The sequence below is a fragment of the Zootermopsis nevadensis genome, unplaced genomic scaffold (genome assembly GCF_977971745.1).
Source record: "Zootermopsis nevadensis isolate Lab colony 2312 unplaced genomic scaffold, Znev_1.0 Znev_ptg000016l, whole genome shotgun sequence".
NCBI classification, from domain to species: Eukaryota; Metazoa; Arthropoda; class Insecta; order Blattodea; family Termopsidae; genus Zootermopsis; species Zootermopsis nevadensis.
The window spans coordinates 10,002,501-10,060,812 of NW_028259148.1; the positions used below are offsets into that span (position 1 = coordinate 10,002,501).

Sequence of the window (58,312 nt, forward strand, 5' to 3'; positions counted from 1 at the left end):
CCCCTCGTCTTGTTTGTACTGCAGCCTCTGTATCCGGTTTAATTGTCCTCTCTTCTCGTTTTCCTCACGCGAAGTATTTTTTCACGCAACACATGTACATCCTATATTGACTTACGAGCGTTTAATTATAACGGCTGTAGTCTATTATTGTGTATCTTCTCTCACCTGCTCATATTGCACGTCACACACTACACAAAGCAAACAGGTGCCTGAAAACGAGTGTCATACAGGGTATTCATAAAATAATGTCGATATTTCAAATTTAAATATCTGCGCTACTATATGTGAACGAACAAAACGAATTGTGAATTACAAGTAACAGAATACACTATTTTTATTTCGGGCTCATTATTTTGATCAGCATAATCTGCAGTTTGACATACATGTAGAACGTAATTCAGTGTTCCCATGTGTTCTTATGTATTCTGGGTAGCCGTAGCTTCAATACCATTCCTTTTGTACTGCTATAGGAAGCCAACTTTGAGGTGCACATATTATCCGTTTCAAAACTCCAAATTTCTATCCCCTCCCCCACAAAATACAAGTGTAATGAGACAGTGTGAACACAAGGACCGGCCTTAGGAAATATCGTGTCTGAGTAAACAAAATTAAGTCCCCTTCCCCGACCAACTTTTGCAGCATTAGCAATTTGTATGTTAAATGTCCATTCGTCGAAACCAACGCACAGTAATAAAAGTAACGATAAACATGTTTAGTTTTTTACGTCGCCTTGTGAAAATTTACTGGGTTTTGCATGTTCGTTCCTACGCTGTGGCTCTTATGCGGCGATAGAACGGATGATTATCAGTGATAGTGGGGAAATTAGAAATTTGGCAATTATGATAACGAACCGCACTGCAGTTTTCGTAGAAAGACTGAGAAGATCACAAAATAGTCAAAGCATCAGGTATCCTTCGAAATGCGAAGCTGTTACAGATTGGAATCGCTAACCTCAATCCGAAATTGCAAGAGATGTTTGAATAACGTAACTAACGTTATCAAAAATAATTATATTTTAATCAAAAAATCTCTCGGCCAGTTCGGGGAATAAACCATCAGATCGAACGATGTAACCCCGTTAACATAGGCTCCGGGTAGCGCTGCCACAACCCATATTTACCCTTATGGAGGGGGAAACTGATGAAAGAAACGCTTACATTCGGTAACTGGACGTCTCTGGAGGTGAAGTAAAGCTAGGAGGGTCGCAAATCGTTTGAAGCGCCTGCCTTCTCAGAAACATTAACGGTAACTTTTTTAAAAAATCAACATCCCACACCTCTACTGTGGGTGCAGCGTGGCTCGCTCCTCACGATGTTACCCAATATCTAAACGATCCAGTTAGGCTCCCTTAACATTAACATCATTACACACTGACTGGTCGGGAACCAGATTTAAGTTGCACAATCAATAAGTCGCTCCCATGGCTTCTTCCAGGTGGTTTCTCTTCGGTCATCACAGTCACAGCTGCCTCTGGTGCGATCCTGTGATGCGTCGCTCCTGAGTTACAGCGTACGTCCCGTCCATCGTACAGGAATCTCTCTGAACCCTTGCAATCCTCAACTTAAAATCCTGTAACCCTCCAATGAATAACTTTTATTCTTCCCCAATTATCCAGTTACTAAGTCTATATATTGTCAATTCCTGCTGACACTTCTTGATTTCGTAGCCAGATGGTTTCGACTCAATAACATAAAGCGTTACATCAAAGCTTTCATGATGTCATTACTAAAGCTCTTGTGCTACATATTGCATTCTTGTGGCTGCTTGCAGAAGTCATTAAGCACAATCTTCAGCTTTGAAAATAAGAACAGGAAGTTCTTCCAAAACGATGGTTATCTACGTAAGAATCCCCACAGCTCCACATCCCAGACGAACATCGTCATCTTCACCGCTGAGAGATCCTAAGTTTTCCACCTGACTTCAATTCAGTTCAATTCTTGTAAAAACTTGTTCGCTGTACACCACACCTTAAATTTATGTTATTGCATGATCCATTGATTTATATTATTAAGACTATAGGCCTGCACTGTAAAATAAAATTTGTGTTCTCATTGACAATTGTTTGCTTCGAATGTGTACTAATATTGTAACAGAAATGAGTAGTTGGCATTCAGGTTATTGAAACTAGATTTATTCCGTTCAATAAAAGTGTTTCACAGTTCATTAATACATTATTTGGACCATCATAAGTTACAGTTTGAATGTCTTTGCTTGTTGTATTCTCAGATTAGGTGTATGGCCGCAATGGCCGCAAAATCATCTTTACATAATTTCCTCGTTAATTCTTTGCAAAGCAGATGAATGCTACCTTTCACCCACTTTATCTGTATGGGCTTTCAATTTCTTCCTATATGTAATAATCTCTACAACTATATATATATATTTTTAAATTTCAGTATCTTTCATTTTATGACCAACTACATATGTTCACGATGAGGAAGTCAGAACAGCATCTAGTAACCATGAAGGAAAAGCATAAAATATTTTCAGAACTTAGCATCAAATGACTGCTCTCAGCTTCATATTCTTGGTATATTTGCACACATGTAACGTGCTCCCTTCAACTGATTAGTTAATTAATAACAGTCATTTAAGCTGCTATAATTTCATAAATATGATAATGAACGACAAATTTAAGGGAATGTTTAAAAAAAGACACAGAAACCTTCCAAAGATAGATAATGAACTGGCCAGGCATGAACTGGATACTTCTGATAAAAGACATACTTTAAGTCAAATCTTCTCAGTCCTCTGAACTTGTTCTGAGTGTGGCGGCTCGTGTGTCTGAGCAGTGGTAGTGCTGAGCAAGGGGGAAAATTCAGAATAGTTTTTCAACACATAACAATATAAACATTAACAATAACCACGAAACAGACTGCGATACAGAAACCACCCTAACACACGTGGCTCCGGGCAAGCGTGTTTACTATAAGAAGGCTGTGGTGACTACAGCCCACATACGCGCTGTACCAGTGAACTGCCCCTCACTTCATCTCGCACCGAGCTGTCAACTAGCAAGCGGTTGTTATCCTGAATTAATGCAGTTGTAAATATTAGGGCAAACGATTCGTCATTATCTATTTCTTCTAATTCAACTTTGGGTGCATCGATTGTGACGTCTTCCTCTAAGGTGTTTATAGTGCTCGTCACACAAGTCCCATTAGCTTCCTCACTAAGCGACTCTGCTAAATACACTCCGGGTAATAATTCCCTTTTCGTTATAATTCCCTGTCCTTTTGATGAGGTTGGTAACTGTACAAGGTTCTCTGATCTAGATTTTATTGTTATTTGCTGAGGTCCAGTGATATTGCCTACCTCCTTGGGGTCGAATTTAATCACAACGTCTCCCATAATTATTTCTCTATCACAATAACTGATAGTGGCTCCCTTGTTTTCCCAAAAGTCACGTCCTAATATTCCATCATACGGGAATTGAATACCGCTTCCCATAACATGAAAAGTGTGCGTGGTTTCATGGGTTGTTGTGCCTAGCCTCAATACAGTGGTTCCTTCGGTTTTCATAATAGTATTTGAAATTCCTTTTACTTTTATTCCTTCCGCGGGTTTGTAGTCAAATCCGGGTTTCAGAGTCGAACTATTGACAATGGAAATTTCTGCGCCTGTATCAACTAAGAGCCTTAGTTGATTGCTTTTACTTGAGTCTGCCCTTAGTGTTACGGTGTCAAGATTTGATTTTATATGCCTCTTACATTCATTAATCCTGAACTGTGGACAACCCCTTACTTGTTTGGCCGGGCAGGTGTCGGGTTGCTCGACGCCTCCCTCCAATCGTTTCCCGCCCCGATCCAGCCCTTACTCTGGGTTCTACATACATTAGCAGTGTCCTTTACGACCACACTTTCTACATGTCCGACCTTGCGGAGTCTTTTGCGTTGTGCGATCCACTACCGCAAGTAAAACAACTTGAAACTGCCTTTACATCGGCATTGGGGAATCTATATGAGCTCATACATCTGTTGGCCGTGTGGCCCAACTTATTACATCTTAAGGGGGGCCCATTAGCTGCGGAGGTCGATCTTTCTTTCACGGAGAGGATAGCGCTCTCCTCTTCCAGTGAAATTTCTATAGCTTGCGAGAGAAGGATTGATTCTCCTCTGCTTCGAACTACGGTTTGAATCCGTTCGTTATGGAGTCCTTGTATGAAACAGGCCTTTCCTAGATGGTTTATTAAGCCTATGGCTCCCTGCATCTCTTCGAGTTTGCAAACCCTCCTGGCATCTTCCCTCAAGTCAGTTTGTAATTCATCTATCTTATTCCCCCACGAAGCAATACTCTCACCTTTGCTCTGTCTAGCATTAAACATTTTGCATGCATAATAATCTAACGTACGCCTCGTTGCGTAGTTTTCCTCTAGTATTGCCTTCACGAGATCCCAACTGATAGTCAGGTCCCTAACCATTAATTTGGATCGGGCGTCTCCTGTTATTTTAGCCTTCACAAACTTTAGGAGAATGTCATGTTTGCTAGGGTCCACTAGTTCGAATACTACGTCCACATTTTCCACAAATTCCCGTAACTTGCGTTTGTCACCGTCGAAAGGGTAAGTGACTAACTTCATAGCCTCCGCTATGCTACAATATCGTGTGCCTTCGTAGGGCACCGATTCAATGTCGCTACTATTGTCTGCCTCCATGATATTCAGCAGTTAATTCCTAAATTTCAGATGCACTTAGTTACTTGGTTTAGTAAAAATCAGAGCTTAACCCTCAACCTACAGTACTATCGTACGCGCTTTGGGCCAAACCTTCGTCTCAAGGGAAAACTTTTCTAATTATCCAATTGCAACACGGCTATAAATCAAGAATAATATTTAATCCTGATACATAGCATTAGGCATTCACACGATATTCCTAACAAGCTGACCTCGAAGGAAAGTAAGATTATGAGTGCAACTTACCCGAGGACTTCTTCTTCGGGGCTGCGGAAGACACAGGGGACGTCCCACGAAGTTCCTGCGAGAGATGGCGGTGCTGCAGACGGTCCCAGGGGTATGTTCCTTGGAGTCGATCTGCTGTCGGCTTCTTCTGAAGTTCTAGTCTCGATGACTGGGTGAGAATGTAATGATGTTGCCTCGTAGTCAAACTCCGGTCAGAGCTCGAGGATTCTTTCAAGAGTAACCAGTGATGGATGACACGGTAGGCAACGTGTAGACGAGAGTGCAGGGCCAACCTTCACACTTCCCGAATTGGACAGGCAGTCTCCTTGTAACCACCAGGATGCCTTATGATGATAGTCGTCGAGATGTAGAACTTTTGGAGATGATTTAATTTACTGGTCGTTGCTAACTTAGCTGTGTCACACCCCACACCTGACACCAGAATTATGACGGCGTGTTGTATCCCGAAGGATGGTGATGGGATACGGGAGCGTAGACTGAGCGGAAGCCTATTGATTGGGTGCGTTGGATACTTAAGAATTGAAATTCAAGCTCACTTGTAGCAACTCAGTAGATATAAAGTAAGAAAAGTAAAGTTTGTCCCACTATACGCCGTGTAGGCGTTTGGGGTGAGTGGAGGTATAGCTCCTCTCTTCCTTGACCTCGGCACTAGATGGGGGTGAGTGGTCAGCATCACGCCCCGGCCGGCTTTACCCCCGGGAAAGGATCCCGGTATCCATTGTAGAGGAGGCTGGGTGGGCCCCAGAGCCGGTCTGGACGCAGAGGCTAGAGGAAAAATCCTCTGCCCCCGTCGGGGATCGAACCCCGGCCGTCCAGCCCGTAGCTAGTCACTATACTCACTGAGCTATCCCGGCTCAATATATTGTTGTTTATTGAAACAAAGTTACACCAGTTTATAGCTCGGGTCAGTAAACTATTAGGCGTGATGCAGAGTAGAACGCAACGTTCGGTGGTGAATTCCGGTGTAGTCCGCGTGGTGCTTACAGACAGTGGTTTATAAAGGGAATTAAAAGTGTGTCCTGTGCCGGAGGGGCAAATACTCATCAACAGGTGCGGGGGTTTACCGTAGGGTGACACACTTACTTAGTATAATCGGATTTTTGTATAGCAATCTTCTTATCATTTTTATGGTTCATTATCTCCAGTCTGGCTTGTAGCATCTGTAGCTTACTGACCCTTACAATATGTTGACAATTACAGGTATCTATTAATAATAACTAGAAATAACAAACACTACATACAGTCATACCCAATTACATGTACGAAGGGTTGACATATGGCAAGAGGGTCCATATGCGACAACACGAACACTTTCAACGAGTATACTACACTCAAATGTTGGACTATATTGCGAAGGGGCAAGTGGAAGTCACTCCTCCCGCAGACGAGGCATTGGACATGTTCTACCTGCCGCACCAGGCCGCGCGGAAACACCAAATGGAGGATTGTTTCAACGCGTCCTCCCACGAAAGCAACGCACCGTCACTCAATGAATCGCTAGAAATGGGCCCAAATCTGCTTCCTGAGACACTTGCGGTACTACTGAGGTTCAGACTCTACCCAATAGCTATCTTGGGTGATATCAACCAGGCTTTCCTGCAGCTGGTATTAGACCGGAAAGATAGGAGCTTGACTAGATTGTTCTGGGACCACGTGATCCAAGACGATGAGGGAAGATACAGCACAACGAGCGACGTAATGACTTACCGCTTCACACCTCTTCCATTTGGTCTGACTTGTAGCCCATTTCTACTCTCGGCTACAATACGGGAACTTCCTGCCATGCACATGTCCCAGTTCCCCACTGCAGCAAGATAATTCGACATTCATGGACGACTTTGTAGCCGACGCAGAAGGTGACAACGGCGTAATTGCCATCTACTATGACCTCACCGCGCTGATGGAACAAATTCGACTGCCTACGGCAAAATGGGCCTCTAATTCTGATCCATTAAAAGAAATTTGGAATGACGAAGGCACAGAACACAAAACCAAACCGCAAGTACTGGGACACAGAAACCGTTCTTTTACTGTCATCAGGACATCACGGATAAACTGTCAGAAGAACCCGTGTGCAAACGGCAACTCCTTCAAGCTACTGCCAGATTTTACGACCCACTCGGCCTGCTGTCACCTAACTCCATCAGTGCCAAGGTACTGTTTCAAGACACTTGGTGTCGTGGATTAAAGCGGGATGAGCTGTTGCCACACGATCTTGGTGTACGCTGGCGCACATGGGTGTCGTCCTTGCCACACCTCTCAGAAATCCGTATACCCCGATGGATTGCAACATAAAAAAAAACTTCCAGATTCATGCGTACGATCTACGACAAACAACAACACCGTGATTCATTTAGGCTGCAGCAAGAACAGAGTTGCGCCAGTGAAAAGGGTAACTCTGCCCCGACTAGAGCTTCTAGCTGCACTACTGGGGGCACGGTTGCTCCACTACTTTTGCAAGGAGACAGGTTTTGACATCACGCATGCCACCTTATGGACAGATGCCACTGTTGCTTTGGGATGGATAAGAAGCGACTCAAATAGGTGGAAGACCTTTGTTTGCAATAGAGTCACCGAAATACAGACATACACGACACCCTCCCTGTGGAAATACTGCCCCGGAGAGGACAATCCTGCGGATCACCTATCGAGAGGAGTCCCAGCAGATCAGTTGAAGTCACTGGCTGTATGGTGGCATGGACCTTCTTGGCTCTCGCAGCATCCGTCCCAATGGCCCCTCCAAATAACAAATTTTGGCAAAGCCTAGCCATGCTCTTAGGGCGGTATCGCACTAGGATGCCATGGCAGCGTCACCAACAGCGATGCCATGGCGTCCAGCTGCCAGAAAAAGACGCCAGCCAAGCTGCCATCTTTCGACGCCAGTCGAGCGAACAGATGGATGTTGAAGAGGTAATAGCAGCGTAGGAAACAAAAGTTAAAAAAAGAAACAGAAAATGTGGGTGCATCCTTTCGTAGCCGACCGTCCTACAAGTGGAATGTTTTGCAAAATATACTCTGATTTAATAAAATATCCTGATAAGTTCTTTAGCTATCTGCGTTTATCCATAGGATCATTTGACGAATTATTAACTATATGTGAAAATGATTTTACAAAACAAGATACCATTCTGAGAAAGTCCATCAGTCCAGAAGAGTAGCTGCTGTTTGTATTGTCTTTTACTATATTCCTGTAATTTTTATAGATTTTCATTGCAGATGCTGTGTTTATGAAAGCTAGTAACTATAAAATAAAAAGCAGTATTTATTAAACAATAATTACTACAACTCTGTTCAACAAATCGACATTATGAGATCAAGAAATGAAGGGCTATTAGCAAGGAGAAATGTCCACTTTTATCACTTTTGAGGAAATGAGATTTACCTTTATCAAAACTATATACCTGCAATGAATTTCAATTCTGTAACAAAGAAATTAAGTAAAAAATTCTCCATACACATTATACATTATTGAATTTGAAATATTTAAGTTCTTGCAAATCACATGTAATATTACATGAACAATCTTTATTTAATAAGACATTATAAAAGCAGGTTTCTTCTTAATTCACATTATTTGTGATATATAGATATATACATTGCTAAACAAAACAAAAAATTAAAAATCAAGTTGCCATATTGGAAAGCGGCCCCACAAATAAAGCCATAGAAACACTTCTTACCTAATTCTTTCTTTTCTACTGTAAATAAATCCCCTCCTCCAAATATTTGCCCAAGTTCTTCCCAGTTTCTTTTTTTCAAGTCCCGGTTTGCGTATTCAATACAAGATGAATCCCATAATGATGGTCGGGACTGAATTTCAATTATCAATCTTTCCGTGTCGAAATTATCCATGTTTGGAAGAAACAGAAATACACACAAGCACATTCATGCACGGACGTCAATGGACTGGCCTGTTGAATTGTCCTTGGACGTGGCAGCGATGCCAGTAACATTTTCACTTGGCATCGTGGTTGGCAGCGATGCCGAGTTGGAAGCGCTGCCAGACGGATGCCAGGTGCGATATATGACTACTAAATTAATACATTTGAGTTTGGCCGAGATGCTGGCAGCTGCGCCATGGCCTCCCGTTGGCATCCTAGTGTGTTACCGCCCTTAACGTCGAAACTTCTCGATGTTTTCTAGAGTCTTCAAAATTCAGCTCCTACTGGAAACTGCTGCGCACTACAGCTTGGATCTTTCATTTCATACACAATATTCGAAGGAAAGAGTAATCTTCAGAGGAACTTACAGCGTCAGAGCTCATGGCTTCACGCACATACTGGATACAAATTGTTCAAAGGGAATGCTTTCCTGTAGAGCTGCAAGCTCTTCACAGGAACGTGCTACTTCCTCCGCAATCGAAAATATCACGTTTCAATCCATTTCCGGAGGATGGACTTATTCGCCTTGGCGGTCGTCTACAATTCGCAGAACTCACTAACGAACAGCAGCATCCAATACTCCTTGACGGATCTCATCCCTTTGTTCGTCTACTAATTCGCTACACGCACATTCAACTGCACCACTTATGAGTTCGTGTAGTTCTGCCAGAGATACGTTCAGAATTTTGCAGGCGATCAAGAAGATTTTGCATACGTGCCTTCCCTGTAAATTGGCACACAACCACTTTGCACAGGAAATAGTGGCTCCGCTGCCAGCGGAGCGGGTGAAACCACTCAGACCTTTCGAGGTCACCCCAAAGAAATGTTACATAGCACTATTCACATGCGACAGAAATCGGGCTTTGTACTTGGAAGTTTGCTGTGACATGACTACTGACAAGTTCCTCTTAGCATTTCAGATTTGTTGGGCGACGCGGCCTACCTCACACGATCTACACCAACGCCCAGCCAAACGAAAACTCGCAACATTATGGACAGTTCTCACAGCCACCACAACACATCAATACCTGTCTCAGCGTGGAATTATACTTGGAAATTCATTCCCCCAAGAGCAGCTGGGTTGGGAGGATGGTTGGTACCACCAAACTATGTCTACGGAAGGTATTAGGACGATTGCAAATCAGTGAAGAGGGACTGAACACCACCCTTAACTCCCGACCAATCTGACAAGAGGGAGAAAACTCAGACGCCTTGACACTGGCACATTTCCTCACTGGAGAGCGGTTTACTACAATACCTAGTGGGCCAGAACCACAGGCAAGGATGAACCTGGCCAAAGATTTCAGAATGCGTCAAAAGCTGGCAGATGACTTCTGGAGGCGGACGAAGGATTACCTTTTGCAGTTACGGAACTTTCACGAAGTCCGTCATCCACGGAGGAACACAGCCAAGCTGCGAGAAGGCGACAATGTTCTGCAGGAAGACCTCAGACCGAGACACTTATGGAAGAAGGCTCGCATAGAGTAGCTACGGCAGGGAAGGGACGGAATGATAAGAACAGCGATACTCCACACCTCCAATGGAGACACAATCACTTGTCTGATTCACCTGGTCATCCCCTTCGAGACTGACCAGGGCGGGGAGGATTAAACATTGTTTCTGTTTATATTAAATTGTATGAACATTTATTATCAGTTTAAACTTTATCATCTCGGTACTATTACCTTGTAAAATGTAATATCTTTGGTCGCTGATCACCCTCTTTGGAAGGGACGTGCCCTTCTCCTTTTGAACCAGTCTGAATAAAGGAGACGGAGTAGCAAGGTCACGTATCTTTTTACCTATACTCCAAAGTGCATAAATTCCTCAACCTGAACTATTACAGCCACTTCTCACTTCATGTAGTAGTAGGTAAATTCTTCATATTTCCTACATCTGTGATAAAACAAATTTATTCCCTTCAATGTACGACACATTTACTAGCTTAAAATAAAATGAAATCTAACTTGTTGTGGATCTCGTGTAAACGCTGTACCTGTGCCAAGGTCATGGGAGTTGGTTATATATTAATTAAGGCTGTTCACAGAAACAGATGCTTCATTATTGTTATACACCAGATTACAATACAGGTCACTCATTAACCCACTGATTGTGTCATGAAATAAAAATACACAATTTATGTATGAACTAGCTTTATTTTGTTAATAGAAACTACAAGTTCTAATGCTCAGGCTTATAAACTTCAATACTAAGCACAATTCACCAAAATATAACTGAACCAAATGTCAAAACAGGCAAAATTCAAAAACAGTATGCAACTCAACTGACGGACGGCCGGATACAGGACGCGGAACACCAGGACCGTGCTTTTCTACGAGGCCTTGTGCTAATGAAATTCTGAATTTCAGGGTCACTTTGTTATTTGGGAGAGAGCGGTATATGATCATCGCATTATGTATTGCAACATAGAGTAGTCTCTTGAACAATTTTATATACCACTTTGTTCCTCGTTTTCGTTCCAGCAAGTACGGTTGTAGCATTTGATCCTTTAGATCCACTCCCAGCATGTTTTTGTTATAATCACGAACAACCACAGGCTTTGTTTCTTCTCGCTTGGCTCTGTTTACGGTCACACACATATCATCTTTGTGGTATGTAGATATCATGGTGACTTGCTTGTCTTGCCAAGCGAGAACTGCCACATCTCCAGTGTTGACCAGTGCTCTCCTTTCGTCAATTTCTTACTCTTCACTGCAAAGTTTGGGAGGTCCTTGATATTCATTTTGCTCCCTGTTACCTGCAAAATGCATAAATTTGGTAATTAGCTCTAGTCTTTCCAGAGGTAAAGTCTAGAAAAAAACGGAGTTTACAGCAGCCGGTTCTTTGCATAGTAAGATCAAAGTGTAGGCTTTTGTACAATGTCCATCACCATAAATACAGCTAAAACCACGTACATTTCGTCCACTGAAACATCTTCCCAATTCCTAATCCTAGAGCGAAATGTGAAGGGTGGGCACTTTTCGACATTTCCTGCTGAGCATATCTGTTTGTTTCATCTACAATGAACTGTACAAGAGCTATATCAACAATGTTTTCAAATGAACTCACGACATCTAGTCCAGCAGTGTCGAACTGGAGACCATATACATTACAAAATTCTTCTCGTGAACCAGGAAATGAGTCTATATTTTGCCACACAAACTTACTGGACACCCCTCCCAATCCTTATTGTCTTTCGTCACTACCATTGTCACTCTCACTATCGACGTCAGTTCCAGGTGTCACAAACTGTGTATAATCAATGTCTAATACGAGGTGCGATCGGAAAGTTTCCAGACTGTGTCATAGCGGGCGAACCGGATGTAGTACGAGCTTCTGCCGCTAGGGGGTGCTGCCTACATTCATAGTGAATCAGTGTGCCAGCGGGCATCATCGAATTAGCATTTGTTTCTTAGTTACGGGCGTTTTGGTAGTGCATTACACCGACCCTCCTGCGATTTCAGAAAGGCGTGTGCATCAAATTTTGCCAAAGACTCGCCAAAACGGCTACGGAAACCTATGAAATGCTAAAGCAAGCATTTGGGGAGTCCGCAATGGGTCGTGCACAAACTTTTGTGTGGCATTCACGTTTTAAAAATGGCCGAACCTCTGTCGATGATGATGAGCGTTCTGGACGACCATCTTCGAGCACAACGCCCGAAAATTTTACGAAGATTCGGCAGGCCATTCACGAAGATCGACATCGTACCATCAACGACTTGTGCGACATTGTTGGGATAGGCTATGGGACCTGTCAGTTGATTCTAAAGGAAGAACTCCACATGCGACACATCATGACAACGCGCCAGCGCACATCGCCCTCAAAGTTCGGCAGTTTTTGGCCTCAAACACCATATGGCCGTCATCCCGCACCCTCCTTATTCGCCGTGTGACTTCTTCCTCTTCCGAAAGATGAAAATTCAGCTAAAGGGAAGGAGATTTGAGACGATAGAAGAGATTCAGGCAGAATCGCAGATGGTGCTTGACAGGCTGACAAAGAAAGACTTCCAGGGATGCTTCCAGGCTTGGCAGCGGCGCTGGGATCGTTGTGTTCACTCCCAGGGGAACTACTTCGAGGGTGATGGATGAATTTAATACCTGAGATAAGTGTACGGGTTTTTATAGGCGCAGTCTAGAAACTTTCCGATCGCACCTCGTACACTGTCAACGTCCGAACTACATTCACTTATAGTTTCATCTTCTAAAACTTCATTTAAAACTTGCATTTGTTGGACCTCTGTCACGACTTGTTGAAGGGCGAGCCATGATGACTATGAAGTCACGCATTTATATTTAGACTCCCAGGCACAGCTCAATGGAATGTAGCGCTGTTGCCAGATGGTCAGAGAGCTCATTCTTTTCACAACAGGCCAGTGCAAACCTCACGCAGGAGTTATTCATTCCATACTTATGGGCTGTAGTAATTAGGCTTACAGTCAGACGTATATGTACGTCGAACCGCAGATAGGGTCAGCGGTGACTCATCTATTCGTGACCAACTCCCCCAGTCTGGCTGTTCCTATTCTGTAGCAACACCTCAACCCGGAGAATCTACAATGACAAACAATTGCTTTAGTACACTGCAAATCACAAGGGTTTCATTGCAAGAACAAAACAAGATAAGACAGTCTTAAAGGCAAAATGTGAAGACTAATCAGTCCTGTGGAAGACACGAATAACCAAAATAAAAAGTAATGTTCCATAAACGATTCTGGCAAAATGGTACATCCAGTGCAACAAGATCTAAACACGCATAACAGAATACAAATGCATAGCTTTGTATACTATTAGGCAGATGTCAAACAGCGAATTTAATTTTTCATGCAAGATCCATCAATATATGAAAACCTTTTGGTTCTTATTCTTGGCACTAGAGAATGCAGTACCACACTATTGCATCTCACTCTTCTGCTGGTAAGGTTACACGGATGACAACATATCAAATTCCCACTAATATTAACTTCTGGTAACATTTCCATGCCATGTACCCATAATATATGTAGTGTCTTTCAGGACTGAAAATTTTATGTGAAGGAGGATTCCATACAAAACAATACAGTGGGCCCTACTCCCCAGTCTGTTACTCATGTTTCGCTGCAAATGGTAATGTTATTGTTGTCATGGATTTCTGTTCAGAAAGCAAAGGGGAAGAATATAAATTCCATTCTGCTATGGCAGAAGATCAAGTAAATTTTTGACAATCTCAAGATTAGTCTTAGTTGACAATTTTTTTACTTCAAAAATTGATTTACTGCCCAAGTTCATAATTTCCTTGGGATGAACTGTCATAACATACCAATATCTTGCTCCATAGCTGTCATTTCCTAATCTGTCGCACTTCTTTAGTACCAATTAACAATTGATACTGAGTAAGTATGAATATCAACACAAATTATAAACAATATGAACTACTGAGCACAATAATTCTGTCTTACCTTAAGATACAATACAATAACCAACAATCATTCAAAAAACAAAAGAAACCAAAGAGACTTGTTAATACGAAAGATGTAAACAAAGGAAAAATCACGTGGGTTAAGTGAAATACAAAACAGAATAAGAGCATAAAAATAATGGAAAATAGATTAAATTCAAAAACCAAACCAACAACAAATGATTCCTTTCCCAAAGATGTGATAAGCAAGACATAATTTTGATCACACCATCAACTAAGATATTTACATATACTTCCAAAACTAATCAGCTGTGAAGGCCTTTCTTTGCATTTACATTACATTTATCATGAAGCAAACTTTCACGCGTTGTGTTATGGTCATGTTCATGTGTTTTACAGCCATGTGACCATAATATACAGTGTGTTCACAAAGTTCCTTCAGGTTTTGAAAAATTGTGGCGCACAAATTGAGCTAGCTACATGCAGTTTGCAGCAGATTACAGTGAAACTCTGGAAGTTTTTTTATAACAGATGGCATAAGCGGCCATCTTTACATTTCTCAGTCGTTCGTGAAATGGCGACTGTACAGGAACACGCACATTATTTGAGACAAAATCAGTCACCCAGACTCAAATTACCGCACACAATTCAATAAGCAACCTCCCAGTGACAATGCTATAAGAGAATGGCAACGGCGCATCCTAGAAACTGGTAGCGTCCATGATTGCAAGAGAAGTGGCAGACCGGGTGTAAGCGATGAATGTGTGGAAAAAATCTGTGAATCGTTTGTAGGAAGCCCTACAAAATCCACACGTCGACCTTCGCGTGAATGTGTTACTCCCACATTCAACGGTACACAAAGTGCCACATCAGAGGTTGAGGTTATGTGCATACAAGGTTCAGTTAGCGCAACAGTTGAAACCTAGTGATGGCATAGCATGTCAACATTTCGCAGAAATGTTCAACCGCATTGACCTTGATGTTGACTTCTTGAAAAAAATCATGTTCACAGACGAGGCAACATTTCATGACTCGGGTAAAGTTCACAGGCATAATGTGTGCATATGGGGCACTGAAAACCCACATGTTGTAAGGGAGCACATACGCGAGTCGGAAAGTGAACGTGTGGTGTGGTGTGGTGTAATGCAAGACAGGTTACTGGCCCCTACTTTTTTCAAGAGCAGACGATCAACATGAACACCTACCTGGACATGCTGGAACTGTACACAATACCACAAATTAAGCACTTACAGCCACACGTCATTCTGCAAGATGGTGCTCCACCTCATTGGGGTCTGCAGGTACGCACGTACCTAGACAGGACATTTCTAGGAAGATCGATCGGCAGAGACGGTCTAATGCCTTAGCCTCCATGTTCACCAGACATAACACCACTGGATTTTTTCCTGTGGGGTCATGTCAAGAGCAATGTGTTCTGAACACCAGTTAACAGACTTGATGACCCGTATCAACTATGCGATATCGGCTATTCCACCAGACATGCTCCACAGAACATGGCAAGAGCTTGAATATTTTTTCAAAATCCCAGAGGGACTTGGTGGACACACTGTACTCAACTCTTTACTGACACTAGAGCCAGAATCTTCCAAGGATACAGGATTTAATTTTCAAACAGTCCTACAACTTGAAACACCTCAATAAGACAATCCCACAAATCTCTTTAACGCAGTCGGCAAATGCCAGATTCATACCAAGTCTAAATCTAGTTGTACCAAAGCCTGATTCTGAATCTCCCAAATGATCAAACACTCCTATCTGTTCACTCTGTTCTGTCTCTCTTAAAGCAGGTCCCTCTAACTGCACTGAAGGACCAGCCTAAAATGACACTTAGAGAGTTAATCTGCGTTATGATGCCATAGAATAAAAGCTCTACGGTGCCTTAGCACATTAGACAACTATTCAAATTTTCACAACTGTAAAAACCTCATATCTTACACCTATTTTGAACATTATGGTTAAACCATCACCTTACCATAATGGAGACCTGATTACTAATTCTTAGTTCAATACAGAATGAACAGCTGTTGTCACTACAAAGAATTTGGTTTTATTTGTGTGAATATGAATTGGAATGTTAATTTCTAAAGTTACATTTAATAACTCAAACATGGTGGTCAAAGTTGGTCATTCATGATGGACAGAGCATAATATTAAGACATTCAATACAGAACTTACTGGAAGCCGCTCTATTATGAAGAGCAACAAGGCATCAAGAAACCAAACAAAGTGGTTAGACAATGCCAAGAATTTCATAAATTAAGAATCAGAAGCATTAGAGAGCTAATCAGACTCATCTGTAATACAAGGAAGAAATACATATGCCTCCCACCCAAATCTGCAAATCCTAAATCAAATTTCCCTTCGCAATTCCATATACATCCCATCCTCACATCCTATTCCCAACTTGATGTTACCCCCTTAGTCTTCCAAAAAAGTAACAAATCAACAAAACTGTTAAACAAAATTACTGAGCAATATATGAACCTGTTTATGAAAAGTAGTAGGACATTTAACGAACCAGACAGCAGTTTCAATAAATTGGCATCATTTATACAAGTCAATACAAAAAGGAAAATGTTGCCCCAGGTCCTGAAATGTTGAGAACCCCTGCTCTAAATATCCCATTACAAGTAAAAACTGAGCCCAACTCATTCAGCAAGGTAATAGCACATTTCTTTTAGCGAGAGGCACAAAAACTGGAATAGAGTAACTCTGTGTTGTATGTTTCCTCCTTCTCCTCTAGTCCGGCAATGTAACAGGTATTGGAAATCAGTTCACAATCTACAGCAATGCCAAGGCTTAAAATATGAGACAAAGCAAGGAAATTCAGTAAGCAGTTATATATATCTTTAATTTTTGATTCATCAGTATAGCACATCAACTCTTTGAAGGTATTTTATCAACTTCATATTTTATCTTAATAAGTATTTAATTAATGAACTGGCATGGCTCTATCAAGTGACAGATTCAGACTGAATGGCTGGAATTAAATTCCTGGCGAAGACAAGGAATCTCTTCAGTACCACGTCAAGAAAGACCAACTCTGCGGCCCACTCCTCATACCCAATGAACAGTTGGGGATCCTATCCCCAGAATCAAAGCAGCTAAGTGTGAAGCAGATCATTGATCTACAGTTGTGACAAGTAAAATATAAATGCTGAATTATTGGTATTTTTTATTTTAAAAACAAGTCTTCTCCTTCATGTGAAAGATCCACGTGATCCACAAGCATATTCAGGGGTCCATAAGCATCATGCACATTTACGAAATTTGAAACTGTCTTGGTGGTGAAGATGTCAATGTCTGTCCTCTGGATTGCAACAATGTGTGGACTTAGCCATACGCTCCAATACAATTTCCCCAAGATCCATTTTAATATTATTCCATCTACATCTAGTTCTTCACACATAAAAGTGTCACAAAACAGGTAATTACTTACAAGCCATTGAATGTTATCTTAACTAACAAAGTTGTCACTGTGGCTAACACATCATGAAGGTGCTCAGAGAATGAGGAGCAAAGGCTCCATACATTTCTAGAACTTTGCATCAAAAGCGGAGATAAATGGCTAGCTTCACAAACTCGTTACTTTTATCTCTGGAGGAATAGCACCAGTATCCATTTCATAGGATGCTGTGTGTTAACATAGCTGGTCTCGATAATGTTACAAAGAGAAAAAGTGTTTTCTCTGAGAGAAAATTTAACCCTGGCTATTCAGCCCACAGCCAGTCACACTATCAAATGTATTTTTGAAACAAATTTTGAACTAAGGCCGATGACACTTCATTCTTGTCAATCTATGAGGATTCTAACTTGACATGCTTTCTTAAAAAGTCAAAAAACAAAATAATTCCAAATCAAATGAAGACTTCATGTTACTATCATTGGAAGGTAAACTAGGGTATTCTCAATCAAAATCAGGTTACAATAATGCCACCATTCTATTAAAAGAAACAAGAAACAAGGTCAATGATAATATTACAGTACTTAGAGATATAAAGGATGTGTACTGAGAAGGTCATTATACTCACATAATCCTGGAGGTCAACATCAAACTGTCTTAAACTGTTGATCCAACAGCAAATACCGATTCAGCTTCTGCTGAATTTCATGCACCGCCTGAGTCATCTTCTCTTGAATTCCTGTCCGAACTCGCTGCACCTGTCCCTCCTGTCCATTGCACACAATCAATACATAACATGCAGCAGTGCTCAAGCCCTTGTCTCAAGCATAATGGAACTTTGTGCAAAGATTTTTTGTTGTTGCAGTCATTTAATATTATGGACAAAATCATTCAGCGCACACGCTCTCTATCTCTCTCACACACACACCCTACTTCTGACATGTTCCATTTTGCATGATGATTATACTAAAATAATAATAAATTACTGCTAACATTTAATGTGAAAGCACATCTAGAATTTAGCATAACATCAAATAATATTAAGCTTCTCACATGCAATGCACATAAACAACTCAACAAAACTGGAATGATATCAATTTCAGAGTTGAGAAAAGGGTCTAGATATTACTTTGGACATGTCTTTGTGGCAAAGAGAAGGAATTCATTATCAAACTTAAATTCCAGAATGCAGACATTAATAATTCATTATGGCAGCATACAATTACTCCTTCTTTTAAGACAGTTACTTTGTTAACAGCCACACATATGTTTTCCTGAAACCTGGTCAGACAGATGGCATTTATAATTATATATATAATTGCAAGAGAAATCTAAAATTAAGAAAATCCTATCGATTACCATAACTTGATTTCTTCTGAGAATTAGGAAGAGGCCGCAATTACAAAGCTTTTATAGTCGAACATCTAAATAAATCTTGCAGAACACCTGCCGGCTACATGTTCTGCTTCTAGTTTTCAGGTGTGGAATGTGCAAGGTGACCAGTTTTTGTGTTAAAATTGGGCTCTCTCCCTCTCCCAAAGCAAAACCTCTCAGAAACTTAAATAATTCCTTCAACCCATTTATATAATAGTAAGATTTTATGAACAACTTTCCTGGTTCCAAAACAGGAGAATTTCTTGAACACATGAATAATGTTTCACTGCCACAAGAACATACACCCAAAACCAACACTGACAATCCTATACCAATAAAATATAATAATATATAACAGTAATCATGAACATGGAAACAATGTAATTAATTAAAATATATTGTAAAAACCAAAATATCAATACCATAATATACCTAGGAAACTTCTTTACCTTCATCTGCAATGATAATCATAATTTAATCACAATAGGTCAATCAATAAAGTGCAGAAAATTAATATGAACAGTGATGGTAAATTTGGCCAGTATCACATTACACTCTAATCATTGATTTAACAGGAACATGGAATTTTATGCATGTTAATACAAAGAACAGACAAAATATTTTGTTCAAATAACCACCAATGAAAAATCATGTTACCCAACAAAACCATTATAAGTCTTCATATACATTCTACATTTAATTCATGTGAGTAATAGTGTGGATGCTTCCTTGTATAATTATTTCTGCAGATAACCGTAAATTACCGTCATAATTATGTATTAGAAACAAGCATCTATGGAACGCTACACACAATACATAATTTTCCATAACAAACACAGCAAGTTTTACTAAAATAGGTTCTAAATGAATCCCTCCACGATATATATCAACAGCAGCAATTACATATTAGCAATATTCTAGAAGAATGCTTTACCATTCCGAATGCGTCCATCATTCACTACACATTCCGCAGAACAAAGGAAGATGCTACTGGTACATCCACACAGCTAGTTATTTCCGATATCCTGATTGGCCGTTAGACTTCTACTCTGGCGGGATAACATTTAAATATGAAAACCTGTTTTTACAAAAAAAGACTGAAGAATTTACCACACAAACGAATGGGTCGACGGGGGGGGGGGAAGTAGAAGAAATTATGTGTATGTTCTGAAAAGGATTTCACCAAAAATCAAGTTATCGTAATTCAAATAATATAAATACAAAAAAATAGTAATTGCTATAAAAATCTAATATCATATTAGCATCTGATCATAGCAATTTGTACTCTTCACCAGATATTATTAGGATAATCAAACCGAGGAGAACAATATGTATTGGGCATGTAGCAAGCATAGGATAATAAAAAATACTTAACAAAATTTTAGTTGGAAAGAGAAAATACCACTCGCAAGATATAGGATTAGATGAACGGATGATATTAAAATTAATTTTAAGACAAACAGTTGGTAATGTGCAGACTGGATTCATCTGATTGAGAAAAATAGCCTGTGAAAGGCTCTTATGAATGTTGTAATGAACCTTTGGGTTCAGTAAAATGCAGGTAATTTCTTATGTTGTTGAACAATTATTAGATTCTCAACATGGATTTTGATCCATAGAGTCACTTTAGCTAGTTAAAGACAACAAAAATAAAATCAGTGATTTATTTTTAACATTTCGTATTGCTTTGATTTCCCTGACAGAATATCAAGAATATTTCAGTCATTCACCTCCATCACTTAACATTCTAGGGGGGAGTGCTCCACAGATTTTATATCAATCATTAACAACAGAGAGCTAAGTAGGACTTGGGAGTTTCCTGGCGGTGAATACAAAGATGGCTGTCTTTTGGATTGTAGCTGCCTCCTTCATTAGGGCGATAAGTGTCCTGAAGATAAAGGCAGAAAGGACCTCTTAAACGTTGGTAAACTTCAAATCTAAAAGTTCTTGACGATGGTGATGAGTCATTTGAATAAAAATCTTCTTGGATATTATCCATCGTCTAGTCAATAAAATATAAAACGACAACACGGTGCTACAAAAGACAGCCATCAACAGAGAGCTATATTGCTGACTTCAAGACACCCCTCCCTGAATGTATCATGTGATGATACTATTTTGATTAATAGCTAGTCATCACCACATCTGCAATGGATGAGGTAGTTGTTCTTGCACTGTCGACACCCACCAAACCTGTAGTCCCTTCTACAACAAAATTGACGACTATCCCAACTGGAATGTAAAATAACATATTAGTTCACAGTAATAAATACAGGTTTCTTGAGATATGTATTTTGTACCAATAAAAACTGTCTTCCTGATATGATTTTATGTATGTCTGAAAGTCAATTAAATTTAATGTCTGCATTTCAAATGACGGAGGAAAACTTTTTCAGAAGTATTCTTAGTCGTCAATTACATAAATGCAGACCAATATCAAATCTTTGAAGCTCAATGCTAATTATGTGTTCCACCTACTTCGACAATCAATAACTCTTCATTTTGTATAGAATGGGTTTCGTATAATTCTAGCTGCATACAGTAATTATTTCCTTAATCAGCATTAACAAGTTGATCTTCATAATGGTGAAGAGTTGTGAATTCTTTGTGGTACAGATTGAATTCCTATAGGTTATTTAGTTGACTTTCATCCCAAAGGGTTAAGAAGTAAATTTGTATCCCTGTTCTTATCTTGAATTAAAGGATGCATTATTAGTATTAAATTGCTTGTGGGTAGCATACATGTTTATTTCAAATGCAATGTTTTCTATCAGGTTGTCCTCAAATAAAACAAGAAATACATAACAGGTTGCAACGTATCACCTTCTTTTACATCTTCAGTGATGTCCATCTGTATGCATTGTGTATTAATGCAAGCCTGGCTGGGTGAATTTTAATGAAATTTGGTATGGGAGTAATGCCACTTGAGGCTAACCCACAAATGTAATTTTTAATTTCCTTAACTGGTAATCCCAACATGATGGATGCGCAAATCCGTGATTAATCATAATCTGATCTTTAGTTTTCATAGTGTGAACCTACTGAAGGACCAAGTAAAGCCACATAACACTTGTCACAATGACTGATCTGTGGACTCAGATTCAAAATTATAAAAGGGACAGATTTTGTTATCCCTGTTCAGCTTCATGGATGCTTTCAAGGACATAATCACTAAGACCAAGGAGACTGGAATGCATATTAAGCTGGATATTAGAAAAAAAGGTTGTGAGTTTAGGTAATGAACTGAACTGGCTCTGTACTACTTCCAGTGGTAATCTTAGTGCTAGCAATCCTCAATGTTCTGCTTCCAGTACCACAGTTAGTGAGTGGCATCTTTTTCTGAAGCCCTGTCACACACAACTCTTGTAAAATGTTGTTTTGTCAGCAGGATAAACTAACATACTCCATCTGCTGTACACTGCGGTACTTATCCCCTGAAGCAATGAGGGGATAGGGTACAGCATGGTAATTATTCACCACCATGAGTATGTAGAAATTTAAATGTTAAATATAGTGTGATTTTCACCTCTTGTATTAAAGTACACAACAAAATTTGCAACATCTTTTGATAAGAAATGTAATTAAGCTTGCAGCAGTGAAATAAGTACATACCAGAGTTATCAATCATAGGCACATCTACAACTGAAATTTTAAAAAATACCCCTGTTAGCTGTTGTATGAGGAAAGAATTGCAGCATATTTTAAGGTATTTTCCCACCATTTGCTTGGAAAGGCCAAGGATAACAAAAAATGTCAGTCAGGATAGTAAGTCCCAATTTCAACACAGCAGTCTTCCTCCTCCCCCCATGCTCTTGCACTATTTTCTAGTTCTGATGTGTTATTGCAGGTGATGTGATGCAGCAGTTAGCACATATTCCCATAGCTTTGGCAATTAGGCTGAGTTTCGGGATAGGATGGGGAATTCTTTTGATGTTCATTCCCCATAAAGATGGTGTAATTCATTATAATCTTCATGTCATTCACAATAATAATTTATTTCCCTGTATTGATGTTTCACTGTTGTATATTAACCTTCTGTTAGGTTATGTTTCACTTGTCAATAGTCCTGATTTTTGTGGTGTCTGGCAACTTGAATGTTAAAGTGCTTAGAAAGATACTATCAGGCCAATTAGAATTTTGAGGTTATGATCACTTGAGTTAATTTTTCACAGCACAGAGATTATGAGTGCATCATTCTGTCTGTCAATACTGTTTTTGTTTACAGTTCTCAGAATAATTGAAAGTAAATACTTTTTTTGTGTCTGTTAATACACTCTATCGGGTTAGATATCAACAGTACTTTTCTTTACAGAAAGAAGATGCCAGCATACGGATGTGACGAAGGCTGGAGATAAGCAATACATACGTTTCTTAAGCTTTTTTTTTACCATAACTGAAGCTTTGAAACATCATAAAGTTTATCCGGTACTTGTTGGTTACCGGGACACAAAACGGGGGAGTCGAATATCTGGGGTTGGATTGGAACGGAAAACTGCACATGCGTATCAGTATATCCGTATACTCGGTTGTTGTTATCTGTTAGTTCGTTGAGTTATTTATTACTGTTTGGTACCATGTTAAAAATTTGGGATTTACAGTGAGGAAGATTCTGTCTCTTTTCTGCAAGATGAAGGAATACTACTATATAATAACTTTCAAGTATATGTCATTTATCCACACACATTAACCTAACATAACCTAACCTAATTTTAAAGCGATGTGTCCCGATAACCCACAAGTACCGTTTATCCTTATTTCAGCCAGTATTATTTCTTCTGTTTTATGTTAATTTCTGTGTTTTCTTTTAATGAAAAACTGCTTTACTTGCTTATTACTACTGTATGACTGATATAAGGGACCATTAAAATAATGTAACACCTTGTTAGAATAATTATCTTCCTATATCTGTTTTCCTTTCCAGTTTGGTGCAGTGGTTATCCTGTGTGGGAGGAAGCTGCTTTGAGTGTGCAGAATGGTGAGTTTTTATATGCAAACTTTTACAATAATATAATATCTTAGAAACTATTTCACCAAATTCATTGGGTTAAAAAATGCAATTGATCATAATGAAGTATATCAGTTATATATAACTCATATAAAAGGCCATTAAAATAAAAATTTACATACACAAATTCCTGTTAATTATTGATGAATTTGTGGATCATCAGTGTGGGTTCAGACGAAACATAACGATTGATCAGATCTTTTGCATTCGTCAGATACTAGAGAAAAAATGGGAGTTCAGTGGGACCGTACATCAATTATTTATAGATTTCAAAAACGCCTATGACTCTGTGAATAGAAAAGTGCTATATAATATTCGTATTGAATTTGGTGTACCAAAGAAGCTAGTGAGTCTAATAAAAATGTGCTTAACCAGAAACATCTACCTCATTTCCAGTGTCATAATTACACACTGCTGCATCACTACTAGATTGTTTCAGAACATACAACACATATCATGTTTTCAGACCATTGTTCTGCACCTTGGTATACCCTGAATTCTTACACAGAATTGTAACTACAGAAAGAAGCGAAATATCAAATGAAGTTATCAAATTGTAAATATTTATTATTTGTTCTGATCTGTGCCTTTTACATTTTATAGAAAATGTATAGTTCCCACCCTTCTATTTTTACTGATGCACTACAATTCTTAACATTACTGGGTTATATACATTTATGATAAGTCTTTCTGTTTAAGGAAAGGTGAAAATTTGTGTGTCTTTGACAAAAGAGGTTATGGTGTGAATGAAAACATTTGTGGAAAACTGTTTTAGACCATGACAAGCATTAAGCAGCATCACACTGAATTCCACGATGCATATAAATTCAAGATAGTAAAAGATCATATCCATTTGTCCTTATAACAACAAATGGCAGAACAATAGTAAATTTTCTATGAGACTGCAGACTGAGACATACTACAAAAATACTGCCCATGGAAATGTTTCAAGTACTGCAAGAGCATACACAGTGTCTCTAGCTTAAAGAGGTTATCCAAAATTTTCTCATGTTTTATGGAACCATAATGTTCAAGATTAAAGAGATATAAAAGCCAATGTGAATATTATCCTACACTTTCATTTTTCACAAATTATTTTCTCAAAGCAACAGTCCCAATTTAGGAACCGCAATATCTTTCCACTTCAAGTCCTATACTCCTAACCTCACAAACCTAGCTACAGATATCTGATGTCTGATGGCAGTAGACCAACAACGGCCATCAGATCAGAGAACTAATAGCCAAGTGCCCAATATCATACACCAACTCCTGTGCAACCAACATCCAGTGAAGTGTTACTAAATGTGGTTTTGTAAAGAATTTACCTTTATGCTCTGTTAAAAACCCATAATGTTTTGATTTATATTATATGATTTAATTTGTTTTTTGCCACAAATGATGACCTCTTGAGGTCGAAACGTGTTTGGCATTAGTGTCCTTCATAGTGTAAACAGTTTTGTTTGTATGCATATTTTATATTTAGAATCTATTACCTGTTTTGGAAAAAATTATAGTCACCTATTGAAGGACAATACTATAAAACCACGTAATGTACCTTCTTTCAAGAACCTTTTAACACAATATTTCAATAATAATAACTTCACCTCATGTGTAGAACCATGAAGTAAGCTCACAAACAAAATCACAAAGGGAAATGGTTGTCTTCTGGGTTGTAGCGATGTGAAGTCTTGTAGAAGGTTATCAACAACCTATAAAATGTTTGATGGTCCACTTATTTTTGAACCTCAGAAGCTGCTTGAAAACAGAAGAAAAAGTCAATTTAAATGGTAATGATGATGATGTGTTACAATCAGGATCACTAAACTCTTGGACTATGTCTATAATTTGTGTTTCTAAAATGAAAACTACATTTCAGAAGCCAGACCTGAATCTGTCTTCAGGTTAAAAAGGCAGGAGGACCTACAAAGTTGGGTTTGATAGAAAGCGTTAACCTAAATCATTATTTAACTTGACAACAGAAGCAGATCCAGCTTCTGAAATGTAGTGCTCTTTTTAAAAACACAGTCAATGGACATAGTCCAAGAATTTAGTGGTCCCATGAATAAAAAAGTATCTGAGAAAATGTATGTTATCCTTCGCTTGTATATCCATCATAGTGTCTTTTTTTAAATACGATTAAAATGATACTACAGTTTTACACTACCTTCTTTGGATGAAAAACTTTATCTCTAATTCAAAAAGAAGAATAAGGCCTAAAGGTAATTGGAAATAAAGTGCTGAAGAGAATATCTGAATTAAAGCGAGACAGACTAACATGTTAATTGATAAAATTACACAATGAGGAGCTCAAACTCAGTATTTAACTAACCAAATTCAAGAAAGCCTTTCACTTTGTTGACCAAACTTTGAAGCTGAGTTTTCACCATCTCTTGTGCCAGAAATGGATCCTCTCATTCAAGATATTTTTAATGTTCACCAATTGTCACTTCCTTTGGCTATGGAAAATCTCAGCTCCAACACCTCCTTCTCAATGAAGCTCCTCCTTTCTTTACACCCTCTAAGTTCATCCTCTTTTGCCTTCAAAGTGTCAAACAACAGAAAGCTTAAGGACATTTAACATAACAGATGAAAATGATAAAAATCAACACACAAACTTCCAAACCTTGTTACACAGAAGTCAAGAAAAATGTATTTGCTTACTGTGTAGGCCTCACACTACCCAATGATTAAGAAGTGTCCAGCAAAAATTAAGCATAAAAATATGTGGTTTATATACACTAGCGCCTTTTAAGTAAATATAAATATCCAGCAGTAACATTGTCCTGTGCGTAAGGTTGGCAGACCATCATCACTAGTTCAATAGGTAACATGTGAATTCTTGTGTAGACTGCAGCTCATTTTATTATGCTATCAACCGAAGTAAACACACATTTAATTGAAGAACCTGGTAAACTTTGAGGAATACTAAACACAAAGCATTTTGTTAAACTGATGGATATCCTTTATGTTTCCTGCACCCCTGATACAACAAAACATTCATGGGCCATAGTACAGACGTGTGTTCTTTAACCACTTAGTGCATCGACTTCAGAAGATTATATAAGCTGTGCCAATTAAAAAATACTGTCAAACTTCATTAAAGTAATTATACGAACCATAAAATCCATCAAATGTTCAAAACCTTTGCACACTTCATACACTGTGAAAATTCTTAAACAACATAATAAGTATTATTTCGAAGATTTTTGTCTTCTGGGTTGTTGTGCTGTGTAGTCTGGTTGATGTTAACCAACGTTTCAGAGGTCATACTGCCTCTGTCATCAGGGCGAAAACATTATTTCATATGTGCATACACATAAAGCTTAAGAATTATCAACAGAGGTAAAATCATGTACAAAGTTGATGGTATGAGTTAAGAGGTAATCTTTTAATGCAGGCTTGAATACTTGTATATCATGATTTAAACTTTTAATTGTTGGTGGAAGATAATTGAATAATTTGATACCTGTGCAGTATATAAGTACTCGTTTTTGATATTTAGTAAGGTTAGGTTTTGGTATATGTAAGTCACATTTACGTCATATTTAAATTGTGTATATTTGTATTTCTTTGAAATGTGTCCAAATTTTCCACCACAATTGAGTTTATATTCAATTGCAAGTGGAAGTACACCAAAGTTTCGAAATAATTTTCTATAAGAGAATGATTTTAACACCAGCCATCATTAATTTTTTATGTAAAATACTTTTATTGCTGCCTGTTGTGTCTCCAAACAAACGTACTCCTGAATGCTGTGGCTATAAATGAGCGAAATTTAGATAAGATTTCAGATTCTCACGAAGAGTATGAAGATGGTTATCTTTTGGGATGTTGCACTGCGTAGAAATTGACCAACGCTTCAGTGTTGCTTACTGCCACATTATATACGCAAATAATACTTCTTATGTGCTTCACATATTTAAACTCCCAGAACAGTGTTCTGAGTTCCATTTCCGGTGAAGACGGATAAAAAACGGACAAAATACACAATAATAACCACTAGTGGTATGTTAAAATCTTTAAAAATGACGGATATTCACTGTAAATGCCAGTAGATAGCGCGAATCTAGTCTGTCAGGCATAAATGAGAGCGTTGGAAGAAGTACTGTCGTCGGAAGCAGTAACACTGACACCAGTGGTTTCGCTGTTCAAATCAAATAACACTAATTGATGAAATAAATTCCAAAGATTCCGGCACCATAACACACATTTACTCGTGTAAAAACATCACAGAAACGTAAAGGTCGTAGTGTTCAGGATGTCAAACTTTGGAAAATACAACCGAATATGTTAAATATAACCACAATCAATCAGAAATCGAGGATTCAGGGCGTTGGGTTTCAACTCAACTATGGTAAACGAATAATTAGGTTCAGCTGAGAAAGTAACAACACGAACAACGTCTGACTGGCTAGAGATGGCAAAGAATGCATTTAATCTATTACAATCTGTGTTCCTGTATGTGTGTGTGTGTATATATTCTTAGCATCATCATCGGCGTTACAACTTGGGTGGGTGGCCTATGTTGATGCTGAGTACCACTCATCAACGAAAGTAAGACAGAAGACTGTTTTAATTTGCGCATTTGATGGTGTTGGCGAGCTGATTGGTTAACAGCAACGCATCGGCCCTATACAAATACGAAATGGATCTTAAAGAAATAGGTTGTGAGCGTGTAAAATAAATTTGTCTGGCTCCGAATATGGTTGTTTTCATGTGAACATGCTCCCTGTTTTTATCAGAGGGGAAACATTTTGATTAACTGCGTCATCAACATACTTAAGTACGACAAGACCGCAAGATGGCAACATGCCTCGAATCAGTGCCGGTAGTGCAGGTGTCTTCTAACCAGCTATGGGAAATGACAAATGACGGGCAGACGACCGCATTCACCGTCATCACATACATCTCACACAAAAATTTTCGTTCCAGTTAACCGCAGGCTTAAAAGACGTTACTGGGTGGCTGGTCTAGAACTAAGGTGTATGTAATGTCGCTTTACTGGTGTGCACGACAAAATCTTTGCATACAAGTAACTAAAAATTGGCGAACTTCAAATATCTGGGAACGACGGTAACATAATAAAAATTATTGTATTCATAAAGAAAATAAAAGTAGATTAAATTCAAGAAATTCTTGTTTCTGTTACGTTCAGAATTTTCAAGCTAAAAGGTTTCTTGAAGTTTTCTAAGTAGATTTTGCTCTAGTTTCATTATGACAACACCATATTTTGATAACAATTGTTCCCTTTGGATATGATTACACCCACAGTATATTATGTGGATTTGTGAGGAACACTTAAAAGTAAGTTAGCTCCTATATCACGCTCGAATTTTCGTGCAACATGTAGGTTGGTTGGTTGGCGCTATAGCATACCTATCGGCAGATCTGAGAACCATGAGTTACATGGTTACCGGTACTGCTTGCTCATTCGTTGCGCTTTCTACTTAGATTCTTCACAATTAAAAAGATCCTATATACTATTTAACGGTTTCCTTGAAATAAAGCGATGTGTTCAGCTAAATAATAGGTGAGGCAAATTATATGCTATAGAGGCAGGCTGTTATTCACGGCGTCATAATTTCCGTGACTAAGTCACTAAGTTTTAACTCTTTATCCCAAGCTTGTGGAAATCACAGATATTATTATTATACTATCTTAGTGGATCCTCTTCCCTCTAGATAAACTGACAACAGCTCAGCTAATCCAGAAATTCCACCCTTTATGGAAATAAAGATTTGTCACAAAATCTGGCCAATGGTCAATATTCGGAACCAGCTAAATCCAGTCAAAATCCTCACTATGTATATTTATTAAAAATGTATTGTAACATGAGTAGAAAATTTACTGTCAATAATGACGGAAGAATCTAACTTAAAACATATTTCACTGAAAAATATTTCAAAGCAGCATACAAAAATTGAAATAATTACATATATTTCCTTAATTATGAAAACTGCAAAGCGTTAACACGTAAATATATGTTTTGCATTGTTGAAAAGAAAAATGTACGTTCATAGTAGGCAATGGATGAGTGAACAGTCTTTTGTTTCAGTGCAATGTTTTCACAACAATGAAACTCGTTACTTATCTCTGGTTAATTAAAGACTGTAACCGAATTTAAGAAGTGCAATATCAAAAATGACCCTGTTTGTCAATAACGTTAAGGTTACGATAACTGTGCTATGTTATACAGAAGTACATCTAGAAGTAGGCGGTGGATGAATAATCACTTAGACATAAATATTATTCCATAAGGCCCAAAATATCTTAAAAATAAATTATCACTACCCAACCAGGCTACCAACATTCAGGATATTATTCATATAGGTCCTCTTATATACACCTCCTTAATTTTATTACTGTAACAACATTTGTTGAAGAGTGCAGATTATAAAACTCCTGACTATGTAATATGTCCAACCTCCTGTTACCATCTTTCTCTATGGGTAATTTCCCTAAGCACTCTGTTCCTAAATTTCCATAATCTAAATTCTTCCTATAGAGCGACAGTTCAAGTTTCATACCCCTGAAAATCAACAGGTAAAATATGTTCATACCTAGAACATTCTTAATATAAATTACAAGGTAAAATTAAATAACGTCCATTGCTCGTAGGACACAGCCATAAGAATGTTCTGAGGACATCAATAAAAGACTCTTTTAAATCAGATAATTATATGGAACAGAATGATGGACTGTAACCAATTGAGAAACACATTGTCACATACGAAATGAAGATATTTAGTGTTATCATTCATAATTAAAAACAAAAAGAGTTAAACAGTTTAATAAAAATAAAATGATTCCATAAGAATGGCTGTCTCTTTCGGTTGTGGCGATGTATATTCAGATTGAATTTTAACGGCTTTCAGAAAAGCTAAGTGCCTCTATCAAAAGTCTACCACGTCTAGTGTGGTAGAAGTTTACTGACGTTTCGGAGGTACTTTCCGTCTCCATCATCACAACGATGAGTCATTGCCCTGATTATAGAGTCAGCAAGCACCTCTGAAACTTAGTTAAACGTCTGACAGCCATATTAATTCTTGTCGCCGTGAGAACCTAAAATCTCACCAAATTACTTCCATCATTGTTGAGAACGTTCGAAATTACATTTTCAATACAGTAAAGTAGAAGATAATCAATTCTAAACAGGTGTGTTTGAGTAGAAACTGTCACATAAGACTAATCCATCAGTAATTTAGGAAAGCCATCTCCATCCAATCCGGTATTCTCTCAACCACCTCGCGTCATTCTGTCTCCATAAAACATATGCAACCAAGGAAACATCGTTTATGTAACCATTGGGATATACAGAACGTTTACAGTAATCATTCAGGTCGTAATGGCGGAGAAGGTGTCAATATTGATCATTTGGTTAGTAATGCCGTTTGGACATGTAGGTCGGTACCAATGTTTCGTCTTCATGGCTGAAAAAATATCTTTAACTACAACCCAGAATACCATAATTCAAACTCTGATCATCGTGGAAATCAAAAATCTCACAAGTTTCCACTCATCACACGTGCACAATGGACGAAAAATAACTTAAAACTCCGTTGATCGTTACAAATGCACACTTGGGGGGGAGAGACAGCGAAGTGATACATAAGACATACGGAGAAATAACCCAGGCTTTCTTTACTGTCGGATGTCAAATTATTACGTTTAGGCTGTAGAAATAGTGCGTGCGGGTTGAGGCGTATGCCTCCATTGTTAGTGTTTCATAGTTTATTTGTTTCACAAAACACAGTGCATTGCAAGCCACTGTATCAGAATGCCATCTATTGGAATTAAATTGAAATTTTCATGCATGTTCGCTTCCCGTTCCCGCGTTCATCTTCCCTTTCCCTCTTACTACGATGTAGCTCAAGCACGGAGTTATATTCCATTCACTGTACTGTACAGTACGCGACAAAAATCTTTACAGAAACTAGACATATCTAACGTATCCAGTGCCTCCATACATACAACAATTTCATATCGAAACTGAGAAGTCCTATCGTACGTATTTGACATGTTAAGGACTGATTTAAACAAATAATTGCATTGAAACGTCAATGCTGTGAAAGGTTAAATCATTTACTGAATATTTAACTGAAGCAAAACTGCAAGTTGTTTTACGTTAACTTCAATAAATAAATCCTTTTCGATCTGTGACTGTCGGAAGTAAATGTCACATGTCTTAACGGCATTCAGTACACGAAATGCATGTGACTGCTTTGCGGAATCCAGTGTGGACGTCACGACCTACAACAGACCTTGCGTGTGGCGCTACCAACCGAGAGATCGAGCGGAAGGTGAAAGTTACGGTTCTACTTCAGGAAATTTGAAGCAAAGAGACGAACACAAAAGCAATGCTGTGAATAAAGGAAAATAAGTTATTTGTCATCCTACTAAACTATGTTGTTATCACCTGCAGAACTTGAGATCTGAGTCCGAAGATGGCTGCCTTCTGGGTTGCAACGCCTTGTAGTCTGATAGACGTTTACCGACGTTTGAGAGGTGCTCGCCGGTTCTATAATCAGAGCAATGACAAATTGACGTGAGGATGGAGACCAAAAGCACCTCCGAAGAGGGGCAAAAAAAAGAGACACCCATCTCTATTTAATTTCTAATAAAATGTACACTATTAGATTTTCCCAAACGTATCATATTTATGTTATTTAATTCCTGATGTGTTTTGGAAACATATACCACCATCTGTTTATTCAAGTAAAATAATCCGAACGAATGATCTGAAGAGAGAAAAGTCAGAAATGGTATAAACTAAAGTAACCATCAATTAAGATTTTTAGCATTTCGGTGTCTATTCACGTAATTAGACATAAATAGGTCCAGGAAAACCAATTTCGAATTATGTTAAAGTAGAAAAATAATGTGGTTAGAATACATTTGAAGAATGATAAGACTGCAGAGGACTCAAACAGGGTTCGAACAAATGGCGGCAGGAAGGAAGAACACAGAAAAACAGCGAGCTAGACGGATTAAAGGAATATCTGATGCAGTAAAAAATACAAAAACAAAACCTGAACGTTCGTGTGTAGGATAGAGATACCAAGAATAAATATCGCCAAGTGAATTGTTAGGATGTGATGGGTGTACTAAGAACCTTTTGTGGTAAATGTTGAGGAAAAATGTAAGGAGAAGACGATGTTCTTCATAATTATGACATTGTATGTTGCTGTAGGAAGATAAAAACATTTCAGATACCATAAAATTGAAGGTAAAACGGTATGGTTCTCCGAAATGAAATGTTGGCTGTCCACACGGCGTTACAGTCCAGAAGAACAACCTGTCGTCTAAACCACTGCGGGTACAGCATATTTCAGAAGCAACGAACTGTGAACACCTACTAAAGAAAAGAGTGCGGCGACCGATGCCCGAACGTAGATTCAAATTGGGCATGTTTATACTGTCAGGTCACCGCTTATCTACCCTTGCCGACCACAGGGATAAAATTAGTCTCTGGAGGTTGATGAACACAAAGAAACGAGACGGTTCAACGTGAGATATAAAAGGAATATGGGAAGCAATAAATAAATTAGGAATTTTATATTAGATCCATTGTCCCATTACAATTCAGAATTAATTTGAAATTGTGTATCGTTTAATAAGTGGTAGAACTTTCGAGATGCGAGACTAAACCATCGTAAAATCTCTACTCTCAAAGGATAAAGTACAGAAACCACGGATGCAAAACTATGCTTCAAACTGGAATTCAACCCACAATAAAAGTGTTTGAGCCATCCAAGTTACTAAGCACTGTAAATGGCATAGACACTGGATAGCTCTGAGGGAATTTTGGGAGTAAATATGGCAATTCGATTTAAATATTTTAATCGATCAATTGTTTAATATACAGGGGGCTTACACAGACCTATTGAATTGGTATTTCTGTGGTGGCAATGATCTGCAAACATAATGAGAGAAAATAAACGAATTTGGAGAAACCGCATATCAACAAGGAATGTCAGAACTTTCCCTACTATGAAATTACACTTTTTAATGACGAAATCTGCAGTCTATGTATATAATATTGACCTTCAAATATACAAATGAAATCAAGTGTTCAAAAGAGATTTCCTTGTAGGAACCAGTGACTGTGAAAAATTACGACATACAATTTACAATTCACAAATGAATGGACAAGGACGAAGAATAATTCTGAAGATATACTTGAAAATGTCATTATCACATTAACATTCGACTCTGAGTCACTCGCATTCGTTTAGAAATACAAACACTAGGAACTACAAATACAGATGTTAATGTTGTAATTATACTGATGTGTATCAAATTATTCATTAAAATATAAAAACGTGAAAAATTAATGTTTTCTCGTGTTCTTAGTTCCGTAATATATTTACCGGCGCCATAACAGATTCTGAGATTGTATAGAATCGAGACATTTCAACACTTCTCAGAAAAGCCTGTGTTTAAGAGACCATGACGTAGACAGGATATTAATATTAAAAACTGGTCTCACAAAGAAGTTGTAAACTGAATTCATGTGGCTCAGGATAAGGAGCGGTGTTGGGCTGTTGTGAAAACGACAATGAATCTCCGGGTACCATTTAAAAGGCGGGAAATTTGTTGACAACTTAGCAATTAACAGGTTCGCAAGAAGACTCTATACGCCATTCATTCTACAGCTGTAAAGAAAGAATACTGTTCATGCTTCGGGTTTTATTCTAGGCTAAGGAAATTTTTATCTTAACAGAGAGTTCTTGTATTGTCTCATTACCACCACGAACATTGTTTGGTAGTGCTGCTTCCTTCTCATTCTATTAATCACACCTCTGAAACGTCTAACAACTTTCATTACACTGTACTAACCAACAATCCAGGAGATATCCACCTTTAATCTTCCTTTTATTCGGCTCGCCAAGAATTAAGACTCAAATAACTAACCGCCTCCTTTGAAACGTTTATTCGTTTTGAAAATTAAGTTACTTTGACAGGGAATTTGATGCATTAAGCACTAAACACATATAAAAATATGTGAATTTAAAACAAAAATTCGACTATAAGACAATAAATCAATTTATGTCTTGTATGAACCTTTTTCCAAATAACTGAAATGCGGTTTCCGAGAGAAATCACTAACCCTTAAGGGGTTAAAAATTAATTGTCTTTCTACCGAATGCAAAATGAGAAACATTTGTTACCGAGCTGGAGAAATATAAGAAAAATTATGGACTGATAATAGTTCAAGAATTAGAAGGAATTAATCTAATCGTAAAGAAATTATGTCCCACTCAGTATCTAGATTTATGATGAACGTGAAAAATCCCAACAAAAAGTATGTCTCATAACAATAACCATTAGCATATGGTCATGTTCTACACAGAAGTTCATTCAGTTAATCGATATTGATGTCTCAGTGTTCATTTCCAACCATACGGTGTTCAATACATGTGAAATAACTTAGGGACAAAATGTTCTATACCTGCAATAAGGAAATACGACTATGTGAAGTAAAGATAGGTCAAACTCAGCCTATAGAATTTTTTTTAAAAAAAAATTAGAACCTGAAGGTTCAACATAGGTGATAGGAAAGCGAGAAACTGGATCCTGTCATAAGCAAGTTTAAAATTTAGCCAATTAAATTGAGTAGAGTCCATCTTAAAAAGATGATAACCGCTCAGTCGGCCAGGAATTTCCCTGTCTTCCTTTTAACCGAAATTTTATTACTGTTCCTAAGATCCTATATTGGGAAAATTCAGTCAACTGCACATCTTCTCAGATTGCTTCATGATATACATTAATACTAATGAGAAAAACCTGCTATAAATTGTCGGAAAATGATTTATTTTGGATTTTCACCCTTTGCATTCTTCCTCCCTTAAATTCTCCCGCATTTTTCTTCATCCCTTTTATATCAACGTTTTCTGTTCACCGAATTTAGAAATATTTCTAAAAGCTTTTTCATCGGAGAAACGCTTGTAAAAATTAAACATTTTGCCATCTAGCGACATTGTAGAGAATATTTATGCCTCAGGCACTGAATAACACACACAATTATAAACCAAATTCAAAATTTACGTATATAGTGCATGCCTGTGACCCTAAATCTGGTATTTGTTATGATTTATCGGAACTTATGACCTTCAAATTACAATAAGACACGTTATACGCATCGCGAACTAAGTCAACCAGTCAATTATTAAGCTGAGTTTACCAAACAGCAGTGTCCGTCTGACATCGGGACTGGAAAATTAACCATTGAAGCCAAATGGTAATTATATGTACACCTGATTAGTAATAAAATTATGCATTTTGCTTACATAGTGTACATTTGTGTTCGGTATGCTTCTCACAATAAGCAGCGACTGTTTATTTAAACATAATTAAAAAGCTCAACTTTGTAATACATGTAAGTTTTCTTTGAGGTAGGGGTTGAATTTTTAAAAATTATTTAGACTAGTTTTGTCTTCAAAGAGTTAGAGCTATTTTGACTTTGGAATCGTGTTATTAATTAATCTGTTAAATAAAGCAAGTGTGTCAAATTTCACTTTCGTTTTCGTTGGTATTCTGAGACAGACGTGATTCTGTAGTACGACACACTGCCTCATGATCAACCTCTTGGCGCAACATGAGAAAATGTGGCAACGAATCAATCACGTAACAGATAAACCGCATGTGGTACGTACAAATATACCGATTTAAAAACGTGAACATTTTAATGACCTTTAATATGTAACAAGAAAGGCGAATTGACTTAAAGCCACATTAAAGCGAGAGAATACAATTTCTCGAGGTTACAGGCACAGAAATGTGAAAATATTTTTTAAGCTCTACAATTCCCTTGACGACTGACCCAGTCGATAATGTAGTATTTTTTGGACATAGACCGCATATATAAAACGTCCGCTCCCTGGTTAGCTGCAGTATCACAGTGACCAAACCAAAGCGTAGGACCACCTCATCATGAAGACCGTGTTTGTAAGTTGTAGCTATTCGATTTTATAATCACATTAACTAAGAAGTGTTTCCTCGCCTTTTATGGGGTCAGATTATTTGTTACCGTTCTTATAAGGATTAGCAACAGATTCCTATTCCTGGTCGAATCGACACCCTTACATAAAAGTAGTTAAGTGCTCTGTTTCTTTCAGGTTATAAACTACAGTCTTTATTTTGTATGTCATTCCTTTAACATGACAAATTAAGATTTAGAACCTGGATTTAACGGATGAAGGGTTAACCTAAATTCTGCTATTTATCCGTTCAGTATAAAATATTTGTTTGAAATAAATATTATATACTATTTTATTATAGAGTTAAGGCCTACAAATCCCAAATAGTCTAACACTCAACATGCTGTAATATTCCTAGCACTAAATTTAATATTCTGTCCGCGAATATAAAGCTGTAGGCTGTAGTAGAAAGGTATAAGTCCCTTCAAAATATTTGTAATGTCTTAGTATGAAAACAGGCTTGAGAATTATTTTATATGAAGATTATTATTAATTACCTTTTCGGCAAATGAGCCGGGATAGCTCAGTCAGTATAGTGACTAGCGGGCTGGACGACCGGGGTTCGATTCCCGACGGGGGCAGAGGATTTTTCCTCTAGCCTCTGCGTCCAGACCGGCTCTGGGGCCCACCCAGCCTCCTCTACAATGGGTACCGGGGTCCTTTCCCGGGGGTAAAGCCGGCCGGGGCGTGATGCTGACCACTCATCCCCAAGGTCAAGGAAGAGAGGAGCTATACCTCCTCTCCCCCCAAACGCCTACATGGCGTATAGCAGGACAAACTTTACTTTACTTTACCTTTTCGGCAAATAATTGTGATGAATTTAGAATCAATTTACATACGACTTAGATAACCCAAATTTTCTACCGAACCGAAGATTTCAAAAATATATTCTATACATTAAACTAAAGTTAAATTTCTTTAATCTTAAACCAGTTAAGTGTTACGTCAGTGGTGAACCAAGACTGAGTGCTACATAATTGCAGCACTAGCTGGATGTTTCAGGAAGAATAACTGTTGGAAGTCAAAAGAAGGGCGGTTGATAGCAGAAATAATTACTAATGCACAAAAATAATAAAATTGTATCCTGATATTCTAGTTAAGTTGTTGTTTAGTAACAAATTTTACGGCTAAATATTTTTCGTTAATTACCTAGCAGCATAAACGGTTCGAATTAAACTGTGGGATCAAGAAATAAATAATTTATGCTATGTACTTTATTCATAACACAATCATTGCTTCTCTACTGTCATACTGGGAACAATATGTAATGATGTCCTTCCCTTCTGGACGCTGTCGGTCTCCGCGTCCCTGCTCGGAATCTGAGAGATTTTTCTATGTTCAGTTTTAGCCCTTTGATCAAAAACAGTCCTTCTGCTAGATGCGCATCAGCTGCTAATGTTGTCTGCAGGGATTTGGACATATTCGAGACGAAAATTGTCACACTTCTTCACATTCTATAATTGTATAATTTACTTAATTGATTTAATTATTTTACAAATATGCTAATATATTAAGTTGCAACTTTCTTATGTATTTACGTCGCCCGTATAAATGTATTTCATATTCTGCTTGTTTTACCTTTTATGTTTTTATTGTGTTCGTGTGATCATCTCTGTGCTGTATCTGTAATTGGCCTTCTGGCTGTTGATACAGCACACTAATAATATAGAATTGAATTGAATTAAATTATTCAAAATAAAATGTAATCTACAGGTGTCACTCAAAACGCTTTTCTCCACATTTTTTTTTAAAATTTCGGCCAAAAATAATTGGAAAAAGCTGAAAGTTTGTATATATAAATTTTGAACTTTCCGGCCTTGCATAATGAAGTTTTAATAAATTCCGCCAGATAGCATGAGTGTAGTAAGTTTTCAAAATGGCTTCTGATAGTGAAATGCGTTTCAAACATCTCGATATGTGACGGATGGAGATGACCACCTTCCACGAACAGTGACTAGGGCTGAGACATGGATTCACCACTTTGAGCCACATACGAAAAGGCAATCCATGGAACGGCATCATTCGACTTCGCCACGCCAGAAGAAGTTCAAGCAGTTTCCTCGTTACTACCCTGACAAGACTACAGATGCTCATGAAGCGAGTTCGACCAGAGCGGGAGACGCAAGATGTCCTTCTCTTGCACGATAACGCAAGACCGCACTCAAGTTTGCGAACTACAGAAGCCACCACAAAACTGCTTTGCTTATCCACCAGACTTTAATCTGTTTGGTCCAATAAAGAATGCCATTCCTGGACGAAAGGTCAGTCAGAGACGATGAGGGGAAAATGTGGCTCCGACAGAACCCAGAGGACGTTTACCAACAACGGAATACGAACCCTTGTTACCAGGTGGCGGAAGCTTTAGAGAAAGATGGAGACTGCTTAAATAGTTATTGTAAATAAAGGATGTGGCTATTAATATAATATATTTAAGCTCTTTTCGATAATTTTTGACCGAGATAAAAAATGTGGGGCGAAGCTCTCTGAGTGAATCTCAAAGTTCACAATTCCTTCTTAATATTCCGTTTTGTTGCTTAGGCCTACAACTTAAATTTATATAAATTAATAATGAAGATGACCGTCCTCTGGGATGTTACACCATGTAATCTTATAGGAAATGGCCTCTTTGGTGTAGCAAGCAATAAGAACCCCTAAAACGTCGGTCAGTTTCTATCAGACTACATAGCGCAAGATTCCTGAAAACAGTCATCTTCACAGTCATTGCAGTGAGAACCTGAAATCTTAACTCAGGGCAGTTCTTTTGCCGGGCCGACCGCGCTTAATGGGGTCCTATGTAATGACATTACGATGTGTGAAATATTTTGTGCACATCGCCACATTAATACAAATGTAACATAAGGCACATTAACGTGTAGCCTATTAATTTTATTGTAATCCCAGAAGAGATATACGGATAAACACTTTAATAAATATCTAACTCGTCTGAAGTAATATTAGACTTCCAGATTAGCGGCTTTATCTTTTCTTTGATTTTAATTATTTATTTTGTATTTATAAATCTTAAGGAGGGACTTCGCTTAACCCCGGGCCCTCCACCCCTCTAGGGATTTTTCTGTCCAAAAAATCGGGTATCACCAATTTTAACATCAACTTACCAGGATAACATTAATTTCAGGTTGTTCTGATTCTTGCTGTGAGTATCCACGCGGGGTACATCGCCCCTCTAGCCCCTGAGAGTTATCCCCTGGCCCTGCCAGCAGCCGGACACGCAGTTGATTATTACGTAAGTATGATGATTTTGATTAAACATTTCAAGCATATTGGTAACTATATGTACCAGCAGCTTCAACAACCTGTGGCACTACATATTACCCATAGAGTGTATATAAATGTATCGTATAATTCTCAGAGTAAACAGCGATTATTTCCTTAAAAAAGCGTTAACCAATTGATCTTTGTAGTAAACGTGTTGTGTTCTCGTTGCTGTAGGAACTTAACTTTTAAATGTAATCCACACGAGATCGGCTTCGAAGTGTGACAATATATTTCTTGCCCCAAAACTGTTAGAAGAAAATATGATTCAGCAATTACTACCCACAGTAAAATAAATGTTAGAGAATTCTCATTGTATGAAAGAAATCAGCCTAAAATTTTTGATTAACATGAAAATAAATTCCATATTTGCTAATTGAACTACTTTCAAGACATAACGCACGTAAACTCTGCTAATTAGTGATATTTTTAGTGTGTAATGTTGCATACAATAATACAAGTTGTAAGATAGCTGTCTTCTGGGTTGTTGCGCCGTGTAGTCTGGTAAACGTCTACCAGAACAACAACCCAGAAGACAGCTATCTTCAGACTCACTGCAGTGAATACCTCAAACCCTACTTATTCATACAAGTTCTTTACTTCGGTAGTGAATTACAGCAAGATACATGTTTACTTTCATAAAGTGTGTCTAGAGGTCAACAAAGGTTGTCTCAGTTCATCAATCAGACAAAGTTTTGTTCGCCAGACATTTTCTCCACAGGAGAAATCACAAAAAATTGTTGCTGTTAAACAACTGATTACTCGTGACACACACAACGAGATTCGAGTTACTACTATCGCCAACTCTTAGCATCTTACAGGTATCGAAATAGCGGAAATAAAACAAAATGACAGATCATTCCATAGTGTTGAATGAAAGCAGCTGATGGACCTGTGTTTTGTTAAGTGCTTCTTTAACGAGGGCTTTCATACCCCCACCGGTTATAATTTAACTGTTCAATATCATTAAAGAAATAAAATATGAGAGCGGAATATAATAATAAAGAAAAAATAAAACAATTTTCACACGTCATAGACGAGCAGAGGAGTGGATATGTTCGGCTTGCAGATTATGTAAATAGTCCCCCTACATAAGTTCTGCAATGGTTTCACCTTCCACTTAAAATTAGGTCTCGTGTTTTTTAATCGCATTCCACTTAACTGCAAATTGAAATTTTAAACACAAAAAAGAAAACATCACTTAAAAATTACGCCACGACAACATTCAATATTTAGAGCAAGGTTTATTATAGTTCTATACTTCCTTGAAATATCAAATGTTGAGGCCATAAGGGATTTTATTGCAGTGTCAGCTAAGTAGCACTAATCCCATATATTAGCAGTGTATAAACACGTGACTAAGGTTAGAATATTAAAATGAGTGTGGAAAAAATGGCGCTTAACAACAACGAGGAATTGATAGAAAACTTCAGAACAAGACGAAAATATAAGAGGAAGAACTCTCTAGAACGAATGAGATATCAATTAAAGAAGAAATCGTCAAATGGGGCAAAAGTCTCACAGATCATAAGCAGCAAATAAATTAGCGGTGACACTGAGAGACAGAGAAAGACAAAGAGAGAGAGAGGCTTGAATAACAACAAAGAAACTAAAAAAACTGTAGGTAACTTATCTTCGTATTTCTTGTGCTGTACGTCACGTCCTATGAGCCGTGATCCTCCCACAGCGTGATTAATGCACTTGCCCCATTTGACGGTTGTATAAAAACTCCTACAAAATTCTTCCTATCACATTTATGTTTTGAGGTTTTCTGCATTGTTATTATGCGCTGAGTTCCCTAGGCACTGTATGTACGAAGGACAAAATACTATAAACGGCATTTTCAAAGTTATTACTATCATTTACTACTTTAATATCTGAACTTAATTTAACACATCTTAAAATGATTAACTTTAAAGTTATACTTCTTAATTCACTCTCCACAGTGATATCCTGTTTCTTTAAAACTAATTTTAATATATAGGATTTGAGAAGATTTTATCAATTTTAATATATTCTCTCCACTTACGAAGTCTTCCAACTTGATCCTTCCCACCAGTCCTCGAGTAAAATTACGTATACATTTCTCATCTCTGCCATACACGTACATGCTACATGCCCCGCCTATCTCATCCTCGTTGAATCACACAAACCACAGGGAAGAGCAGTTTTTCCTCTTTAAATCCAAATACCTGCAGAAATTACCTAAATAATATCATGTAACGGGGCGATCCTCCGTTCATGGAGTCGTACTAATGTCCAACACGAAATGTGGTCCAATAGGATCCAGAGTCAAAACAGGGCAGGGAGCCAAGAATGTATCTCTCTCCTGTAGCCGGTAAATAATTCTCCATGAATTGTTTTTAACATATCAATGTTCGTCTTCAGGGTTGTGTAGCCACTTGGAGTTAAGGTAGATACCAGCGTTTCGGAGACTTAAACTGTCCCCATCATCAGGGCTGAAATACTTTTAATATGACTGAGTCCAGAAACAAACTGGAACACACTCAGACCCCTGCCATGTCATTGTCGCTTGCTTACACTGCACTAAGCGGGTTATCGCAGTGGTATTGCTTTTGACTTATAGCTATTGTGTTAGCAACTTTGAGGTAAGCAATCGCTGGACTGGGGTGTTTTTACGAGACAGTTTTTCTTCTGACAGGCTTATCCTCGATACGCTTTCGACTACGCCGTTCATGATCCCCACACTGGAGACAAGAAGAGTCAGTGGGAGTCACGTGATGGTGACGTAGTGAAGGGGTCCTACAGCCTGGTGGAGCCCGACGGAACTATCCGCACTGTGGACTACACCGCTGATGATCACAACGGGTTCAACGCTGTTGTCCACAGAGTCGGCCATGCAGTTCACCCCGTCGCGCCAGTGTACAGCGGTTATGGGGGGTATGGTTACGGTGGTTATGGTGACAAGGGTGGTTACGGCGACTACTATTAAATTCCAAAGCTAACTTGTGAATTTTTCAGATACGAGGAAATCAAAAAGATAATTTTTAGGATTTTCTGAAACTTTTGCTAGTAAATATTTGGTTAATGTCCGTGAAATTTGATACCGAACATCTGAATTCCTCTGTAACTGCCACAGATCGGTAATAACTGAGGACGAATGTAGAGAATGCAAAAAAATTGACATTTTAAATTTATTGCAAAGGTCGTGCGTTTTCTTGCCAATGCCCGAGAAAACTAAAAAGTAGGTCTCCAAAATGTTAATTGTTGTAACTCCTATAGGCATCCAACACGGTATGAAGCGCTTGTTGTAAGTCATGTCGGATTATGGTAATCACACTATTCTCAAAACAATTTTTGGCAATTTGACCGTTCTCTACAAATAGTTCTCAGTTCCTGTCTCTGTATCTCTCTTTATTCTTATGCTTTAAAAAGATTCAAATTTGTATTTAAATTAAATAAATAACGTAATTGATTCACTGTTACAATTTTTGTACACTGTCAATATGTACTATGTTGCTTTGTAAGTGTTAAAATACATTAGATGTTGTATGTGTTGCATCACGTTTATTTTCGTTTATGGACAAGTAAGCAATATTAAAATTGTTGGATATGTGAACAAGTGACAGATTCTTGTGAAGAAATTAATTTTCGCACGACTTACACAAAGTACGGGGAATTTCTTGGCTAGTTCTTCTCTATTCCATTTAGTTAATGAGAAGAATCTTATGAAAGTTCGTTTTGATAATTGAAAGTTCATTTAAGCGACTCAGGGCTCAGACAAATGGCGAATTCTGATGTTGGCAATGTTAGGCCTGGTTTCCCTACCAGAGATAACACAACACATAAGCTTTCCACAAACGGCTGTGAAACATTTTCCTTCAGACAACTTAGAACGAGACAGCCAGAAACGACAAACTGCAGTTATCCGCGTAAATCTTTCCAGTCGGTGAGACTCTTTTTATGTCAAGTCCGTGACGAATTACCTACAATAAAGAGATCTGTTAACATTAGTCTTAAATACGTCTTAGCCTTCTAAACGACCTTTTCCCGTACTTTTCCAACTATAGAATACAAAGAACTAGTAAACAAAGCTACAATCCAATAAGGACTTTTCTTGTAGTAAGTAGTAACAACTATTCAAATATAATTTTAATACATCCTAAAGTCTTAGAAAATAATTACATCAAATATCAAGACAATTATCTCGAGAACGCATTGTGTATTTGGTTCTACAAGACACTATACCAGGATATTTTATCCACACAACAAAATATTTTCAATAAACTTGTAATGGGACACACCTGCGTTGATGGGATGGACAAAACACGTAGCACGCATGGGAGAGGTAACAATGCATATAACTCTTCGGTCGGAAAACCTGAAGAAAAGTAGTTACTACTTGGAGATCGCTGCGTAACTTACAGATCAATGTTGAAATTACATTATAAAAATACAGTGTTCGGAGTCGAACTGGATTCATCTGGTTCAAAATATAGATCAGTGAATGTCTCTTTTGTAAATGGTAATGAAATTTTGGGGAAATTTATTTGACCACGAAGGCGACTATTAGCTACATGGATTCTTCTCCATAGACTTATTTGGACGTAGTCTAAAGAATGATTAATATTCTTTCGAATTAGTTATAAATGGCGCCCTTAGGTTTTTTAATAAACACAAAGTTCTTGTAACGACTTAAACAAGGTCAGAAAGTATTCCGTAATGGAATAAACAAAATATCTTAATGCGTTCTTTGCAACGCACATTTGATGGTATTACATCCTCCTTTTTCGATAGTTCCCACTTTGTCTACCAGTTCGCAGCACTTCATTGTCTTACTCACGATTTTCCTCATCCGTCATTTTGTTATCCTCAATTGTAGGTTATTCAAAACTACGATTTTTAGGTCGTGCACTATAGTACAACCTCCACATAAAATTTCATCAAAATCCGTCCAGTGCTTCTCGAGTTTAATTGGATGGGCGGATAGACACGACCAGCCCATAATGTGTTCTCGCTATGCACTTCGTGCAAATAACACATAAAACACATGGGGCATTTTATTGTTCTACTAGTAGTACAACAAACACAATTACTTCTTCTACTAAAAGTACACTACCGCTACTTCAAGTGATGCATCTGCGATATCTTGAAAGAACGTGTATATTTTTAAGTTACAGTTGCCTATCATCATTAATTAATTATTGCTTATTCTTGGGTATCTCACAGTCATTCAGACAAGGAATTCGTCTCCTTTTATGTAACCCGAATGCCCATTACAGTGTTCGAAAGAGCGCTACCTGTCCTTAACCTGAGCCAGATGGAACCAATCCAGGACCTCCTATCCTATTCTAATACCATCAGCGTAGGACTTCCAAATTCACTCTTTCACTGTTAATCTGTCTCATGCGTGCTGCATGCCCATACAACATTACCTTCACTGTCACAACAAAAGTGTTTCGGGTTTGAAGGTCCGAGGTACGGTCTTCTGTTATGGCCTCTGAAACTGGAGGTCGACTGTAGGATTTGCAACGAAGGAAAAGCCAGTCTCTTAGCCTACGTCTCTTACGTAGTTCTGTGAGTTGTAAAGTGTCTAGTCATCCTAACCTTGAGATGCTACGTTGATTTTATACTGTGGTAAGAAGTATTGATGCCTGTATTGCTTTGTAGAACAGACTGGTTGTATAGAAATTGGGTAATAATAAAATCAAGTTGCCGAAAAAAGGAATACGACTTGAACAGAATTAAATGTAAATTAATAAAACAGCGTAATATGTTCAATTTCTACAGCATTATAAATTCTTACCCAATAGACATTTGAGTTGAATGCAGGACAGATTCCCTTCCAGTTGTTGGCATTTGTGCCACTTACGTCATTTATACTTTTTATTCTGAGATATTTAAATTCGCTGATTTTAACCGACGATTAAAACTAAGACACACCTTGAATGCATACTGTTTAAATGGGTTCATTAAACTTCTGTATCTTGTTCTGAAAATCACGAAACATAACCTTGACAGAAAATTGTTGAAAGAAGTCAACTTTTGCCATGCTGTAATTTCAGAAGAATTAAAGACGGATGATGGCAGTTGTTTATATTGACAAAACAGAATCGATCATATTTGCGACTTCGATGATGAAGTCAACTCGAACACGTGTGAAGTTCCTTACAATCTAACTTGAGGACCGAAGACATTTCAATTACATTAATATTTTATCATATTCTGTGGCAATTTGTCACTTCTAGATAAAGTTATTTTTAAAGATATCAAAATGTGCCAATAGCTTTAAGAATAATGCCAGAAGGGCTTTCTTGGTCCTTCGGACAAACGATAAAATTATTATTGGCCCGAGGGAAACATACAATTTGGACCACCCTGGCGTAAAATATTGAACTTGGTTTGCAATATAAAGAATGAGGACTTGTAGGGGTAAGTAGTTTTTCCTCCTTGAGAAACTGGCGGTCGCTTTAAGTCTTGAATAAAGTTCACATCCTCATATTCTGCGTATTTAAAACCATCTTCATTATACTTAGGATATATTCGTAGTTCTTCTGTATTTCTATCAAAGATACTTGATTTTTCATTAAGTAGGCTTGTATCAACGACGAAATACATTTACCCATATTGAGATTCGTCAAACGTTGAGAAAGAATTTACAAAAAAATTAAAACAGTTCAAATTTAAAAAAAACCTCTTCAGTTTAACAACATTTCTTCAAGATTCAATGGTAGACAGAGGAGAAGATGCAAGACAATGGATGGACAAAGAAAAATGACGATTAGGAATAGGATTATCTCATATACGTTAATAAACTGATACGCACATATACAGTGCGTTCACTGATAAAGTTGAACGCAACTGTCATATCCCGACTTCCGACAAGAATTGCTATTACATAGGCAAGATTATTTTATTATTTTCATGGAGCGATACTTGAATCATATTGAGAAAACCTCGTAGCACTTGGCAGTGAGACAAGGAGTTCTAGCCGGGACCAGGGTAGTGTCAGTTGCGGTTAACTTTATCAGTGCACGCACTGCAAAATATTTTACTTTGTTACTTAGACTCTAATCTAAAATGTGTCATTTAAAATTTAAAAAAATATATAATTGTACCTGTTGTTTTGTGTGAAACTTTGGCTGTAGCGTTAAGGAAAGGACAAAGATTAAGCGTGTTTATGAACAGGGTGTTGAGGAGAATATTTGGATCTAAGGCAGAGAAAGTGACAGAGGCTGGAATATACATATCAGACAAAAGATTTGTAACTTTTATTCTTCCCTTAATATTATTAGGTTGACAAAAATGTATTATATGGTGGGAGTGGGCACGTGGAACTCAAACCTTTGATGAGGAATTTTAATCGGTTTTGTGAAAACGGTAATGAACCCTCAGGTTCCATGAGGGGAGGGAATTTCTTGACAGGCCGAGCGATTATTGGTTTTTCAAGAAGGATTCTGCTCCGCAGGGTTTCTTGATTCGTCAAAACACATTTTAAAATATTTCCGAAGGCAGAATTAAATTTAAACGCAATAGGTCACATGTTGTAAACGATTTGATTGATTATAAAAAAATCTTTGAGATGAAAACAACTTTCAAATCCACGTTACAGTACTTTTATTGTCACTGTAACACTTTTGTTTTTGTGGCATGGTAGCGAATTCATTATACAGGTTAACGTGACCTTCTAAAGACACCTAATTGAGCTTATCGCCCTAATTTTTTTTCGTGTAAACGATTAAGGACGACTATCGATTAATAACTGAAAACACTTGCAAATGTACGTAGACCGTTCCATTTAATTATCATATATGTTACACATTAACACTGTTCTTGTAGGATGTGGGACACTTTCCCCAATTTGTCATAAACACATGCACGTAATCAACACATAAAAACGTTTAAGATGGATGCTGTCAGAGATTGATTCGTAGACGGGACGCTGGTAGGGGAAAACATAATTAATGGGATAAAACTTTATCTCATTGCCAATTTATCCACCGTAAGTTCCACAGATTTCAAGGCAAGCCTACGATGTGGAACGTTGGCTTCTATCCACCTGCTAAGTCTAACTTTTTAAACAATGGGTCGCGGTCCATAACTGGGTCGCTGTACTGGTTTAGCTGGCGATTCTGTTCAAAAGCTGAAATTTCATACACAAGAGATTTTTAGCATGTGATGTAATGGATGGATGGCAGGTGGCTGCAACTGTACAAAGTACACGTTAACGTTGAGTGAGGCAGATTTCTTCAGCGATTGGGGCCGGCTGCAAGCAGAGAATGACCTAAGATACAGCCCTTCAATTATGTGACCACTATTTGAAAAATTATCAAAACTTGTGTAAAATTAAGATTCAGATTAACATATCTGTACTTTACAAATTTTGTGTTGTTATGATTTTTATGTTTTTGCAAAACCATTTTACATTGATAACTAGTGTTTGAATAAATTCAGAATGCCCCAAAAAGAAATATACACATTATAACACGGGATATTAATCTTGTTACCATCTCGGTGTGTTGTGGTTACGGGGTAATCTAAAGGTTTTCATTTTTAACTATATGCTAGATTCGCTACATCACTAAGTGCTAATACTGACGTAAATAACGGTTTTAATATGTTACGGGGTTAACAAAATATCTATAGTTCATTAAATGAATGTGTGCATAAAACGTTTTGGGCTACTCTGTATTTTAATTGGGTATTAATTATAGTGTTTACTTGATAATAATGTATGCTTATCTTAAATCAAATAAAATAAAAAGTGAAGAACCATTGTCCAAAGCACGCTACGTAAGAGCCCTAGATCATAATATTTATTCTTGCAATCTGTGTTCGTCAAGGTCACTTCAGTGCAAATCTGATGCTATTAAACTCAAGAGTTGCGTCAGCTCAATTCACCAATCACACACAAGTCTTTATCTTAAACATACAAAGGCTTGTGGGCTCCAAATCTACAGGGAGAATGAAAAGGGACAATATAGTCCTGTCGGAACACGCACTCCTTTTTCATGTTGGATTACATCCCAATTTAGGTATTAAGAACAGGATTTGAGATTCTCACGGCGGCTACCCAGAAGATGGATGTCTTCTGGGTTGTAACACCGTGTAGTGTGACAGAAGTTTACTAACGTTTCAGAGGTCCTTGCTGCCTCCATCATCGTCCTGATGAAGGCAGCGGCGCTACAACCCAGAGGAAAGCCATCTTAGGTACTGAGAAATTTTGCTGTTATTTCTTGCAACCTCCTTGAGGGTAACATGAAATTAACAGGTTATAGGCTGGTTATAGTCATTAATAAATATTAACATTTTACTCCTAAAACTAGACCCATTAAAAGTCCGTCTGTCAAAAGAAATAGTTAATCAGCCAGTCAAAGTATTCGCCGTTTCTTTCTTAACATGAAACGCTCATTACCGTGTTTAGCAGGTCCAGGTAAAGATCTCTGTCCTGAGCTAGTTAATCGTGTCTTTTTCCTCATATCATAGCCTATTTGTTCATAATATATTTTATTATTCGCGTCTCTCTTCCAAGCAGTATCTTTCCTTCAGGTTTATCGATTCAGATTTTTTATACATTCTCTTTTCCACCATCGCGGTACACACCCTGAATACCTAATCCTCTTTCAATCAACATAATAAGAGCACAAATTACAAACCTGTTCAATAGGTTTTGTCTGTTTGATTCAAATGTTCTCCTCAGAACCTTATTCCAAAAGGTCTTCAGCGTGGGATACCAACCTTATCTAGCTTCATGAAGCAAAATAATTTTTGAGAAACTGATATCACTCATCTTCGTCTATCATGGAAACTAAATTTGCATTATAGTATTTAAAAGAACCCGCCAATGGACCCTATCCTAAGCCAGATGAATCCAGTCCAAATCCTCACACCATATTTCCGTAATGTTCATTTTAATGCTACCCTTCCTAATGTATTTCAAACGAAAATGTACTAATTTGCATTTCACAGATGACTGATACATGCCACTCCCATTGCATCCTCCTTATTAAAATTTCTAAAAATCTCAAATTGTGTACGTCGCAATAGTTTCAATTTCGCCAACGTCCAGTTACTACCTCCCTATTAGGTCTAAATTGTCTCTTCAATAGCCTCTTCTGAAGCAACTTTAATGTAAGACATCAAGTTTCATAATCATAATACTCATACAAAAAATGAGATAATAATCATGTTTTATGTTTTAGTTTCTGTCGATCACAGCGGTTAAGAGTTTGAAGGCGTGGATTGTGGGTTTTAATCTCGTGTATATTGAGATCGTGGGTTCGAATCCCACTCGAGACAGATGTTTGTCCTCGTTTTTCTATGTTGTACTATCCTGTGTAGGTAGAGGCCTTGCGATCGGCTGACCCCCCCACTCAAGTAATTCTAACAACTGTCAAAAGAACACTGTTTTGAAAACGCATATAAGGAGATGGAATGTGTTTGCTTAGAACAACACAGCCACGCGGGAAGAAAGAAATACCTTGTTATGTTTTAAGTATCTTCCGAACAATTTAACGGTAATAAACTTCCCGTTTCAGTGAAGGAGTTTATGACCATGCACCAGGTTCCGTTTTAAATTTAAAAATGTTATAATTTATACGTGCGTATCTTAGTTTATTGATCTCTGACTCCACTCCGGCACACCCTTTGAACACAATCGACCTGCGTTTTGTGCACTGCAAATTCCGAAGATAGACTATTACACAAGTTAATCCATGTACTTAACTGTCAACCTAAATTTATCGTTGTCCCACGTCAAGTGCTAACTTATACTTTCACTGTATTTCATTGACAAACCTTTTAGAAAGCTAACAAGTCCGTTGCGTGTATTTTCAATAATTCACTCTAATTTTTACAAATAAATGCGACACATATCAATTAGATAAACAGTTTATAAATGCCAAAAAAGGAAGTTAAACTTGTTTGAATTCAGGTATAAAAATGTATTTGTTACTTTTTAGTACAGAAATACGGAGACGCTAATTTATCATGAGACTGGCGACTTCAGAAACTAATGTCAACAAGCTATCTGTTTATTTCTAGAACACTTACCACAACTTCCTGGCAGTTTACCTAACAGTCAAAGAAATTTACACTGATTCACAGAAAATTCTCATGCTTTTTAAGTGCCTGTACACCCGTCGGATTTCGGAGTACGGTGTGGAATTTATGCTTAGAAAATTACTGGGGCGTTTTGTTGAAGAACCAATAAATTCCGGATGTTATATAAGTTTGATTATTTTTCCAGTAACTGACTGAATACTAAGAAATTACGGACGTTTAATGCGTGGCAATGCTACGGCCCTCACAAACAAGACTATGAACGCTTTAGCTGAAGGACTTTAACCTGACCACTCACCTCATCTAAATCCTTGTAACTTATATTTGTGGGGCACGCCAAAGGAAAAGCTATTAAGTGTCTAAATTTAAATTTAAAATTTAAAATTAATTATATTTGGTAAGGTTTATAACTTAAACTGTTTGGGATAATACTTAATAAACTTCATTAAAAATAATTGTTGACCTAATTTCATATTGTGTCCCTACTTTGAGTGTCACATATTGTTAGAAATGTAAGATATTCTCAAAGAAATGTTCAATAAATGTGCCTATTTAGGCCCGCAGTCCCTCAGAATGTAACTCGAGAATAAAAAAAAGTCTTTCACAGATTATGAAGTAAGGAATTTTATTAAAGTTAAATTCCTAACATACTAAATTAGACAAAAAACAGATATTGAATAACCAATAAAGTGAATTAAAAAATCTTGAGGTCTTTTAAGATAATTAGGGAATTTGAAGCTGTGTCACTCGAGAACCGCTAGGCTGATTTTGATGAAACTATTTGCAATGCGTTTTCTAGCTTGTCCGCCCCACCTGTTTCACGATATTTATAAGAACACGACAAGATAGAATTCTCTAATCGAAAATCAAGAGGCAAATGCGACAGATTTGTTACGTTATGCGGAAGCTACATGTCCTGCCGTCTTTAAAACAAGTAGCAATCGATTCTCCATTAATTACAACACGCAGTGCCAGTGAATGTAAAGTTTTTATTTTTGCAACAAGCCAACAACCACAGTTACAAACCCGATAGTAGTGGGAAATTTATAGCCTCGTTAATGAGTGAAGTTGTTCTGCTCTGCTGTCAAGCAATCTCGAAGATAGTGAGATTTCAGGTTCTCACGGCGAAGACTATGAAAGGTGGCTGATTGTCTTCTGGAATTTTGTTCCGTATGGTCTGGTAGAAATTGACAGACATTTCAGAGGTGCAAACTTCCACCATCGTCAGGGCGATAAGTTACTTATCACAGTAAACGTCGGCCAATTTTTACTAGACTACACGTTGCAACATTTCAGAAGATAACCATCTTCTGTCTCGAAAAAGGTTATGAAATCCATGATGGTTCAAATAAGTCGAGTTCTTCTGAAATATAAATATAACCAGAAGTTCTATGGTTAAAGAGATTTTTAACGCATTACATTATTGAAATGAAATGTCGTGACGCATTTGCAGGTAGTCGTCCGCCTCGAAAGGCTATCGATATTTTCAAGATTGGAAAGGTGTACTCTTTAGTGTACACTCTCACTCCAAACGTGTTCTTACGTCAAATTACATACAAAAATACTACACTATCGTACGAAGTTATTGTTACTGAGCGACAATGAAATGGGTCATGTTGATTGTCTATCTCCCAGGAAAACGCTACAGACGGACAGACATGTACGGACCCACAAGGTGTTCGCTACAGCTTTAGAAACATCCATCAACGGTGTTTAGTCAACCGTAAACTGGCCGAAATTCGAACCTAGTACTTTCCAAATACAAGGATAGAGTTACTGTTACATTAACCTGATGGGGATAGGATACTGGCAACAGCTAAAATACTGTAACCACAATAGAGAGTAAATGAAGACATGGAGAGAGAGAACAGCTGACGATCTCGTGGGAGAGGGTCCCATCAAACTCGGTTGAACGGACGCGAGAGTCATATCGTGTTCCACAAGACAATGTTTACAAGCTGATGGTATCATACCAATCCAGCGATGAGTGGGATGGCACAAACGTGAGTAGAATAGTTGGGAAATGTAGAACTTCCAAATAAGAAATAGTCTTCTTGATCGTGAGTTTCACTGTCTGTTAGAATGTAAATCGATCCGATCTCTCGATTAATTCTGTCTCAACCTCAGTTCAAGGGCGAACACTGCTCCCATTCGTTGAGACTGCTGCAGCTTTGTCTGGATGTCATGCCACGCGCCAATCAAATATTACTTTCAGTTGACGCTAGAGAATGGCGTGATGTAATATCATGAGATCTGAGGTTACGACGGTGGTGAAAATGTGGATTTCGTCCTTGTAGGTTGTTCCCACCTACAACACTACACGTCGTCACAACCCAAAATCACACGTACCACATCATCGTATTCCTCAATGACTGGAATAAAACATGCTTCGTAATCCTAACATATTTTCTTCGTCAAAATTTTTAATATTAAAAGTTATTTCTGTTCCAAGTGTGTTTAAATCACCAAATAAATCATTAAGAAGGCTAGCTCAGCGACAATAAATCTTAATTTCATTACTGTTGTATAGGAGTTTCAACAGGAGACCAAGATTTTATTCAGTCCCTCCAGACTAGTCGTGACGACTATTTCCTTACACTTCACTCTCTAATAATAATTCACAATCATCATACTGTTGATAGGATCTAGCTTCTACAGTCGGTACAGCGTCGTACAGAAAACAAACAAAGAATCTTAAACTTTTGTTCACTGACAATGTACTATTCTATGACAGAAGATAATACAGGTAGGACTCGGTTTACGCCGCTTCAATTTTGCGCCTCTCGTAGATCACGATTGGAGGGGGTGATGAGTCATGACTCTGCCCGACTTCCTAGACACAAATGGTCCTGACATTGTAATAAAACTATAATATTAAATGATAAACTATGGCCTAAAATTTAGATAATTAATCAAAAAATGGAATATAAAATTCGACGAGAAAAAGTAAATTACATTAACCACGGAACTATCAACGGAAGATTTAGAAGAGTTAGCTGAACAACTATCCAAAGAAGAAACAGAGGAAAGTGAAGCTGACTCTGCAATGCCGGTTAGGACTCTGACAGTGAAATCATTACAAGAGGCTACTGCTCTTATTAATAAGGGATGTGAGATCTTCTGTAGAACGATCCTAACTGGGAGCGGAGCTCAACCGTTAAGAGAGGAATTGATACAGTTCTACAGCCATACTACAACTTATTATCAGAAAATAAGAAAACCAAACATACATCTATTCTATCGTTTTTAAAGCAGTAAATTTTCTTTTCTTTTCTTAAACATTTTTATCTTAAATTTTACACAATTTTCAATACGTAAATTTCATAAAATAAAACATTTTTAAAGTATTTTGTGTTGATTACTGAAAATCTTGGAACTGAACCTAATGTATTTACATATGTTCCCATTATATTTTGCTTCAATTTACGCCGCTTTATTTTACGACGGAAATCTCAGGAACCTTACCCTGGCGTAAACCGAGTCCTACCTGTAATACTAACTGCTTATGGGTAATACTAGTTTATGTTCTTAGAAGCAAAATAATTCGCTGTCATTCTCCACCATTCAGAGAATATATCTTATTAATAATTCGCTTTGCACCTTACTTAAGTTGATGCTCAGCACGAGCTCAAATGGCGAGTCTTTACGTTTAATGCATGTGAATTCTTCGGTTTGGTTTTAACATGAATATTTCTTAAGAATTTGAATAGCACCAGTTCGTCAGGAAGATTTTATACCGGAAGTCAGTTAACACTTTAAAGTCTGGCGGTAACTATATATAGCACCTGCTGCAACACGCGTAATTCAGAGTTTTGCTCATAAAGTGTTACATATAATACCCAAAGTACGAAGTAATTACATTCTTAGACAGCGATAACCAATTGATCCTTGTAATAATTATAGACTGTTTTCTTTCAGGTATGAACTGAATGCTGAAATATTATTTAGACGAACTTTGGATTCAAAGACCAGTGACACTTGCTTTGAGGAATTGCGGACTTTACGATATTTAATTCACTTTGTGCGTATTCAAATAAAACATTTGTCGGAAATATCAAATTCTTTTCGAGTGAGTTTGCCTTACTAGAAAATGTGTATGCAACGCATGCAGTAAAGAGAATTTTACATCGTCACATTTCTTTACTTCTTAAAGACGATTACAATCTTTGTTTGTGCTTCGTCATTGCCACGCTGTGGAATTCTAACATTCATTACAATTGCAATAAAACTTATTTGGTATACTAATTATGTCAATTTCCTTGAGATGTACTTAAATGTTCATCTTATGTCTATGTCTTTGTCTTCTAGAATGTCAAATCCCCCCCCCCCCCAAAGAAAACAATTATTGAATTCTAATTCTGTTACTGACATGCGTACTACATACTAAACTTAGACTAACCTTCTGAACTAACTGATGTGACAGCTACATTAAGCCGCCGTGGTTTAATGCTAAAATTCACGGGTACCGATATATCATTAAATTTCTTTGGCCTACAAGCGTCTACAATTTCTGTTCATATTTTCATATTGAGGGCCGTAAATTCCAAACCATTTCAAACAACGTCATGAAATAGGAAGTTAGGGTAACAGACTACACCTTATAAACTCAGTAATAATTCTACATTTTTATAAATTTATTATTCTTTTTCCTAAAAGTGCTTAATTATCTATAATTGTTAGAAGCGAAACACACTCTAGGCTTTTCACTTTGGCATTAAATTTAAAAAAAAGTAAATTTTCGATAGTTAATTCCTGGCCCCTCCCCCAATGATGCTTCGACTCCACTATGGTCCTTATATTAAACAATTTTTATGTACTTATTTATGATTATCACATTTTAACTCTTACTCTACAAAATGACAGTGCAGTCACGTCAGTGTGAAATACGCCACAATTCTAAATGCTGTGCGGGTTTTCGCTTTTGTTTCTATGAAATCGAACTGCAGCGAAAGTTGTCATTCACTTATTTAGTGGTTATAAAAGTTTGGGTGACACCTGATAACTAATAGCTTGTCTGTGTTTAAAATCGTTGTCCTTATTGTATGAGGGTGTATAGCATTCAGGATCTAGTCATAAATCTTTCCTATTTTACACACAAGATAAATTCGTCTACAGAATTAAGAAAAAAATATTTGAAATGTGTTTTGAAAAAGCCTACAGCTACGTAATATGAGTTACATTGAAAGTCTGTCTATTGGGACTGATTGTCCATTGTATGGTGTCCCGTCATCTCCTCTGAGTGTCCCATTTGGTCCCTATGTCGTCATGATAAACAGCATTTGACATTTCTGTGATAATTTAATATCACTTATACATCAGTTTTGTACACAGTACTTGCATATTTGTCTGGCTGTGTCCGCGTGTACGTTACAATACATATAGAAATCATGAACTGTGTGAACTTGTGTGTAAAGTTTAAACCACTGAATAACAATACGAGGACAGATTACAAATTATCTTCCTCCAGAAATGTTGTTCTTCTGGGTTTCAGAGCCACGTATACTCGTCGGTAGAAACGAACGTTTTGGAGAGACATACTTAATTTTCAGCCCTGAAGATAGAGACAGTATTTAACTTAATTAAAACCAGATCAGCGGTCATAAAATATTTAAATGTGGACAAACTTAGAAAGTCTCTATTCTGAAAAATTTAGAAGGTTTGTCATGGCAATCTCTGAAGTAGCTTCCGGACATTATTTTGAGCTAGTGTAACACAACATTAACACTGCTAATGGCGGAGTATAACTTGTTCAAAAGTGCGCATGTGAATATTTTAGAAATGCAGTATACTGCATTATACACGTCGTTGCACAATCACAGGTCATAATACGAAATACGAATGTAACAAAGAAATCTGAAATACGTCTACACAATCGTAACATTTCTGTGGCCCAACCAGCCTCCCATCCAATGGATACTGGGGTTCTTTCCCGGGGATAAAGCGAGGCCGGGGCGTGATACTGACCACTCACCCCCATCTACTGCCGAGGTCAAGAATTAGTAGGAGCTTTACATCTTCTCCCCTCAAGCGCCTACGTGGCGCGTAGTGGGAGAGTTTTAAACTGTACAAATTTCAAAATTCGTATTCAGTAATAACCCAGGATTGTCCATGCACCATCAACCCATGTTGCTCTGTGTAAATTGGGAGAAGTCGGTTGGTAGGCCCTCTTGCAAGCTGAGGGGCGAACATGTGATTTGAGCAACGCAGACGCCCTCTGCTAAGAGAGAAAGATATTATTTTTAATAAACTGCTTTAAAATAAGTCGTATAAACGATGAAGTAGCATATAAGAGAATGCTAAAAAATACTACGGTTATAAAATTAAGGAACATGTACAGACTTCGGATATAAACGTGAGAACAAAATTACTTATGATATAAATGGTAACAGGGAAAGAAATGGCAGGTTCCTAGCAAAAGAATAATGTTTGTGAACATGTGTGACGCCACTAGAGATATACAAAATACCGCTGTTAGTCGGGTATAAATTTCTGCGTACAGAATTAAACCTAATAATAAATTAATGTACTTCTTTCCCGAACTTCGCCACTGCTTATTCGACATCCTTGCTTCTGGAACATCTGTCCATAACACTGACACGACGGATTTTGTGATGACATGAATGCTTTCTTGTTTTATATAAGTGACATTTTAGTACACTGAAAAATGTAATAGTACTTCATCACATTAATTTTATTTTCGACACGATTCACTAGGATAGCTCAGTCAGTATAGTGACTAGCTATGGGCTGGACGACCGGGATTCGATCCCTGACGGGGGCAGAGGATTTTTCCTCTGGCCTCTGCGTCCAGACCGGCTCTGGGGCCCAGCCAGCCTCCTCTAAAATGGGTACCGGGGTCCTTTCCCGGGGGTAAAGCCGGCCGGGGCGTGATGCTGACCACTCACCCCCATCTAGTGCCGAGGACAAGAAAGAGAGGAGCTATACCTCCACTCACCCCAAGCGCCTACATGGCGTATAGTGGGACAAACTTTACTTTACTTTACTTTACTTTACTTTTTACACGATTCACTAATTACGCC

At 37.8% G+C, this 58,312-nt stretch overlaps 2 protein-coding genes and 1 long non-coding RNA gene across 7 annotated transcripts in view; 1 reads left to right on the plus strand and 2 right to left on the minus strand.

Annotated features, from left to right (window-relative positions):
* The window catches only part of LOC110830763 (uncharacterized), a 19,422-nt gene extending 13,496 nt beyond the window's left edge, over positions 1–5,926 (minus strand). Inside the window, exon 1 of the mRNA XM_087349618.1 lies at positions 4,919–5,926. The gene's annotated coding sequence lies outside the window, so the exon portion shown is untranslated. The remainder of the gene's footprint in view (positions 1–4,918) is intronic.
* Positions 5,927–10,935: 5,009 nt separating this feature from the next.
* On the minus strand, positions 10,936–20,046 carry LOC110834427 (uncharacterized). 2 transcript variants are annotated; one of them, XR_002544588.2, is made up of 4 exons: positions 19,927–20,046; positions 18,247–18,385; positions 13,234–13,350; positions 10,936–11,557 (listed from the first exon to the last, which is right to left on the minus strand). It is a non-coding gene; the product is annotated as an uncharacterized LOC110834427 (long non-coding RNA). The 2 variants fall into 2 exon arrangements; XR_015535313.1 differs by having other exon boundaries at positions 13,024–13,350.
* Positions 20,047–23,385: 3,339 nt separating this feature from the next.
* Positions 23,386–43,763, plus strand: LOC110834428 (cuticle protein 19-like). 4 transcript variants are annotated; one of them, XM_022073564.2, is made up of 4 exons: positions 23,386–23,589; positions 23,914–23,967; positions 40,114–40,221; positions 42,913–43,763. In XM_022073564.2, exons 2-4 carry the CDS (start codon positions 23,965–23,967, stop codon positions 43,201–43,203), a joined length of 402 nt encoding a protein of 133 aa, XP_021929256.1. In that variant the 5' UTR covers positions 23,386–23,589; positions 23,914–23,964; the 3' UTR covers positions 43,204–43,763. The 4 variants fall into 4 exon arrangements, with proteins under 4 accessions (XP_021929256.1, XP_021929254.1, XP_087205748.1 ...); XM_022073562.2 differs by having other exon boundaries at positions 23,387–23,651; XM_087349622.1 differs by having other exon boundaries at positions 23,387–23,967.
* Positions 43,764–58,312: the final 14,549 nt, after the last annotated feature.

Bases quoted from the DNA above. Each gene is read 5' to 3' on its own strand.
- LOC110834428 (XM_022073561.2), top strand. The intron at 40,222-42,912 runs GTAAGTATGATG...TTCTTCTGACAG, and splicing joins GACACGCAGTTGATTATTAC to GCTTATCCTCGATACGCTTT.